Source organism: Mangifera indica, chromosome 17 (assembly GCF_011075055.1).
Source record: "Mangifera indica cultivar Alphonso chromosome 17, CATAS_Mindica_2.1, whole genome shotgun sequence".
Taxonomy (NCBI): domain Eukaryota; kingdom Viridiplantae; phylum Streptophyta; class Magnoliopsida; order Sapindales; family Anacardiaceae; genus Mangifera; species Mangifera indica.
In genome coordinates this window covers 10,213,736-10,285,824 of record NC_058153.1, presented here as the reverse complement: position 1 = coordinate 10,285,824, position 72,089 = coordinate 10,213,736, and the positions used below count along the sequence as shown (strand labels likewise).

General features: G+C 31.6%; 3 protein-coding genes and 1 pseudogene across 4 annotated transcripts; 2 read left to right on the top strand and 2 right to left on the bottom strand.

The window, feature by feature from the left end:
- The first annotated feature begins 20,533 nt into the window (after positions 1–20,533).
- LOC123200665 (probable alpha,alpha-trehalose-phosphate synthase [UDP-forming] 11) lies at positions 20,534–23,769 on the top strand. Its single transcript, XM_044615986.1, has 3 exons — positions 20,534–22,745; positions 22,826–23,099; positions 23,172–23,769. The coding sequence occupies exons 1-3, from the start codon at positions 20,755–20,757 to the stop codon at positions 23,484–23,486; spliced, it is 2,580 nt and encodes an 859-aa protein (XP_044471921.1). The 5' UTR covers positions 20,534–20,754; the 3' UTR covers positions 23,487–23,769.
- Positions 23,770–34,588: 10,819 nt separating this feature from the next.
- LOC123200380 lies at positions 34,589–37,130 on the top strand (annotated as a pseudogene).
- A 1,213-nt stretch (positions 37,131–38,343) lies between these two features.
- LOC123200226 lies at positions 38,344–39,371 on the bottom strand. The gene is made up of 3 exons (XM_044615378.1): positions 39,032–39,371; positions 38,703–38,797; positions 38,344–38,607 (listed from the first exon to the last, which is right to left on the bottom strand). Exons 1-3 carry the CDS (start codon positions 39,369–39,371, stop codon positions 38,344–38,346), a joined length of 699 nt encoding a protein of 232 aa, XP_044471313.1.
- An 8,396-nt stretch (positions 39,372–47,767) lies between these two features.
- LOC123200971 (diacylglycerol kinase 7-like) lies at positions 47,768–55,754 on the bottom strand. Of its 2 annotated transcripts, none has more exons than XM_044616400.1 (12): positions 55,298–55,754; positions 53,978–54,100; positions 53,660–53,797; positions 53,485–53,570; positions 52,931–53,018; positions 51,754–51,829; positions 51,088–51,170; positions 50,225–50,295; positions 49,707–49,784; positions 49,400–49,487; positions 48,961–49,077; positions 47,768–48,361 (listed from the first exon to the last, which is right to left on the bottom strand). In XM_044616400.1, the coding sequence occupies exons 1-12, from the start codon at positions 55,631–55,633 to the stop codon at positions 48,203–48,205; spliced, it is 1,443 nt and encodes a 480-aa protein (XP_044472335.1). In that variant the 5' UTR covers positions 55,634–55,754; the 3' UTR covers positions 47,768–48,202. The 2 variants fall into 2 exon arrangements, with proteins under 2 accessions (XP_044472335.1, XP_044472336.1); XM_044616401.1 differs by lacking the exon at positions 55,298–55,754 and adding an exon at positions 54,194–54,211.
- Between the last annotated feature and the right edge of the window lie 16,335 nt (positions 55,755–72,089).

The following is a 72,089-nucleotide window of genomic DNA, read 5'->3' as shown; positions in this document are numbered from 1 at the left end:
GTTACAGTTTGTAATCAACATGTAATAAAAAATAAAAATGAAACCTATTAAATTTCATATATTTACCAGGATAGAGAAGAGACTCGTTATGTAATCTTTCAGTTGGACTTTGTTGATGAAAATATTTTACAATACGTATGTAAACCTTGTGTATCTATAAGACTAAAAAACGAAAAGAAAGACTTAGAGATAAACGATTACAAGATTGAAACTCGCAAAAAATAAATTTAGTCTTTAGGCCAGAGCATGTCTAGGCAGAATCTTGACTCAGCCAGATCTTTCTCTTCCACCTTCTCTAGTATATAGCTGTTAGTCTCAGTTTTCAATGGGTTTTGGTCAGAAAAATAGGGTGAGGATGGGAAGTGGTTGAGTATTGTTTCCACAGAATCGGAGTTTTGGGTTTTGAGATGAAGAAGTTGAGTCACCAGAAGAACAAGCGTAGCCATCAAAACAACAGCAAAGATTGAAGTCGGAGTGATTGGTTGATGTCAGAATTGATTTGTTTCTCAACCACTTACTGCTCTTTATAATAGGCTGGTGGAGGCAATCGGAAAAAACAAGGGAGGTCATGCCCATCGGTTTTGTCGGTTTATATATTTTTTAATGCAAGCGAAATTGGCATGATCAAAGCTCGAAAGTTCAGAATGAAAAATGTAATTCTGGTTGAACAAATTTTGGGTGCTTGGATAGAAATCCTGTCAAAAGTTTTATTCGACCTTGGGCTTGAAAATAAACTTAAGCTCAAAGATCGAGTGGGCTGAAACTCTACAGCAGGTCTAAAACAGTGTTCAATGGTCAACAAAAAAACTAATTTTATTTGAAAACCCAAATCCAATTAAATTCAGCATCTATTAACCCTAAATTCAATCGACATTTCTCTGTCCCCACTCCCCCAACCCGTTGGCCGACCACTCCCAACCACCCTTCTTCTTAGTCATGCAACTACAAGTGTCACCAGTCTATTTAGTTTTCTTGTCACCTCCTTTCTTTGATGGAACTTGCTACGTTCTCTTTGGTGTGAAATTTTAACAATAAAACATTATGCCTTACCTTGTATCTTTCACTTTGGTTGTTACATGCATGTGATATTTTCTATGGCATAAGGTAATATAACAAGAAAACAAACATAGAAATCCAAATTTTAGTTAAAGAATTCCAATATTGTAGCCTTAAGCTATATCTATAGCATAGAAAGCACCTACAAGCTCGGAGCTACCGAGATCAAACTTAAATTCGGACTTTAGTTTTAGCTCCCAATCTGAGAGGACAGAATCTTTTTCTTCTGTTAATGCAAGTTCCTCTAAACTTCTTCAAAGGAATTCCTTGTTAATTAAAAAAGTCACAAAGACAATTAGAATCCCAAGGAGCAAGCCAAAACATGGAATTCGTTCCACCTGAGTAATATAATATATGATATAACCATCCAAATAGAAACTTAGAGATAAGCAAAGATCTCAAAACATAGGGTAGTCATTTTCCATAAAAAGGAACTAGGCAATTTGACAAATAATGTTAAGAAACAATACTATCGGCATGGCTCAAGATAATAACAGAATCTGTTGACTGTGGGACCGCGGAAATGTTTTTGTTCTTCTCTAATTTTGGCATTTGGGGTTGGTGTAGGGGAATAATAGGGAAGGGGAAATTAATTAAAATAAGTAAATATTTGTCCGTTTATATGTTTTTAGGCCAACTATAGTACGTTTCACCAAATTAAGCAAACGGTAATTTTTTTACCCATTTTACCCTTATGTTGAAAACCCAGGTAAAATCCAAAGTGAAATATTTTGAAAGTTACACAAGCAAAACACAAACACGCAAAACGCAAAAATGCAAAACGCAAACACGCAAAATGCAAACACGTAAAACGCAAACACGCAAAACACAAACACGCAAAATGCAAACACGCAAAACGCAAACACACAAAACGCAAAAAAAATATAAATATAAAAGAGATAAGTAAACACGTAAACACAAACACGTAAAACGCAAAACGCAAAACGCAAAATGCAAAAATGCAAAATGCAAACGCAAAAGAAATATAAAATAGAGAAGTAAACACGCAAACGTAAACACACAAAACGCAAACACGCAAACATGCAAAACACAAAACGCAAATACGCAAAACACAAACCACGCAATTTACCAAAAATATACTGTGATTTTCGTTTTTACTTAGATCTGGGTAACAAAACTATTGAATACACAAATATAAATATTTATAAAAAGATTCAAGCACCCAAAGGTGTTGATTACAGTTTTAAATTTTTTATCTCTAGAAAGGTTATTAGTTTTATAGTTTTCTGAATACAGATTACTATTTATATAAAGGAAACGCAAAAGAAACTTATTTGATATACGATGATGATGAATGACAGAGAGAGCACAGATAAAATATATTGTCATTGGAGTGTTGATAGAAGAAGAGCGTTGAAAGAGGAGATGATGGTGAAATAAGATGAAAACTACGTAAGTAGATTAGTTATACGAAATGAGAAGAGAGTATTATTGGAATAAAAATATTGATTTGCTTATAAAAGTAAAAGGTACTATAGTTGGCCTAAAAACGTATAAACGAATAGATATTTGCTTATTTTAATTAATTTCTCATAAAAAAGAGTTAATTTGGTGGCCATTTTACCATTAGTAATGCAATGTTGGAAAGTATTGGATGGTGCCACATAACTTTTCTCTCCTGGTTCAATCACCTAACCACAATTTTTCTGTCATAGTTCGCCTCATCATCTCATATGATATAAAAGAGTGTGTTAACACTTCACTAAATCGAAAATCTTGTAATTCAATAAATTTTACAAAACATATTGTTTTGAAAAGTTCTTTCTACTTATCCATTAACATGTTTGAATATTGGTCACCGCATCTCGTTAGCCTCAAATGGTCATTTGCCCTTTAAAGTGGCAATCTGCTTAAAATTTTAAATTGATGTTTTCATTTATAACATGTAGTTACATTCTGCCCCAAAAAAATATAAATGTGTTAATTTTGATAATATATGCACGTTTCATACTTTATTGGAAAAAAAATTGACCAAACATGTGAAAATATGTCAAAATACTCTAAACTAAAAAATACTAATTAGCCAAAAATGATAATATCGTAACCCCCATACTGGTAAATATATATATATATATATATATATATATAACCATCACACAGCCTAGACAATCTGAATAACATGCATACTAGAAATTATCAAAAAAACCCGCACGCATGACTCACATGTTGAATATCAAAAACCCCTGCATAGTAAAAAATAACCAAAATCTCTCACCATGTATGTCATGCATACCATTTACATTCAAAAAAAAAAACACTGCATGGCGGAAAATGCCCTAAAACCCCATCCCGTGGATAACGTATGATTGAAAAATATCAAAAAATTTCATCTTTAACCTCTGTCACCACATGTGATTCGCATAGTGATTGTGAATCACTCGTGGTGACAAAAATCATCCTAAATCTCTCATTTTCAAAACTGATTTTATCAATAAACGATTCTACACCTATTTAGACACAAAATTATTGATAGATTTCATAAAAATTGTCAAGGGTTAAAATTGTTTCACACAAATATTCAACCGATAAAGTTGAGTTCTAAAACCAACCCAAAAATCTACTACAAATTGGTTAAATTTCATCATTATAAACTATTAAACATGATAATAAATGATGTCCTAACTTTTTTGTCCATTTTAATCGCCAAAACTTGAGTGAAATTATCCAAAATGGTTTTGGAGTTTGAGTATGTGCGGTGTTAGTGGGCATGAGGGGTGAATATGCAAAATTTCAAATGTTGAAAATGAATTCAAGGCTTTTTGTATAGGGCCAAAAGACTTTTCACACCCAAAGTTTGTTGAAAACCCAACTGATACTCACTAAGTATTAAAAACTCAAACCCTCATTTATATACTATTAAAATTAATAAAATCAGTTAATTTCATAAATAAAATTATCATTTAACTATAATATATTAAAAATAATAAAACATTATCTCATTTCCCTCGTTGATATAGAAAACTAACAATTTATTCTATAATTAAACTTTAAAAAGTTATTTTTTTTCGTTCTGAGATTTGATTTTCAACTCATCATTTATGGTGACCAAAATCTAGTTATGACCTCTCTTTCTTTGTCCTTGATGGTCTCTCTCCTGATGCAATCTCATTGAGTTGATATTTGTCGTTAGCTTCCCTCTAATCTTTATCTCCAACTAAAATTAAATGATAATTTTACTTTTGAAATTAACTAATTTAGTTCATTTTAACCGCCTACAAATGAAATGTTAAGTTTTAATACTTTACCACTAGTTGGGGATTCAACAAACTTGGGATGAGAATAAGTTTTTGGCCGTTTGTAAATGAGGATTTTGTTTAAGTGTAATGTCTTCGTTATATCCCTATGACCCCAAAAAGTTGATCTAAGTTGTTTAGCCTTTTGGTCATTTCAATCTGCCGCATTGTCAGGGATCAGAACAGAACACGTAAGAAGAAACTACCGGAGATGGTGTCCTCATCTCTGCCACCCATTTCTCCTCTCCTCGCCCTCTTCATCGCTCGGCAACTCTCTACGGGCAATTTTTCTTTTTAACTTACCCACTTCTTCTTTGTTCAAAGTTTTGTTCTATTTCATGTTTTCTATGCTTGGTTGCTCAGAAGAAAAAAAACCTGAGCAAAAGTAACTCGAAAAACAAAATTTTCACTGCTTTGATAACTCGCGTTTGGAATTTTTATATGTTTTCAGTAAATGGGTATGTGTTTGTTTTGTTAAAGTTAGTTGTTTGATAGTTAAAGATATTGTCTTTGTGTTTTTACTGGGGATATGCCAATATTTAAACATAGAAAACGCGAATGAAAAAAAGGGTTTTGTTTTCAGGGAACTTGACGATGAAATTTCTGAAAACTGGTTTTGTTGTTTAGCTTGGGTGACAATTTAGGAAACTTTAGGTGAAACTATTTGCTGCTTGATAATTGTATCCCAAAATGTCTCCTTTGTTTAATTTTTTTATAGAAGGGGAGTTCACCTCAGTTTGTTTAATAGAACATGTTAGGGAACTGTTGATCACATTTTGTTTGAAATGTCACCCTTATTTTGAAGTTTCATGAATTTCAAAATTAGTTTGGTTTGTAGAATTCAATAGGCTTTTTTTGTTTGTTTTGAATATTTAAATTGAATTCCTTAATGAAGTTTAAGTTCTTTTATGTGGTATATGTGGTTTGGAGAATTATCCACTCTCTTTGGTGAGTGCAAAACCTGTTGGTTGTGTGAACTGACTTTTGTTTTACCCCTGGCATGGGTAATTGATGTCTAAAATTACTGGCTAGTTATGAAGTTTTCAGCATGAGTAAGGTTTAGAGAAACAAAATGATTTTCAAGTCCTAATGATGTATCAAGGGAATTAGTTTTACACTATTAAAAAATCTCTCTCTTTTCAGGTGGGAATTGAGAAGAGACCAAGATGCAAGTCTGATGGCTAGTAGAACCAAGAGACAAGCATTTCAAGTTTTGGCAAATCCAAATGTATGAACCAACCTCAAGACTTCCTCATGTATGATGTGAATGTATTTGGTTTGCATATGGTCAAAGGTTTTCTAGGTATGTGATCAGTGTTCAGTGAATGCCTATTGTTAGTTACAGCCTGGTCTGTGGAGTTGTGTTAGTATACTCTATTTGTTGTTACATCACAGATAGTGAAGATTAACAAAAAATTTCAATATATTTAGACATATCTTTGTATTAGAAAAGGATACACGTAGATCTATTCCATTCTGTTTCAACAAAAATCTTAATGACATAGAAGTCATTTGTTCTATCTGGCTAGAATTAGAAAACAAAGTAAACTCTGATTTCATCATGTTGTGAAACAAAAACCAAATAAAATGTACAAAAAAGTGCTACTATATGTCATCCAAGCTAAAGGGTCTAAACTCTGAAATTGAAAGGCTTAGTTTGTTGGGTGTTCTTGCACAGATCCTGGTATCAGGTTGTTGAATGACGGCATTATAAGTATTAAGATGGATAGATGGTTATGCTTTTATTGGGCCTTGAAATGTAATTTGTTTCGAATAAGTAACCCTGGAAAATTTCCCCCTTTGCAGAATTAAGAGAATTCCTGAAAATTAATAGCATGTCTGCAGAAGTCACTTTCATAAGTATAGCTTCAAAGTCATTTTTCTCTGAATACCTTGATAACAATTCTTTGGTTTAGTTAAGAGCTCCCACCCTTGTATGGGCTCATTGGATCTCATTTATTAACTGCTCTCTGACTCTCTTCCATTACTTTTATTTTTTGAAGCCTCTGTAAATCCAATATCTCTATGTTGTTCAATCACATTCCTGAGCACCTTTATCATTAGCCCTCTTCCTTTTGAGAATTGCCCATTGCATTACGACTCATTAAGATACTGTTAAACCCTCTTCAATTAAACTTAGAAGTATCCAAAAATCTGTTGTGCCCTTGAAGGAATGTAGTCAAAACTGTCTTGAAGGCTTTGAATAGCGCTTCAAATTGGCATGATTATCTCTTTTTTGAAAAGCGATCTCTTGATTAGCGTCTATTTATGCACTGAATGATGTTTCATGATCATATATGAAGTAATTTGTCTGATTTTCATACAATTTCTTATGGCTTGGAATTACTTGTTGAAGGCACAAGTTGCACTCGTTTCCTTGCAACCATTTCTGCCTTAGTACTTATTTACTTGCTGTTAATGAGATGAAACTTTTCCAATGGTTATGTGATATGCTAGCAGTTCTATAGAAACTAAATTCGCCTTCATTCTGAATCACACATGTTTACCTTTGCTTCATTGTGAAGGTTTCAAGGGGGGACAAAAGTTCTATCAATGAGATAATCATGGCTGATCCTTTAGAAGCCAAGCAGTTGGCTGCCAAACAAATGGCACAAATTAAAACAAAAGAGAAATTCAAGGTGAAGTTTCACAATTTATGAAAGATAACTGGCACAAAAATACTTGTCCAATTTCTGGTGACAGGAGATATTGGTGGCAGACAATTTCCTAACAAAGTTTCGATGGTCCTGTTAAAAATTTTCTCAATTCTTTGGGAACTCCCTGAAGTTCCTTTGGTCTTTGTTTCTGTATTGTTATTTTTGGGCATGCTGCAGTGGTATTGCTAAAATGGTTGTATTCTGCATTCGATAACCCAAATCTATGCATGGTTCTTTTGCTCTAATTTAGCTCACTTATAGAATTTGATGGGTTTGTTTGTCTCTTTCGGAAACGATGTCAAATTGAGGCAATCAATGGAGCATGGGCAATGTTCGGTCTCACAACAGGCCTAGTTGTTGAAGGTCATATTGGAAAAAGTTTTGTAGCTCAGTTGAAAGTAAATTTATCCTTGCAGTTGGCTAACTAGAATCTTTTGAGTTTTAGACAATTTGATTAATGTGTTTTCATATTCTTTATCCTGTTTAAGCTAGCTGGTTATTGGTCTGCCCTTGTCAGTTTTTTTGTGCATTAGACACAGTCGAGATGGTATTGAAATTTATGCAATTGCAGATTCATTGTTCAACCATTTTCCTGTAAGTGAACCTGTACCATCATCTTGGAATTGCTTATGTTTAGTGCCATTCATTAATTGTATAGCAATTCAGCTCTCTAAGCTCTTTTATTTTAGAGCTTTTATTTTAAAGCAAGGTTAAATGTACCATATTCTGAGAATCCAATCCGGTAACTACATGATGGGCATATTATGTATCGTCATATGATTAAATATTATTTTTATCTTAAATTTAAAATCTTTCATTCATATGATAACACATCATATGTATTTGGGTATTTAATTGATTACTCAAAATTATATGCATATAATTTTATTGTTTTGTTTATAGTGCAAAACAAACCCTTTTCAACCCCCAGTAGCCACTACTTTCATGGAAGGTTCTTTATATAAATGAAATTCTTGAAATCAAGATGGGCTTCTTTTTATTGAAGAGAATGTTGGGCTGGGTCTAATATATCTAGATCATTAGTTTAGGAGTTTGGATTCAGGGGTGGATTAGAGCTTGGATTAACGTTCAATTTGAGCAAATCGAGTTCAATTAGGGATAGCCCCAATTAGTTATAGCCCCAATTAGTTATTAGGTCATCGAAAAGTCATCAACAGATTAATCTTTCTCAGCAACTTTTTATTTTCTTCCTCAACTTTTCATCTTATTCAATTTTTTCTTCGATGATTCTTTCTCATCTTCTTTTACCTTTCTCTTTTTTTTTTCGGTAGTTTTTTTAACAAACTCATCACTAATCAAGTGACCTGAGTTAGATATCAAGTTGGTTGTTCTGAATTCGAGCTAAGCTTAAGTTGGCTTTTGTTTAGGTTCAACTCCGCTCATATTCACCTATCCTTGGGTTGCTAAGGCTTGAATATACAGAGGAAAAAAAATCTGTCTTTGAGATATAAAGTACGAAAAAATCTTATAAAAAATGTTTAGTAGAAATTTATTGAAATATTTCCAAAAAAAACCATTAATAGATAAGTGAAAATGAAAAATGTTTTCATTCTTCAGAATTTGAAAACTATTATTGAGTAATATTAAAAATAATTAGATATAACTTAATAATATTTGAAATTGTTAAAAATAGTAAGGTACAACTCAAAAATTTTGTAGACAGTGGCAAAAGTTGAGTCTTTTTAATTAAAATTTTAAAAAATAGTAAATGCTTTCTAACATGTGTTTTTAAAGATAAATATGGCCATAATAAGAGTGAGCTGCCTTAAATATAAAGCAAAGTCTTTACAGTTTAGTTGTAGGTAGGTGCCAAAGTTTTGCTTAATTTTTGGCTGTAAATATTTTACTAGGACGTGAGAGTTTAAAATTATATAACCCCTACACCAAAAACACTTAGGTGAACATTGTAATGTCACAGTAATAGGTAATTCTGATATCAAATGATATAAATTTTGAAAAAATCATACCCTGAAAGATAGTTGTTGATATTAAAGAATCCGAAATCATATAAATTTTACACCAGAAACTTATACCTTTCAACGTGGGATTCAAACTTCATCACTTTTCACTAGGGATGGTAACAGTTTCCAGGACCATTTGTGTCATTTAGCCCTAATAATTGACCCTTTGTTTCATGGACCAAAAAACTTTTAGGTCTCTTAAATGTTGGCTTCATAAGTTTAATTCAACTTCCCTGGAATAAATGTTAACGCATGACTTTTGGAAGATTGCCAACAGTTCAAGGAAGGGCTACATTCAAATTCATGCTCAAAGCCCATTCAATTAATTGGACATTCAAATTACAGGTGTATTTGTCTCTCGGATAAGTAACATTAATTGCTGATTTAAGACCAATAACAATCCAATGTATCATTCAAAATTCAATTTATCCAATCTAATCAAATTAATTAGTCAAACTAAGTCGACTAAAACTTAGTGGTTATTCATCTAGGTCGATGTTTCTATACAACCTACTCATCGAATCAGATTAACTTAGAGTTGAATCAAACGAATCGTGTTGGGTCAATCTGGTCAAACCATTATATTATATTCATATGTTATTTATAAAATTTTACAATTGTTGAAACTCAATTTGGCTCTTAGCAATTGGGAGGGCTAGCACCAAGCCACTAAGGCTTCAATTTAGTAAGTAATATGCACTATATACCGCCGGTCACAATTTTGTTCAATTAAACATTATTCTAAAATTTATTTTATTTAACACCAATTTGATCGATAATCAAACTAACCCTTTGATTGGATCAATACCTTATTCAAACATGATAACATTAATCTTTCACCTATCAATCTTTAAATCAATTATAAGATTAATTTCAATTAGTTTAATCCGCCATCTACTAATATCAACTATTTTAACAGGGGCAAGTTGATGGAGATTCAAGTTTGCAACAATTTTACGCAAGTAATGGATAAACAAATTAATGAAGCTAATCTTCAAGGATTAGAAATTGAATGAACGTGTTAAACGTGATTAGGTGAAAAATCCATGTTATCCATTGTTTGACATATCGCTTTCTTTTCAAAGCAAAATAATTAGTGAGATGATTATAGAGCTAAGGGAAATTGTGTCCCCCAAGGAAACAACTAAAACAGATGGATAAACAGACAAAAATACTTTGGATGCATATCAAGTTATTCAAGTCAAACTTATCCTCCTTAATTATGTGTTCTTTATTTTAATTTAACATATTATTTATGCTACGCAAGTCTGTTATTGACTTATTAATTGATTTGGAGATTTAATTGATAATTTGTTTTAAATTAAATTATTAAAATCTATTTTAATTATTAGATTAGATTAACTTAAAATTGAACTAATATAAATAGTATTAAATAATATTAAATTAGGTTTAACCATTAAGTCAATACAACCTAATTATTGCAGATTTATTTTGAAAATTTCAGAAAAATTTTATTATGTTATGCTAAAACTATTGGAGGCTTGATCCATCCGTGGATCGGTCCTTTGATAGAGTCAACATCTAGTCTGAGTCTTAAAATTTTGCTTAAAATTATGTATCAAATTAAATGATCTCATAGAGAGTATATGAGTTTATTTTTTTGAGTGTTAACTTAATTAAATAATGATGATTAGGGTTGGATATGAGTTAAGTTGATTTAGTCTCGACTCAAAACTAACAAAATTCAAATTGAGATAACCTTTGTTTGAGTTCAAGGCAAGTCTACACATCCAACAACTCATCAAAAAGCCGTTGACAAATCATCTATTTTTTGGATGATTTTTTTTCAATGATATTTTATCTTTCTCTAACATTTTTTAATAACTTTATCATTAATTTGAACGATTATAAACTTAAATTCAAATTGATCTTTATTTAAGTTTAACTCAATTCAAGTTTACTCTCACTAAAAACCGAAAAAATAATCTTTTTCACTAACTTTTTTACATAAAAAAGTATATTTTTCTTTTTAACGTCAATTGACGTTAGGTGTTAGAATTTTTGAAAAATGTCGTTGATTATGGCAAAAAGGAAAAGATACCTAGCTTGTGTTAAATAAAGTGAAATACTAACTACTTCAACTACCCAACTCGACCATTTAATAATAATTTGAGTGGTTGATGGAAAAAATACCTTCCCTCCTATAAATACATAACTTAGGGTTACTTGAGCTTGTTTTATTATAATCTTTGTGCTTATTGTAAAGCGTTCAATAGAGATGCTTGTAAAAAGATATAAAGTACTTTTAATATATCTAGGAACTCTCAAACTCTTTAAAAACACTTTTTTCAAATGTGGATAAGCACATCTCCAATCAAAAATTAAAAAAAGAAAAGAAAACCCAAAAAACAAAAAATAAATTAAAACCTATTTAACTTTTCTCCATCACTTTCTTACATAACTTTATACTAAATCATTGTGGGCTAATAGAATTTTTAATCTTGTAAGAAAGATAGACAGATAGATAGATAGATACCCACTAGACTTAATTACTAAACAATGACCAAAACCACCAATAAAAGTGATGAAATTGGTCAATTGTGGCATCTCCCAATTGGGTTTCAATCTTTTAATAATTTGATACGTGAAGGCTCAAGAAACCCTATCGGGGAACCTGGAAGTTTGTGGCCTTTGCGTGTGCTGTTTTTCATTGAAAACTTCAAATTAGGAGGGCTTTGATTATTCAATTTCAAGAGCTTGTTCAAGTTTTTGATTAATACGAATTCAAAAAGGCTACTTGGAATTAGCTGGATCAGGGCTCCACCACCGCCCCCTTTTGAACCACTTTCTATGAGCACCAGTCTATATTTTTATTTCCGTTCAAATTGGAAAACTTTTAAAGAACATAAACAATGTAGAAAATTTAAATACATAATGATATATCAGTTATTTCTATTTTAATATTTGATAATAAATTTATATATTAATAATAATATTACATTTAATCATATGATAATATATTAATATTAATACATAAATTAATATTTATTATTAATACTCATAATTTTACATAAATAATTCCTAGAAAACATTGGACTTTTCATTTATAATAATTGGGTTTATCGATTAAAATTCTATAATTAGGTATCATTACTTAAAAAAAGAAATCCTAAATGGCAAAGTATGTGGTCTTCGTCAGCTATTAATTCAGTAACAAAATGAATTGACTAAGCCAAAAAATTGAAATTATGTTCCACACTTGCAATTGTCCAAGTCATCTGTTTCATATAAAATTAAGTTTAAGAATTTTGACCAACAAGATCAGACAAGCTTTTGGATTATAATAATTTGGTCATAGAAAAATATGTGATGTTTAAGGATTACCATCGTCAACCACCGTGTTTAAGAAATTGATTCATCTCATTTTCCAAGAAATTACAATGTCAAGTAAAGTGATTGACATTTTTACACGCTAGTTTTGGTCAAAGAACACTTTTTTACTGATTGAATATGAACTCCACCAAACTACCAATAGAAACTATTAACACCATGAACGAAGCTTATATTAGTAACAAGTCAAAGTTTCGAGAGAAACAGAGAAGCGGTAAAAGTTACAGGAAGAAACCATCGAAGAGCTAATGTGCAAAGGCTTCCAAAGGAGCTTCTGAAATCCCATAGATGGAAAAGTTGTTGGATATAAAGTCGATTGATTTGAGATACAATCTTGCATTCATTGCAACAACTGTCTATTTTGGCCACCTCATAAGATTTTTTCCTTTTGAAATGAGCAATGTTATATGTATCTATTTTTGGTACACAATTCATGTACACAATAATTTGTCATCATGTAATTAGGTGATTTTAAAACATGTGTCATCATATAATAAAGAAACATCCAATCACAAGATAATATATCATCTATATACACAAATTACGTATAAAAAATAGGTATACATAGTTTTATTGTTTATTTTAGTGTAGAGTTTGACCATTTTTAACAAACTCTATTAATTCGGTACGTGATAACACAAAAAGAAAAAACAGGTTAAGGTTGAGTTGTTTTGACACAAAATTTAGTTTAAATTAATCTGACATAACTTAAAATCAAATTTGATTGTATTTAAGTTAACATAAAACTAACCTAAATTGACCCAAATATTTTTAAAAAAAGTTACTCTGTTAGAATTTGTTAGGTGCAGATCGAAAAAATGTTAAGGGACAAGTATCAATAATAATTGAAATCCTTACATATTGCATATAGTTTTACAACTTGTACTTACTTTGATTATTCTTGAGTTTCATTATCAGATTTGGTTATCAAAATTATTAACGTATTTTAAAAAGTTTTTAAATATAATTTTTTTGAGTCATTATAAATAAGATAAAATGTTATGCAATGTGTTTTATTAATAGTAAATTTGGGTAATTTAAAAAAGAAATAAAATCATTAAAAACACTTGAGAGAGCGAAAATAGTAAAAGATTTTAGCTCAAATCGATTTTTTTAGGTCATTTTAAATATAATTCAGATTAGATTAGAATTAAAAGATTTTAATATGATTCTTATTAGATTGGGTTAGAAGTGAGAGTCTCTGTCCTGAAATTTGAACTAATATAATACAAACTACGAGATTTTTTCTATAGTCACGAAACCCTCAACTTGTTTCATCTTTCATAGGTATATTTCAACTCTTTCTTTCAAATTTTGATGATAATAAAGAGAAAATTCTATTAATATCCTCACATTATGGTATTATTTATGAAAGTCATTCTTACAAAAACCCCAGCTACGACGAATCTTTCATCAAGTAAATTTACCTTCTAATTGCATTTACCCAAAAAGATCCAATGCTTTCTTTAAAATCTAGAAAATAACATTCTATTGGATAATCTCTTGGCCTTATCAAGTATAAATCTATTCACTAACCTTATTTCTCTCTTTAGCCTATCATCTCTCATCTCTCATCCTCTTTGACCTGCAATGAGGTCTAGTGATGACAAAATCTAGTTGTCACAAAGATGTAAAGTGAAAGAGAAAGAAAATGATAACAAAGATAATTAGAAGAGAAAAAGGATGATGAAAAAGAAGAAATAGGAGAGAGACTTTCCAATATGGGAATAAAATGGCAATTGCAGTTTTTCATTATGTCAAAGTCCAAATTTCATTAGCTGGGGTTAACAATTGAGTGAGAAATTGTAATTTATACATTACGTGGGTTGAAAAGTATTTTCGATCAATTTTAAGTAATACTTGTATGTATTGATTGTTAGTATAAAATATTTAATAATTTATATAAAATATTTGACATTTCTTTGAGAAACTCCAAAATTATATTTTATTGAATTTTATGTCAATTAGTTCCAATATCATAGAGAAAAGTTCAAACCGACTAAAACCCTTCTTGAAATGGAGACCATAAATAAAGTAAAATATAAAAGATCTATTAAAAAGGTCTTTTGGATTATCTAATGAAGACAATTTGAATTGAACTTATCAAGAATTTTCTCCAGAAAGTGACCTGCTTGGCTAGCCAAATCCAATAAAGTTCATTAATTGAAAGCTAGTGTGTTTGGTGGGTTTCTTCAATTTTTATTATTTTTTATTTTTCTATATTTAGAAATAAATATCTCATTGAAAATAAATTTATATGTATTGTATGATGCTTATTGATAAAATTTTGATTTATAAGAGATACGGTCATAGGTGGTTAACACTAAGAAACTTTATTATTATTATTTTTTAATAAACAAGGATAGGTTAGATACGTAAAATTATAATAAAATTAAAATTAATTTAACAATTTTTTAATATTTAAAATGAAAATAATAATAAGATTATTCTTTATTTATTTGTCATGTCGTTTTGATGATAAAATTTTATGATGGATTAAATGGAGTAATACTAATGATAAAAGTTAATTACATATTACCTCAAACCAAATGTCTCATAAAGATAATTTTTTCACATTACAAATTTAGAGATCCTAGTTCATGTAGACAAATTGTGTTTCTGTCATGTCTTTTTAGGCTTTGAGTAAAAAAAAAAAAACTCAATCTAAACACCACTCGAATAAGAAATTTTCATTTTCGATCCGCACACATTTTGATACGCCCTTATCCACTCGTTTGCCACCTCTAGTCACGGTTGATGCATATGGTGGGCTGGTTTTAAAGAGAGGGCTAAGGTGAGAAGAGAGAGGATTTAAGTCGAGTTTGTTTTCTGCAACAATGGAATTGATAAGTGGACATAGGACATTTTTATAAATTGCCCAATTTTTATATTTTAAGCGGGGCATGTTCATATTATGAAGGTATTCATGTTTATATCAAAATTATTTAATCTGAATATGTTTTTATATACTGTATCATATTGTGTTATATATTGACAGTTCTATATTTTTTTATATGTATATATCTCTCCTAAATAGCTAATTTAAAAGGTCCACTTAAATGGTTCATAAATGTTAAAATTGAGTCAATCATTTTGTAATAAAATTAAAATATTATTAATAATATATGATAAAAATATGAAAAATATTTATATATGTAATTTTTTTTGTATTAATAGAAAGATATTGTATATGTGTTTATATATTTTATCCCTTATAACGATTAGATTAAATAGCGTATTAAACAAAGTTTCCTTCGAAAAGTATATTTGTTTTTAATATTTTTGTATTTATTGATATCAAGAATTCTAAATCTAAACTTAAAAAACTGAAAAAGAAAAAAAAAATTACCATGCGTAAATATATATAAAATTACAAAACAGTATTATGTAAGAGAATCATGAATTTTAGACAGCATTTAAAAAATTTGCAATTCTATGATACCCTTTTCAATTTTATTTTTAAAAGATAGAAAATTTTTAATTCAAATATTATTATTTAATGTTATTTTACAAATGAAAAATCTTTTTAATATTAATGATAGTTACATAAGAACAATATCCCACCATAAAATTGCCACTAGGTCAAAATATCATAGGCATGTCACATGTGCTTAAATTATGCAAGTTTCTATTATAATAATAAATTTTAATTTTTGTATGAACAATAATGTGATATAATATGATCCGATATTATATTATTTTTAATTTAAAATAACTTCATCACATATTAATATGTAATTTTTAGTATAAAAATTAATTTTTTTATCAAAATGATACTTATAATTTTTTTAACAAGAAGAAAACATGAATTTTCTTTGGGTTCATATATTTTTAATGGAATTTTACAAAGAATTTTTTTAATAATTTATTAATTTCCGTATGGAACATATCTCCATAATTCTTGCATTAAATTCTTCCGTGAAAGATTATTAATAACAAGTCAAATACCCGTAACCTGCATGTGCATAAATTTGTGGTGACTGCTACCTAAATATCAACGTGTTTCACGAGAAAAATAATTAAAAAGGCCATTCTCACATTTTGACACATGTTCTTGTTTATTAATTTATAATTTATTTGAAAAAATCCTTGCAACTTATATTCCAATGTGATAAAGGGCACTTTGGGAAGGAAATTGAGAAAGGATATGTAAAATTCTTATTTTACATATAAGGGTATTTTGGTCATTGTATAAAAACAGAGCATTTTTGTTTAATTCTTAGGTTTTTGGATAATTTCACTAAAATTTCCTTCTTTTTTTTTACAGTTATTTTAATTTCCCTAAAATATATTATGTTTTAATATGTTGTATAATCTCTACCGAAATTGTCCCACTTTTAATTACCGTACTTTTAGTTATTAATTTTTTAAATATTTTATTATTACTCTTTTTGAAAATGATTTTATTTTCCAAAATTAATAACAACATATGGGACCCACCTAGCTTACGCGGACACTGATGGAATCTCAGTTGCTGCCCATGTTTTCGCATTACTTGGTACAAAAGGATAGGGAAATTTGCGGATAAAGTAGGACCCATGTCATCGGAAAAGATGGGTCCCACTGAAATGTCACATCGTTTGTTGTGTGGAATTTAATCGAAAAACGTTAAGTTGAAACACGTGGACGGCTGGGATGAAAAATCATAACTTTTTCATCCAAAAGATCCTGACTCTGACACTCAATTCGGCCAGTTCCAGTCAGAGAGACACGTGGACCACATATTATCTTGCACGTCATCGTTAACGATTAGGACCGGCGCTGCTTTCGTGGATCAATTGTACGCTACAAGAATAATCCCGATACATTCGGAGATTTCAATTTTAAAAAATAATAAATTAATAATGCAAGTTTATTTATTTATTTATTATATTTTTCATCACAAAAATAAAAATATTTAAAAAATACATAATTTAAAATAATAAAAATATTAAAAAGGTCCACTTCTATATTCTATTTTTAAAAAAAGGTTATTATCAATTTAAAAAAAATGATATTTTTTATATCAATAAATGTGAAATTAATACTCACTAAAAATATTTTATAATAGAAATTATTTGTACCTGACATTTAATAAAAAATTTTACATTTTTTCTTTGGTGTTTTTTAAAAAGTGTCCTTTAATATTAATAAAATTATGTATATTTATTTTAGATATATAAATATATATTTTTATAAATATTATTATATAATTAAATAATTTTAAATTAAAAATAAAATCATATAATAATTACATATATATATATATATACACAATTATATATTTAAAATAATATTTTTCTTAATTGATAATAGCCCTTGCAAATGGTTTATTATTTTAAAAATTGTGATAAACTTAATTAGATATTTTAAATGAAAAAGAAAAAGAAGCAAGTGCAGCCAGCTTTCTTAGGAGGTGACGTGTCATATGGGGAGTGGAGGATAACAAGAGCCGTCAATGTGAACGCAACGGCCAAGCCAAGAGTCAAACATGCCTGCTACATGGGTTTTATAGGTAGAGTAATATTATTTGTATAAATTTTATATATAAATAATAATATATTATTATATAAAATTTAAAAAACAAAAATCTTCTTATTTTAATGATAGATTGCTTATATCCCTAATGTTTCAATTATTTACAATCATATTAAAAAGTTTACAAAATATAACATCAACATCCCTTTTTTTTTTTTGTTTCTTTTGTTTCTAATCCCTCTTCATTATTAATGATCTTGTTTAGCGAGAATGTTATCATAATATAATTCAAACCTGATAAAACTGGCATAAATATATAAAATTATCACTTTCATATGATGATTTAGTGCGATTATTCCGTATAAATTAATATCAAATTATGATTTTATGTGTTTATTCTAAAAAAGTAAGTTATAATAAAGATAACAAATATTTGAATACTTGTTAGTGTCATGACCTTATTTTGCAATGTTGTGACAAAAGCAACAAGTCTATGACATTGTGTTTTTGTAAAATATTCAAGTAAAGTGTAACGACAAAAACATGAGATGTGTTTCCTCATATCACTTTGACAATTCTTCCTAAAACTCTTTAAGAGGGAGGTGCTTTGTGAAAGAGGAATGCAACATCGAGCTAAGAAGAATTCTTCATAGTTGACAATGAAGATGGTAGTAAACTATCCTTGTATAAAATGGTCAGAAGCTAAAGTCATTTCATTGATGAGTTCATGGCAAGACAAAACCAACAAACCTCAAGTCAATGTATGGCGCATGTGTAGGCTTACCTTGTTCAAAGGTGAATTTAGCGTGCCATTCATGCCATTCCATTGTGTTAAAACTCTAGGCACATGACAATGGTATCAAGGAAGGAAAGAAGGCATTAGCATTGTGATGTTTTCTTCTAAACAACCATGGCTACTGAAGAAGTCACATGTGTATTTGTGATAATATGCTAGGGGCTCTAAGACACATGTTAAACAATATGAAGGGTAGAAAATTGACACAAAATGAGTGTAAAGAATGACATTGAAGTAGAAAATGTGCAAAGTTTGATATGAAGGCATGGGTGCATGTGAGGTGTAAATAGATTTTTTCAAGATGTTATAAGAGTTTGACAAGTTAATGGATTCGCACCTAAAGGCGATTTGTGTCTCTTTAGTAGTTGGAGTTGAATGAAACTTATCTTTCAACTTGTCGTAATGGATTGACATGGCAATGAAATCAAGCCTAAAGAAATTGGTGTTCCTAAAAGCCATTCTATCACAAGCCAAATACTTGGATGATTGTCTTACATGCGTTTGCAATAATGATATGCATGAGGGTGTTCATACAAATGGGCATAGGAAATATCACAACCATACTTTGCAATGTCTTAACAAGGGTAGTAAGTGTAAAGAACATACAATGTTGTGTAATTTCATGAAACATTCAAGTATGATGTGACAACCAATACGTGACATGTGTTTTCTTTTGTCACAATAGTAATGCTTTATAAGACTCTTTTAAAGATAGGTTATTTATGAAAGAGGAGAACAAAACCGAAGAGAAATAGTTGACAATAAAGATGTTAAAATTATGCCACTCTTACACAAACTAATCAAAAGTTTGAATCACTTCCTTGATGAATTCATAGCAAGATGAAACCTGATCTCAAACCAATATATGACATACATATAGGTAGGTTTACCTTTTTCAGAGAATGAAGTCGGGGTGTTGCATGAACTGTTCTACTGTGTCAAAACTTTAGTCTCGTGACATTAAAAACTCTATAAAGTAAAGTTAATGTTATTTTGAGTAGTACTATATGTATAATTTTGTGTACTACTTTATGCACAAATAATGATACATCACCATGTGATTAGATAATTAAAAATTAAAAATAAAATAACATTTAATTATATAATGATATATTGTTATTTGTGTATAAAGTTATATATATAGTTTCTTGTATTATTTTATTACGTGGCTCACTATTATCACCCTTTTTGTCGATGATTCACAACTATGTGTATATTTTTTTAGCAATTTAACAACAATTAGGGGCCATCTACATTTTGTTAAAATTATTACCTGAATTTAATATCCAAAACCTAAGGGGAGATTTCATAATTTTTGAATTTTATTTTTTGCGAAAGTACATATAAATTAAAAAAAAAGAAAGAGTCTCGCGGATATGTATGAATTAAGAGTTGTTATCTCAAAACGTGGCGGCCGCATGAAGTTGTATCCAAGTATTTTCCACCTAATGACCGAGTAATGTTGGTGGCCAGCACAGCTTATTTGCTGCCACCTGTCGCCATATTTTCATATATTTCTTATTTTTTCCGTGAATAAAGGAGATTTCCATAAAAATCAATTGGTCTTTCACTTTCCCATTATTAAATTATCCCTTAAAAATCAGATTCATTTTAAAATCGAATTTTAAAATCTTATATTTGACTTTATTCAATTAAATTTTAAATCCAATATTAAATTTAAAATTGAAATAGTGGGACATTTTCTTGGTCATTAAATAAAATTTATTTTTAAAATTATAAGAAATAGTGAAGAATAAAAACAAAGGTGACTTACTATTCCGGTAACAGGTAAATAGTGAAGAAGAATCAGACACAAACACGATACAAAGAGAGTACGGTTACAATAATAATTTCACTAAAAAAATAATTAACTACACTCGTTCTCATTTTTACTTGCATGCAAATAAAAACCACGAAATCTTGACCGTCCAATTTTACCTCTTCACGTAACTGATATAAATAAATTGGTCTCTCAAGTCGGTCTGTCACGCTCGCTCCCTCGGCTTCGTTCTTATCCCCTGTGTTTCCAGTTTCCTTATAAAGAGAGAGATAGAGACGAAGAAGAAGAAGGCTTGTTGTGGAAAAAAGTTTATGAATATCTCTGGTTTACCTTTCTGTAACAGGTTTTATTTTTTTATACAATACCCCCCGCCATTGAAGATACACTTGAAAATTAAACAAAGTAGGGCTATCGTTGTTTCATGAATATGATATCGAGTTCTTCGTTAGAACTTTTGAATTTGATCTCGTTTGATGACTTTGACGCTTTGAATCACATCCCGAGAGTGATGACGGTACCCGGAATCATATCTGAGGTGGGAAAAAATGAAACGATAAGTCCTGTGGGGTTGAACGACCACATGGAGGAGATTCAAGAGCGGAGGATCATTGTCGCCAATCAGCTGCCTTTACGTGCGTTTCGCGATGAAAACGGGAGATGGGTTTTTGAGTTTGATCAAGACAGTCTTTCCCTTCAGCTCAAAGATGGATTTTCCCCCGATGTAGAAGTTTTGTATGTCGGAGGGTTGAAAGCCGAGATTGATGCCGCTGATCATGAGGAGGTCTCGCAAGTTTTGTTGGAGAAGTTTAAGTGTGTGCCGGTGTTCTTGCCTCCCGATGTTCACAACAAGTTTTATCATGGGTTCTGTAAGCATTATCTCTGGCCTTTGTTTCATTACATGTTGCCTTTGACGTCGAGCCATGGCGCTCGTTTTGATCGAGCGGAGTGGCTGGCGTATGTGTCGGCAAACAAGGTGTTTGCGGATAAAGTGATGGGGGTAATAAACTCGCGTGAGGATTATGTGTGGATTCATGATTATCATCTAATGGTTTTGCCTTCTTTCTTGAGAAAAAGATTTCATAGAGTGAAATTAGGATTCTTTTTGCACAGTCCTTTTCCTTCGTCTGAAATTTACAGGACTCTACCCGTGAGGGATGAGATTTTGAAGTCACTGTTGAATTGTGACTTGATTGGGTTTCAAACGTTTGATTATGCAAGACACTTTTTGTCGACTTGTAGCAGAATGTTGGGGCTAAATTATGAGTCCAGAAGGGGTTACATTGGTTTGGATTGTTATGGGAGAACTGTGAGTATAAAGATTTTGCCTGCTGGGATTCATATGGGGCAGCTTGAATCTGTTTTGTCTCTTGAGGAGACGGCGAAAAAGGCAAAAGAACTAAGGGAAAAGTATGATGGGAAGCTGGTGATGTTAGGTGTGGATGATATGGATTTGTTTAAGGGGATTAGTTTGAAGTTTTCGGCAATGGGTCAACTTTTGGAACTGCATCCTGAATTGAGAGGAAAAGTTGTTCTCATTCAAATTACAAACCCAGCGAGGAGCAGTGGGAAAGATGTACAAGATGTTATTGATGAAATCAATTCAATTGCTGATGAGATTAATAAGAAATTTGGTAGGCCAGGTTATGAGCCAATTGTTATGATAAACGGGCCTGTCAGTACATTGGACAAGGTTACATATTATGCAATTGCTGAGTGTTGTGTGGTGAATTGTGTGAGAGATGGGATGAATTTGGTGTCTTATAAGTACACTGTTAGTAGGCAGGGTAGCCCTGTTTTGGACAAGGCCCTGGGATTTGATGAGAAGAATCCAACTCCAAAGAAGAGTGTGATAATTGTGTCTGAGTTCATTGGCTGCTCGCCATCTCTCAGTGGTGCGATTCGTGTCAATCCGTGGAATATTGATGCGGTTGCTGATGCCATGGGTTCAGCTTTGAGAATGCCGGAGACAGAGAAAATATTGCGCCATGAGAAGCACTATAAGTACATCAGCTCTCATGATGTCAGTTATTGGGCGAGGAGTTTCGATCAAGACCTTGAAAGGGCTTGCAGAGATCATTCGTTCAAGAGGTGTTGGGGAGTCGGGTTGGGATTGGGATTCAGGATTGTTGCTTTAGGTCCGGAGTTTAGAAAGCTGGAAGTGCGTCGAATTGGTGATGCTTACAAGCGGACTAATAGCCGGTTGATTCTTTTGGACTACGATGGGACAGTGATGCCACAGGCTTCAGTTGACAAAAGACCAAGCAGTGAGGTGATCTCAATCTTGAATAATTTATGCAGTGATCCCAGAAATGTTGTGTTCATAGTCAGTGGCAGAGGAAAGGATTCCTTGAGCACATGGTTTTCGGCTTGTGAGAAATTGGGGATTTCAGCCGAGCACGGCTACTTCCTTAGGTGATTCTTTCACTTGTTGATTCACTGGTTATAATATATGTGCATCATTGTTTTTATTTTTTTGTTTTGATTTTCGATAGGTGGACTAGGGATTCTCCATGGGAGACCTGCTCTTTGTCGATGCATTTTGACTGGAAGAAGATTGCAGAGCCTGTGATGAAGCTTTATACTGAGACAACCGATGGCTCCTTCATTGAACATAAAGAAACTGCACTGGTGTGGCACCACCAGGATGCCGACCCTCATTTCGGTTCATGGCAGGCAAAGGAGCTTCACGATCATCTGGAAAGTGTCCTTGCTAATGAGCCTGTGGTTGTCAAAAGAGGCCAACACATTGTTGAAGTCAAGCCACAGGTATGCAAATACTGAAATATTTGAAGTAATAAATTTGCATTTGAATTGAGGACTGAAAATAGTGAATTGCAGGGAGTAAGCAAAGGTATAGTGGTAGAAAATCTGATTTCAACTATGCGAAGCAAGGATTACTCCCTGGATTTCGTGCTGTGCATTGGGGATGATCGTTCGGATGAGGAAATGTTCGAGAGCATTGGACATGCTGTTGCGAATCCATCCTTGCCATCAATTGCAGAAGTGTTTGCCTGCACAGTTGGTCAGAAACCGAGCATGGCGAAATATTATCTTGATGATACTTCAGAAGTCATTAACTTGCTTAAAAGCCTTGCTGCAGGGGTAGTATGTAACAAGTCCGAAACTCCTCATCAGGAATCACAGGAAAAATGACTTACTTTAAAATGACTACAGGGAAACACGATACAATTGGGTTTAGGGCAATTGAATACAGGTAGCATTGTACAGGGAAATACTACTTACAGGTTTGATGGTTTACAATATAGGTTCATCTGGCAAAAAAAGACAAAAAATCCCAGTAGAAAATTTACAATTAGTTCATTCATATTCTTCTCTTAATGTTTCAGTTTTCTGACAGGAAATTCATTAGTTTCTGCTTTGTGCATGAGCTGTAATGTATAATAATATTCTTTTAAGATTTGCCGACATTATGGAATTATTATGTCATTACAGAACAGGTTTGATGGTTTCTTTTACTGTTAATCTGCAGAATTTGAAGCAGAAATAAATCAAACAGAAAGAGAGTTAAAATATAAGAAAAGAAAATCTGTAAAGTAATGGAATAAAATCTTGAACACTGGCATATTCCAGAGATGCCATTATCAGATTGGACAATTCCCATGTGGCTTAAAGCATCAATTATTATAGACTGAATTTAGAAATGAACTATCTGTCACTTATCATTTCTAACATATTTGTAGTGTAGATGTGATTGAGAAGCTTAATTTCTGATTCTAAATGTGCAAGACAAAAATTGACTGAAGGAAGTTAGCTTTTTAATGGCTTTAGAGTATTCATTCAATTAAGGCAACAAGAAAGTAAAAATTGTACTGAGTTGTTTTTCCTGCAAAATTGGGAAAAACCAGATATAACTGCAAAGAATGGCTGGAACATAATCATAAAAATCTTTATAAGCAAATCATGGAAGAATGTTTATGATGTTTTTTAGAAGTAAACCGCAAGAATAAAAGCATGTTCTATTGATAATTGTAAATGTGTTTTGGATACTATGAAGTTTGCGTGCACATTTGATGCACATTGTGCTCCCAAATTGTATTGACCTTTTTTTTATTTTACATACAAATACTTTGCCTTTATCAAGTTCTGTTTTACTTTTGCTGAATAGATTTAGCTGGGTATTTAAAACAGCCTTCTTCATTTAAGACTGACCTGACTATTTTGCATTTTAAGCTTTACTTTTAGTTTGGTCAAGTTCTCATTTTCTTTGCAGCTCAGTTCTGCATTTTATTGCATTTTGTCCCTTACATTCCTCTTGTGTATTAGCTTTATTGAACAGATTGCAGGATATGATACCGGACTGGTACTTGAAGGGATTTATAATGAAGGATTGGAGGATTTCAACTTTTACGGTTTAAAGGGACCTTGAAGTACTCCAAGCGGATGCTTGGTATATTTCAAACCTGGGAATAGGTTTCTGTATGACAGAAATGAGAAATTAGTTGCGCGAGCATAGAATGTTTAATTAGTGCTTCTAATAGAGTGAATGTATCTGCATAGGAAATGTGGGCTGAAGGATATTCATTTTCTGCAGCATTTGGAAAGGCTAAAAGACTTATTCCCACTCAAGGTTTGTTGAAATCCCAAACTGATATCTGCTAACTTTCAAAAACCCAAATAATCATCCATCATCCAAATTTGTTAATTTAATTAGAAATTACTATTTTCCCTTGTTTTAGGGTTTTATATCATTGAAAATTTTATCTTTAGCAGCCCCCAAAGTTTAGAAACTTTATACTTGCACCCTTGTTTCCACCATTTTCACAAACAACGCTGGCAACTTCTCCCATCCTCTCTTACCAGTAAAGAAATCCAAGGAACTCTAGTGACTACTCCATTCATCTATGGCTGATGAAGAAACCCTAACTGACATGAAAACCGAAGACGTTGTGAGCAAATCAGTTGGTCAAAGAAGAAAACCAAGGAATCACGATGTTCCTCCACGTGAAAACGAGTATTGAGGAACCAACCAAGGTGTCACAAGCACATATCGTTGTCATTGGTCGAAAACAAAAGTCATTGACCAAAAACAAGCAATGTATCAGGTTCTAGATTTAAGGTTTATTGGGCTGATATTTTTCTTGTTTTATTGAACATTTTTGGCATATATGATTGAGAAGACAAGTTTCTAATTCTAATTGTGGAAGCCAAAAATTAATGGAAGTTTTTAGATGTTGCAGAATTGGGAAAAAAATTCATTGAATTGGGGAAATTTCAGAACTGTTTTTCCTGAAAAATTTGTAATTTTAAGGATCGATTCCGCTTGCCATAAGCTTATGTACACTTTTGTTTGTAAGGAATGAAAATTTTTACCCTTTCCTTTGCATATTATGAAGAACTGTGTTCGCATTTGATTTTTTATGTGTTCACGTATAAATAGAGGCACACAGCTTCATTATATTAGAACATTTGAACTAAGGTATTCATTGAAGGACATTTAACATTCTATTTTGTTCTTATACAAAATAATTATGAGTTGTTTACATGTATTGTTTAGATTGTTGACAAGGAGGAATGTCATCATCTTTACTCTTGTAGGGCATTTAAACTAGTAACCTGTATTTTTTTCTTTTTTGTTTTTTGGTGTACTGCTTTTCAATGCCATTTGGTGGGCTCATTTTGTTGTTCTTTAGTGCAACTTTGTTCTACAATTTTTCTCTTTGTTTGTTTCTCCTATTCCTCTTATAGGTTCGCTTGCTTGCTTGCTTGCCTGCGCAAATTGTGGGAAACATATTTGGTGGGTTAATTATTACGGTAATTTTGAGACACAGTAAAATAATAAAGTATTTCCGCTCTACATTTCATTATTTGATTGCCTCTAATATTTAATAAAAAATTATATAGACAAAATCATTTTAAAACTTAAGCTATAATAATAATAATCCTTAACAATTCATTATAATAACAAAACACACAAATTATGTAAATACAATTATTACTTCCTTCCAATATATTATACTTGTAAAAAAAAAAAAATACCTTTTCAACAAACACATATACACTATATATATATATATATATATATATATATATATATATATATATATATATATATATATAAGGAAGAAAAACATGTTTTTTTATTAATCAACATGATACTAAACATGAAACAATTTATTGGGAAATAAAAGTATAATTTTTATTTTACTAAAAATGACTTATATTCATTGAGATATCTTATTTACGCAATTAAGTTCAATAAAATAACATTATTATTCATCTTTTATTAGTTTCCTCTAATATTTCAATTATATTTTTTACAATGCAAAAATGAAGGTTTTATAATACAAAAGTATGGGGGTGGGTTTTTGGGGGGGGGGGGTTTATTGAAATTTTAAAAGCACCCAAACATTTTAAAATTTTCCAAAAAAACCATAAAATGTTTATAAACAATTATAATATTTTCAAAATTTATGTCTACTCTCAAATGTATGATTTTATGTTATTGATATCTCTGTTTATACATAACTAGTAAATTTTTTATTATTCATAATTGAAATTAATATAAACTAGAGGTAAAAAAATTATTTTATCAATATTTGGGGGCAAAATGTTATTTAACTGAAGAGTCTTTTGATGTATTCAATGATTTATAAAAATTTTAACAGATTATTTGAACAAATGTAACAGGGAAATTGACATTTTTAAACTTAAAAGATGGAAATATCATTTCTTTCAATCTTGGGTGGAAATAGTCATTTGACCATAATTAAAATAATTTTAGGGCATGAGAGTCATGTATGCTTGTGGCATTGGAAGAAGGTTTTTAATAGACACTCAACACAGGACTTAGCATAACAACAAAAATATGAACAAGAATATGTCAGATTTATTGCAAAAAAAATTTGAATAAAAATGATTTTTTTATTTTTATTAATACTTGTTAACTTAATTAATATGTATTGAAACCTAAAATAAAAATGAAACTCTGAAATAAGCCTAATAATCATGTAAATATGATATAAATATTAGAAAAAAACAAAGAGATGGCACTTAACAGTCTAAAAATTAATAATTGTAATTTTTTTATTGTCTATTCTACTATTTTTATCGGATAATTAGTGACCGATTTAGCGAGATTTGAGAAAGGTCACCTGACCTTCTTTGATTTTTTGAAAAAAATCCATAAGTTTAGAGAAATTTGACCCTCTTTGAATGTTTTAAAAAATGCACAAATATAAAAAAATTTTCAATTTTACTCTTCATATTCTATCCAGTTGTATAATATAATAACATTTCTCTCTTTCCATTTTGAAAATAAGTGCTCTACTCTCACTCTCTCTAATCAAAACAAAAGTTGTTGTCAGCCACTACCCCCTCTCAGTTTCTTCTAGTGCTAGGTGTTACAAATTTTAACACACTTCTGTCAAAAATTTCAAACTGAACAACTCTTATGGTGTGCCTTAAAAATGAAATCATGTCGAGGTTGTTTTGAAAGATTGGAGAAAATCATGTCAATGAAATCACACCATAATATTCAAACAGAATATAAAAAAATGTCTAAATATATTGTTTTGTAGTTTAATAAATTCGTCAATGGATAAATGATAACTCAGTTGTTTATAAGAGTGGATATGAACTAAACCAAACTTGAACAATACCCCTTGGCTTGAGTTTAGTTCTAATAAAAAATAATTCAATTTTGGTAAATTAAACCAAAATTAAGGGTAGTTTGAGAATGACTCGAATACAAATTTTTTTTTGTTTGTTCAACTTGAGTTTAGCTTAAATTTATGACACAAATTGGTGGCTCAAATTTATAGTTTGTGCTTGTGGCTCATTTGCAAATGATATCATTTTGCCTACTATTTGAGTAAAACGATATCATTTTGTTCATGAGCTATGAATTTAAGTTACAAATTTGAGTTATGAATTTAAGTCATTGATTTGAGTCATAAATTCATATTGAACATGAACCACAAATCCAAATTACATATTCGTATTATGAATTTGAGTTAAACTCGAATTGAACACCGAAACTCAAGTTTGGTTTAATTTAAAAAAAACATGCCAATTTTCCCTACTCAAATTTGACTTAAATTTGAACTAAACAAATTTAAATTGAATCAAATTGAACCAAATAGAACCGATTTATGAGACTAAGCTATCTCTGGTTGCTTATATATAGAAGAATGCATTTAATAGTATTGATAATGAAATCATTTCAATTTTCAAAAGATGAAATCATGTGGGAGATAATTATAAAGATATTAGTTAATAAATATATTATTAATACAAATATTTGTTTTTCATTTTAATATAAGATTCTAAGTTCCCTATAAAAGTCATTTAATCAACAATAACCCTAATGAAAATAATCATAAAATGAAACAACCCTTGAAAATAAAAATGTTAACGTGTCAACAAAAATTTATCATGAAATGTAGCATCTAAATGATTGGTATGTTTAGGATAGGGATGAACAAGTCTGGATATCATACTCTAATCAGAAATTCGAAAAAACCAAAATAGTGGTCTAGTGGCCACAACTAAGTCTTCGTGTGGTTGGTTGTTTTTGTATGGTGTCAGTCGCATGTGTATTGTGTTTGTGATTTTAGTTGGTTGGTTAAAGCAAGGACTGATTCATTGTGGCCATGAAATTCATTTGCTGATTTTTTGGTAATCAAGAAATTTTTGTTGGTGGTAAAAAGTTGTTGCTGGTGGCGTTGTTTGGAGAGGGAGATTTGAAGTGTTTTAGGAGTAGAAAGAGAGAGCAAAGGACAAAAAATGCATAGGTCAATCGAGTTGAGTAGGTTCCAGATTTGGTTCTCAGGTTGATTTCGATTTCTTAAAGTGGCAGAACTAGAGTAGGGTTGGTTTTAAAATTCAAGTATCTACATAATGTCACTTCTGAGTAAGAATAAGAGTTGCAACATCGGATACCCTTTGGTTCCAATTCCACCAGATTCATGCTCACACTAATGCCGGATTGTTTTGTATTCTGAATGAATAGCGATAAGAAGAATATTTTTCTTATTATTTTTTCATAGGTTTGGTTTAAAGTTATATAAAAATTATTCTTTTAGTTTTATTTCTTTTAAATAATTGTTTGAAGTATGTCTAATTAAGAATAAACGTTACAGCAATTTAGCAAATTAACATAACTAATTGGAGGCAATATATATATATAATGGAGGAATATAATCTAGCTAATGGATTAGGTTTCTGTTTAACACAATTATAAGAATAATTAATTATATGATAATCAATTCTTGTATATTAGTACAACTTATGATTATTGAATTATAAAGAATTATAATCCAATTGTGAATGTTTGAAAAAACTAATTATGTGTGTTAAAATATACAATATACCTAATACCAATACGAGAGACTCACACACCATGTTCATCAAATGATTAAAATATATTATGTCTAAATTTTAGCACAAAAAATTGATTTTTTTTTTTTATGTAAATGAAAATAAATCTTGAAAAAACGGAATCCTAATATCAAAGGAAAGGAATTTTTTTTACCATGTTCCTGGTAAATTTTAGATTAGAGGAGATAAAAACAATTTATTTTAATGTTTGAAACTGACAAAAGAAAAACTTGTTATAAATAGTTGAAAATAATTCCAATGCTGGCAATATATACACATTGAATAACATCTTAAAAACATTAAATTCAACTAAATTTAACAAAATAAAGGATTCTGATTTGATTGCACAGATGTAATATCCACTGAATGATGTTTTCTACTTATATGTCATTTCCTCCAATATGTCATTTTAACTTCAAACATTAATCACATTACAATTTTTTCAAGATTTAGTATATTTGGATATATAATAGGAAAAAAAACTACGTAGTTTTCAGAAGAACAAAGGTAAAGATTGGCAAAATATTGAGCTTGATTCTTGTATAATGATGGAGAGAAAACTATGTTATATTTATGTACAATTAACGGCTGTAAAATGTTCATGCAAACCCTATGATTAAGCTGAATATTTGTTGGAAATTAGCGTCTGAAATAATCCAAATAGAATATTATTTTGATTTAGCTTTGAGTGTTTCAAAACCATTTTATAATAACAAAGTATCACAAGTATTAAACCTTAAAAAAGATAAGAAATTTTTAAAGAATTAGATAAAAATATTATACTGAAGATAAATCCTAAATAACTTATGAGGGCATAACCGATTAGTTAGGCCTATGGTTAAATTTAGTCGAGTCAACGGGCCGGGCGTGCTAGCCTTAGGTTGGCGTGCCAGGCTTACAATGCAGGCCTTGTGGGTTGGGTCGACCTATCAAATAATAAAATCCTGCTACATAACCCGTTCTAAAGTGTATCATATCATGTTAGACCGTTAATGGATGACTTAAAACTTTTAGTGAGCTGACCTATTAATTTAATAATAAAATGTTTTTAATAAATTAATTAGATATTATTAATTTATATTCACTTTTAAATTAATAAAATTGAGGACAAATCATTCATTTATATAATATACAAAGTGTAATTCTTATCTATATAGTTTATATTCATCTTCAACATTCATATTATTGAAATATTCAAATATATTATCTACTACCCAATTCTACAACTTAAATTTAATAGCTATCCAATCTTTTATACACATTATCATTTCGATCATAGTAGTGTATAAGTTAGATTGTTTGCCATCTAGCATGCATCCATTTGTACTAAAAATTGATTTCAATGCTACAATAAACATTAAAGGAGTTAATAGATCATGTGCCATAATAGAAAACACATGATAAATGACTTGATGTGCTTTCCACCAAGCTAGAATACCAGATACATCACCTTTTTGATGCATGATTTTTGAAAAAATGATCAATAATAATATAATTATAAAATCACTATAATTTGAACTTTGACTTACTTGTTGCCTAAATTTACGCAAGATAGACCATATATGAGACTTACATGATGTTACATAATTTATGTATCTAAATTTTGTATCAATAGTATGTACACATAGTTTTATTGTTAGCATAAACCGTTTCACTTCCCTAAAAATTAAATTTTTTTTTAATGTTGCAATCTTTTTCATGTTACTAAAAAATGAAATTGGTTTCCTATACGAATAAGGCCCTTTTTGATCCACCATTAATTTTCAAGTGTTTAAGATTGATCAAGTTGAGGATAGGCTGTCCTTCCAATAGCAAAATTTGAAATTTTTGTAGTTCAAATTTACTTGCTTAATTAATTTTAGAAATGTTAAATTGTGTTGATTTTGGCTTGTGGTTAGAAAATTTTCTGATGTGGGCTAACATTAATTATGATTTTATTTAGACCTAACAATCTGTGTCATTAGGTCATATTCGTGTTATGTCAGTTTGAGTTTTATGTCAAAGATTTTCAATTCTAACTCAATCCGAATTAGAATTATATTAAAATATTTTAACCCTAACTCAACATTTAAATATTTGAGTTGATCCAACCCGAAAGTATCTATTCTTTTCACTCTCCAAAATATTTTTACCATTTTAATTTCTTCGCCAAATTACCCCAACCCACTATTAATAAAATACACAATATAACATTTTCTCTTATTTACAACTAGAGATGACAATTTCAATCTGAATTTAAAAGTCCTGACCCTAATGGGGAGGGGATTCATCGATAGAAATAGAGAAGAGAACAAACAAATCCCAGCAATTAAGGATAGGGATATATGTGTCTCCTCCCTGCCTTACCCTTCTCATCACTACCCTACCTTGCACCTCCCCTATCTCTATCCTTTTATATTAATATATTTACTTTAAATACTAACATATTTTTATAGTTTTAAATTATTTATATTTTTTAAATTTATTCAGGTATTTATCGTGCATATTAAAATAGTTAATATATGATATCTGTGACATTTGAAATAGCAGGTTAGTTTTAATTTTACTTAATTTTGTTATTTAATATATTTATATTGTGTTTAAAGGGTATGAGAAGAAAATTTTTTCTTACGGGGATGGGGAGCAAATTTTTCTTTACGGGGAAGGGACGAGGAATCCTTATCATCTCGTAATGGGGACGAGGATGGGGATTGAGATCTCTTTCCCACCTTTCCCTGTTGCCATCCCTATTTACAACTGGTTTAAAAATTGCATACTAAGATATTTAAGACACATTAATAATCTAACTAACCAAATTACATTCTTATTATTTAATAATAAAATCAAAATATTTAAATAAAAGATAAAGTAAATTACAATTATATAAAGATATAACTATATGTAATCTGTAAAGATTTCAACTGTTGTTGATACTGTTTTTCAACAATTTTATAATTTTTCCCTAAAAACTCTATTAAAGTAACATTTCTCCCAAGTATTCGAATTGATTTTGGTCGTGTTGGGTTATATTTGTATGAATCCTAACATTAGGTTGACTCAAAATAAATGTCATGTTAGAAAAACTTAACCCTAACATAATTTTTTCATATCGTGTCAAGTTAACAGGTCGTGTTAAAAATTGTTAGTTCTAATTTTAGTTTAATAAAATTGGATAATTGAATAGACTAATGATAGTTTACAAATGTGCTTAGGTGTAGGTAGACAACATTAGTGTGGTTTTTAAGATTCATTGGACCTTTGATAGGGGAGGGGGCTTCTATTAACCTATTATATATTGGCTCGGTCCCTTCTCTAAAACTAGTACAATATAGTTTTATCCATTGAAAATTCAGGAGTGAAAGACCAATCATACCAATATAGGTAATTTTTAAAGCCTTACATGTATTTCTATAACCTTAAAAAATTTTAATTTAGTATTTTACAACCTATGTGTAGATCCCGTGGAACTAACATTGCATGATTTTCTTTAGTTAATATAGATTAGATCAGACATGTGGTATCAAAGCAGAACACATGAGGATATTAAATTTGGATATGAGAATTGAAATTTGGTTGAAATTAGGCATTAAAATTGAAATTAGGGTTTCATTAAAATCCAATTATGGTTTATTTCAATTACAACTCTTATTTAAAATTAGGGTTTCAAATTGATCAATTGAACTCTAAAATCAAAGTTCGATAATCCTTGATTTTGTATTTCAAAGGTCAAATTTTAGATTGATAAACTTAATTTCTACCTTTAGCATCATAATTAACAAAAATATGCTCTTCGTCTGGATTTTTTCTTGGCCTGAATTTTGGTATTTTATAACTATCACTATAACATTAAACAATATTATAACAACTTTAAACAATATAAATAATATGAAATAATAACATTAAACTATCTAACAACATGAAATCACAATAAAATTAAAGTTTATATGAAGTTATGAACATGAATCTACCATACTTATTTCATTTTCAATTGTTCATAAAAAAAACACATAACATACGGGCTTAAGTCAAAACTGAGCTGAATGTGGATGATTTTGCCATAAAATCTTTGTAGCAGATGTTAATTCTCTTAATAAATTTAGCAATTTTCATTTCTCCTTCCCTTGTGTCTAAGTTGAATATTTTATAATGGTTTTCTTATGGGTTTTTTCTCTGAGGAAAAATTTATTTTTTTCATGCTGCAAGGATTCTTTCTTCACTGGAAAGCTAAGGTAGAAGAGAGAAAAAGTTATAGAGAAAAATAGAGAATCTCTATATGGGTCACGTCAAAAGGGGTATTTTAGAAAAGTATATTATTGTTGTGATATATTTATTTAAGTTTTGAAATGAGTGATATATATATATATACACGGATTAAAATAAGGATAAAAATTTCAATTTTCCTATAAGCAATATAACCATATAATTAGAAGATTATAATATATCTGAGCTAATGATGGTGATAACATATTGTAAAGAGAATAAACAAATATGAAAAGATGAATAGATCAAAGGAGAATTGAGAAGGAGAAGAGAGCAAAAACAATTGAGAGCAATATAATATCGGATGATTCAATTACAAAGGATTGGTTTTGGGGGGTGGGGTGGCATGATGCCCCTAAAGTCAAAGGAAAATGGCTATATCTTAAATGCTTTCACATTACTTTTGGCCAAAGTCTCATTCATGTGGTGGAAAAATCCACCATGTATAAACAAATTTAAGATATTTTCGGATTTTTAATATTTTTATCTTAAAAGAAAAAAGAAAAGAGAAACAGTCTTTCTTAGAGAAAAGTAAGAAAGGAAGAAAAGTCGTCTTTCGGTGCCGGTCGCAAGTGTCATATTTATTGACCGGTTATGGGAGACTGTAGAAGCGTCTTTTGAGGGAGTTGACTAGGGAGACTTTGGAGTTTCAAAGATATTATAAATATGCATTTAGCATTTTATTTATCAGTCAGCTTCAAATCCAATATCGACAAATACAATTATAATTCTTCTTTCCGTATAAAAATGCTGAGATTTAATTTTCTTTTAATCTGTTCTATCTTCTTCTTATTTGCATCTTTTACCGTTAAAGCTCAACAAAGACAGTCTAACATAAGCCTCGGATCTTCTCTTACACCAACCACAAACTCATCATGGCTATCAGGCTCTGGTCTCTACGCCTTTGGATTTTATCAGCAAGGCAATGGCTATAAGGTTGGAATTTTTCTTGCTGGGATTCCTGACAGAACTGTTGTCTGGACAGCGAACCGCGATGATCCGCCAGTCTCTATCAACGCTACTTTGCTGTTGAATACAAAAGGCAGGCTTGTCTTGCAGTCAACGCAAGGCCAAGGTACTGACATTGCTGAGCAGATTTCGGAGTCTGCCTCTTCTGCTTCCATGCTTGACTCTGGAAACTTTGTGCTTCGCAACTCTAGTGGAGGAATAATATGGCAGAGTTTTGATTACCCAACTGATACTATTTTGCCAACTCAACGTCTTCTGGCGGGAAAGGAGCTGATTTCAAGTATTTCAGAGACTAATTCTTCCAGAGGAAAATTTTGTCTAGCAATGCAAAGAGATGGAAACCTTGTACAGTACCCAACACATCAAATCACAGTTGAATCTGCCTATTGGGCATCTAATACATACACGAGCGGTGATGGTGTGACTCTAAACCTTGATATGGATGGCCGTCTTTACCTTCTTAACGCCATAGGCTTAAACATACAGAATATTACTACAGGAGGGTATCCAACAGAAGGGATAATCTATTTGATCAGAATTGATTCGGATGGGATATTCCGATTGTATTCTTTAAATTTGACAAAAATCGGCAGACGTTCAGCTGTATGGGAATCTTCGGAAAATAAGTGCGCGCCCACGGGTCTGTGTGGCCTAAACAGTTTTTGTGTTATAAATGGTCAAAAAACTGATTGTCAATGTCTTCCAGGATTTTCTAATGTTCACCAAGGCAATGGAACATCCGACTGTGAAAGAGATTTCACTACAGAAAGTTGCAGCAATGCATTCAGTATTAAGATTTTGGTGGATACTCTCTGGGAAGATGTTTCATATTTTGATATCTCAGAAACAACAAAAGAAGACTGTCAACAAGCATGTTTGGCGGACTGTAATTGTGGAGTTGCACTCTTCAATAGTGATGATAGGAACTGCAGAATGCAGAGGCTTCCTTTGAAATTTAGGAGAAGAGAAACGAGTGGTAGATCAAAAAATTTTGCTTTCATCTAGGTAGGAATTAAATCCTCGGATGGTGGCAGTTTTCCCCAAGAAGAGAAAAAGGGCCACCAAAATGATTTGATAATTGTACTAAGTTGTGTATTTGGTGCTTTTACATTTGTTATTTTGGCAATTTCCTGGATTCTCATCCACAGATATCAACTTAGGTCATCGAGGAGAATCCCTGGAATTGGTGATTTCAGGTTTTTTGAGAATATTGCTCCGATATTATTTAGTTTTGCAGAGATTGAAAAACTAACAGATAGTTTCAAGGAAGAGGTTGGCAGAGGATCTTCAGGTATGGTCTATAAAGGGTTTATGATGAATTGTAAAAAGTTTGTAGCTGTCAAGAAATTAGACAAGGTATTAACTGAAGGGGATAACGAATTTCTAACTGAGATTAAAGTTATTGGGAGAACTCATCACAAGAATCTAGTTCGTTTGCTTGGTTATTCCTTTGATGGGCCCAACAAGATCTTGGTATATGAATACATGAGCAATGGTTCTCTTGCTAATATACTCTTCAAACCTGAGAAAAACCCAAATTGGATGGAAAGAATGAACATTGCTCATGATATAGCGAGAGGAATTCTCTACCTACATGATGAGTGTGAGATGCATATCATCCATTGTGATATAAAACCTCAAAACATACTCATGGATGAAACTAGGTGCGCAAAAATTGCTGATTTTGGATTGGCGAAGTTATTGAAGCCAGACCAAACTAACACTTTCACTAGAATTAGAGGAACAAAAGGGTATGTTGCACCAGAATGGCATCGAAATATGTTTGTGACAACAAAAGCAGATGTTTATAGTTTTGGAGTGATGTTATTAGAGATTATATGTTGTCGGAGATTTATGGACCAAAACTTTCAGGAGGATCAAATTATTCTAGAAGATTGGGTGCATCAATGCTTTGATGCTGGTGAGTTGAGGCAACTCATAGGTAATGAAGAGGTTGATCTAAAACAACTGGAAAGGATGATCAGAGTTGCACTTTGGTGTATTCTTGATGAGCCATCATTGCGCCCTTCAATGAAGAAAGTCTTACTTATGCTGGAAGGAACTGTTGATATTCCAATTCCTCCAAGTCCTACTTCTTTTCTTACTTGCATCTAATTCCTTGAAAAGAATTTGTAACTCAACCCATTTGCATTTTCATTTACTTGTTCCAAGTGGGTTTTTGAAATTTTAAGAGTTGATTTCTGTTCCACTTCTTCTCTTATTTACAAATAATAATCATTCTTTTGTGAATCTGAAGATGATCATTTTTTTTCTCCTTTAATCGTATAGACCGTTTGGCTAATTCTTTATATTTTATTTGAATTGGTAGCTAAAATAAGGCAACATTGTGGCAGATAGACCAGCTAATACTCCAAGAAATTTGTATGGGCTTATTAAGAAGCGTCTAGGTCAGGTCAGCCTGTATATTTGACTAATTCAAATTTATTTGAAATATACCATCAGTTCGGAGACTTTAATTATTACCTGAACCTAAACATGGGCATAAGACTACTATTTGAAGACCCACCGAAACCTGAGTAGAGGGGTTTTGTCAAATGAGTGGTCCAAATTCACAACAAATTTCGATGAAAAACCTTTGAACAATCCGCTTTAAATGTTGATTCTTTGATTGCAATTTATGGCTTTCTGATTTGAATGGGAAAATCATAATTCAGAAAGTGAACTATTCTTTGCCTTCTACTCAAGAATACCGTGTGTTCGTTCGCCTGTGACAGAGGGAGGAAATGCCCCTAACAATTTTAGTTTAAATTTTGAGAGCCATACAATCTCATCCCATGGCCTCTAATGCATGAATTGGGAAATAGCTTATTAATCCTGCATCAGTTCTTCAATTGCAACAAATTTATGGATGATCATAAATTAAAAGAAGATAAGAATTTTGTTTAACTTGTAAGATGTGGATAATAATTACTCTCAAGGGGCTTAGCACAAAGGAGTTTTCTCCCACACCAGAAAAGGCTCGGATTTTTGAAACCCTCTCATAGGCGCATGCATATGCAGTATGAAGAAATTATGGAGCAATCTCCATGTATTAAACGGTCTGGTGCTATTGGAATACTCTGATCTTCAGCAATTATGATAACCGAAAATTAGTTGTGCATGACCAGCTCTACTCCGTTTTTTACTGGTTTTTAGGAATAGTTTGTTCAATTTCATTGTAACTCCCTTATAAAAGGGTGATGTAGATCATAGCCATAGGAATTTGAATAAGAGATAAGAGCATTCTAGTTTGTTTCATACATTTTTTTTTTTTAAGCCAGAGAAACTGGCATATTCCTATTCCTATTGCTTAATTCATCAGCATGTTTCGGTTAAATTTTAGCCAGACGAAGAATCGGGACAAGGAGGAATAGAGACATCAGTAATCCCTTCCAACATCATCACTACGCTCTTCATAGAAGGCCGAAGAGCTTGTTCATCTTGAACACACAAGAGTCCCACCTTAACTATGTTCTCTAAAGTCTTCTTGGCCACGGACGAGCTTATTCAACTCTTTGTTAACCCAATTAATGAGAACGATTTCCTCTGGTTTCGATGGATCCACCTCCATGGTTCTTCTGCAGCAAACAATTTCCAGCAGCACAACTCCATAACTGTAAACATCTGCTTTCACTGATATTGGCATCTTTTTAGACCATTCCGGTGCCATGTAACCTCTAGTCCCTCTCACCAATGTGAAAGTTCTTGTTTGATCTGGCATCAACAACTTTGCCAGGCCAAAATCACAGGTTTTAGCACTTCAAAAATCATCCATCAGAATATTCTGAGGCTTTATATCACAATGAATGATTGGTGCTTCACATTCAGCATGGAGATAAAGAATTCCCTTGCACCGTCTAATGCAAATCTCACTCTCCCATTCCATTCAGGAGACTTTTTGAGGCTAAAAAGGAGGTCTGCGAGGGATCCATTGCTTATGTATTCATACACGGGAAGCCTCTTCGAGTCATCAGCACAATAACCAAGCAACCTTACTAGGCTCTAGTGATGTGTTCTACCTATAATTTGCTTCTCCGATTGGAATTCTCTTTTACTACTATCATTCTTCATCTTCTCCAATCGCTTGACAGCAACAAGTTTTTCTCATATTTGTAAGGCCCCTTAATAGACTGCACCAAAAGAGCCCCTACCTAGATTTTCCCTGAATCCGTTGGTTGACCTCTTAAGCTCACTGTAAGAGAATGAACGCAAAGTAAGCTCCTCCGTTGAGCCAAAATTTCCAGTTTCTAGCAGCCACTTGTACTTGGCAACTCGATACTTAAACATGAAAAATCCTGAGACTGCAAGGAAAGCACATGAGCAAGTGATAAAGCCGATAGTCACAAGAAGATTAGCATCACTGTCTTCTTGCTTGTAACTCTTTACTATTTCTTGAGTCTTCCATGTTCCCGATGAACTGGAGCCGTTTTCAGTTTTGATAGCTCTTGTGCCAATCTTGAAGGAAGCATTATACGACTCATTTAATATCATCAGGTCTCTTGGCAGATTTCAAAGGAAGTGCAATAGTCAGACTCTCAATCATACAGTGCTGTATCACAATTGCAATCCTCCAAACAGGATTTTCTACAATCCTCTTCTGAAATATTTTCTCTAATCCTCTTCTGAAATATTTTCTCTGATATATGGATAATCTTCCCATATAATATTGTCCATAGAAATATTGCATGATGCAGCACTACCCTTTTTCACATCCGTGCAACTTTGGTCAGTAAAGCTCCTCTTACACCCACTAAACTGCTGGTTAGGATCAACAAAATTGGTACCAGGAATGCATCGGCGGACGGATGATTTGTCATCCAATGTGCAATGGCTGCTCAAGCCACAAAAGCTCTTTACGTTGCATTGTGTCTCTCCATTAGTGGATGTGTTGTATGCACTAAGTAATAAAAAATTTTAATAATTTTTTATTATCAATAATAATATAATAGGTAATATAATGAGTCATTTAATTATCATATTCATTTTAAGTGTTAAAATATTATCAAAAGTAATTTTAATTTTATTATAATTATATCTTTATTTATTAAATTTTTTAAGATAAAAATACTTTAATTTTCAATTAATATAGCAAATAACATAAATAATATTTTAGAATAATTATGACTAATAAAATTTAAATAAAATAATATATTATTATTTTTTATTATATTTATCTAATATTATTAAATTCTATTAAATATAATAATAATTTATATCAAATGATTTTTTTATAATATATTTTTAAAATAACCTTTCAATTTCGAAATGTCCTCTTAAAGTCGTCCACAAAAAACAAACTTATTGAGAGACTTCCTTTTAACGGAACATCAAGGAAAGACTTCATTGACTGGGACGATTAAGGATTGAAGAACGGTCCAATTATTGATTGCTGGACTTGACTCTTCTGTAGGCAAAGGCAAATACAGGAATAATGACTTATCAGTCCATGACCATTCAACCCAGCCACCGGGAAAACAACAACAATAGTAATTGTTGACTGACCTGCTTTAAGTATGTATCAGCGAAATACGTTTTGATTGACGAAGACCAAAAAGATTGAAGTACACTCCAAGGCAAACAGCTAATAAAATTGATTAATTATCTTCGCTGATTATATTACTACAGGTGGGCTCATATGACTGAATAAGCCAATACAGGAAATTACTTAAGTACAAGCTTGATGGTGTGCATGGCGTGATAGTCCTGCTGTCCCGCGCCGAACAATTGTACAAGAACTTACTCTCAGAAAAATCTCCATTCAAAGTTTCTGGTTGGAAACTCCATGCTAAGTCAATACAGGAAATTACCAAGTTATTGTCGCATTTGTTACTCATGCATATGCTTGATGTAGGAAAATGGAAATCACTGTATTTTCTAATAAATTGTGGGGTTTGCAAATCTGTATTTATGGGGTTTGCATTTACAGGGTTTGCGTTTACAGGGTATGAGTTTGCGTGGTTTGCGTTTGCATAGTTTACGTTTTGTTTTCTGTTTCTACTTCTGTCTATTATGTTCTGAATAACTTAATTAATTAAAATTTTCTATATATAGAAAAATAGGTAAACTAATATATTTGTTTGGATATGATAACTATTGGGTTAATGAATGTGATAACAGTTTAAAATATATTAGTGGACTTCAAACATTTGTATCAATCAATAAAAAAATAAATTATGATGAATTCATAGAAATAGTGTGTTCTTGTTTGTGTATTGATCAAAGTTGCAATATTGTAAAAATTTATATGCAAAACCCAACTACTTTCAGTGATATACCATATTTGTTAAAGGATGATTTTGATATTCGAATTATGATAAGGTTATCTAAGATACATAAAAGAGATCCATTATTTCTTATAATATTTACAAGGCCTACAAAAGTCAAAACCAACATACAACAACAACAACCAAACCACAGCTAGGGGTTCAATCATTTGAAGCCATGGATGATGCAGTTAACTCTTTGGATAACAGATATGGTGAAACACAACCAGAAAGTATGTCCGAAGGTGACGGTGTTGAAGTTAGGGTAAATGATGAAATAGCAAGGCAGCAAGAACCTTTGCAGGTATATCAGAGAGATGTTATGAGATGGGTGATGTTCGAATAGATAATTTCCAATTGAATAAAGAAGAGTATGGTGGTTATGATGATTGAGATGATGATGAGGTTGATGATGTCGATGATGATGGTAACGGTAGTGATGATGGTGGTGATGATGAATATGATGATGTTGGTGATGATGATGGTGAAAACAGAGGTGATCGCATGTTAGTCTTGCATAGGCATTCGTGTATCAATTTATTTATTATGCATTGAATTTGAAATGACATTGTTTTAAAACAATTGTGATTTATTTGTGTTATTGTAGGTGTTGAATGTGTGCAAGGATGGGAGAATTTCCTATCCACCATTGTTATCACCTATGTATATAAAGAACTGTTACAATGTGTTAGTTATCTTTTATTTTTTATTTTTGTATTATAAACTTGTTAAACATTCAATGGTTATTTGACTTTATTTTAACGTTTAAAAAAATTTTTGGTATTATCTCCCCTATATTATTTTCATTATCCATTGTATATCTTATTCATGTTTACATTGGATCCAAAACACACTCCAATATATATATTCAATCCACCCAAACTTCATTCCATCATATCATAAAATAGTATGATAACATAATAAGCAACAAAATAAATATACATTGATCTTTCACCGTGAAGCAATAAAATAAATATACATCAAACATGAAACAATAATATAATAATAAAACAATGTATATAAACACCATATATCAATCATTGCATTCATAAGAGAAAATCATAAACGCGATCAGCCTGTGCAAATGAACAACGTCATTGACTGTATAGTCAAATAGGAGACCAGTGGCTAAGTACTCTATCATAATAAGTATGAAGACTCCACAATCACCTAAGGTCGTGCCCTAGTGTGGAACATCAGTATATTGTGCAAGCATGAACAACTTCATGTTAAGGTCATCACCCCTAACCTCCCAATAGCTAGTGGCACTAATAATAGATGAGAGGTGTTGATATTGTGTCATCATCTCGATAAACCTATCCGTGGAACTTAAGAAGTTAATTGAAGAGTTGTATATAACTAGGGTCCACGCCTTGAGATCAATTTCACCGCACACCTAATGTTAAAAATCATAATTGATAAGAATGTATACCTATAAAAATGATAAACAAAAGTTAGTATAAAATAATCATAATTAGAAATGTGTTAGCGTTTGTATAATGTTAAACATATGTACTACTTTGTCAACTTTTGCCTATGGGATGTATCTTGTATCTTTTGCCCAATTTGACACTTATTAACTTATCCCTTCAATCGCATCTAGTAACAGTCGAGGCCATTGAAAGTTTTCTTAGTTAGCTACATCTTGATCCTATAAAATAAGTGGTAGCCAACCATCGAAGGATGTATCAACACACATCCAACTAACATCTGGGTACAAATAGCGCAACATAACTAAGTAATTATTCATATGCTGAAAATACAACAAAAACATAGATTATAATTACATTATTAATAATAACGACAATGCATAAATGTAATAAAAGTTGATAACTTAGTCACCTCATCCGATAGCCACTTGTTTTCTACGCAAAGCTCGTCCCACCAATCAAGCTTCTTGCAAGGTTCATACAAATAAGTTAATGTTGTGTCATCACAATTAGCTCTATCATACCACTGCCCAAAATTGGTGTATGTTCATTAGCTTTCTTCTTGTGGTCGACATTGTCTTATAGGGTCAGTAAACACGCTGAGTAGTGACCATTTTTTCTTGATAATCCTACCCCGTAATATCCTTTGGGTACCCAACTGAGGTTGTATTAGTGTTTTCACAAGTCTGCACTTAGTGACCACCTCATATGCATCCTAACATGCAACTGCATCATTATCACGTGGACGTACGTCATCATCTTGCGCCATCTCAATAATGACCTTAATTGACTCATCCTATGTTATCATAAAAAGTTATTATCATTATCATCATTGCATTTTCAATATTAACCATATGTATTTTTTTTTTTGACACTAACCTCATACATTGCATCTCTGTGACCTTTGTTTCAATCGATGTTTGTTACTCTTCAAATTGTCTAAAACTTTGCTCCACTATATCCATGAACTCACGTAGCATTTCCCCAAATCGAACACTTTCAGTAATTAATGTGGGTCTAGTATAGGTGACATTAGAGGATCTTCTAGCAATCTATCGAGGAGACATCGACGATCGATGCTCAAACTTGGGAATTAGTGGGGCAATCCATCTAGACATGACTGGACTATATACAGGTATGCTTTGACATGTTTGGTAAGAAGATTGGATTGCACCACTAGATTGAATAGGTTCTTCTGCGTACCTCATGTATTCTACAACCTCTCTATACCATGCAGATTGCCTCACCTTGACAGATGGAATCAACACAAGAATGACAATATCCTAATAAATGTATCAATTTTTAAGTCATAACAAATTTACTAGCTTTCTATGTTAAATATAAATTAATGTACCTAAGAAGCCCCGAATATGTTGTTAACAAGATCCCCTCCTAACTACTCAAGTGACTTCCATTTCAATATCCAAGAGATCTTATCTTTGAACTTGTAAGCTGCGAAACCCCTAAGTTACTGAGAGTTTCATATATCCATAGTTGCATCGTATAAAAAAAAATTATGAGATAAAGTCCATAATCAAACCAAAAAAGTAAAAGCAATATAACTCTAATTTAACCTAATATTTATTTCTAAGGTTACCTAAAATGCCACTATATGTAGGGCTGGATTCGAACCGAGCCGAGCTCGGCTCGCAGCCAGCTCGGGCTCGGCTTGGCTTTTTGAGGGCCGGCTCGAGTTCGGCTCGAGCCGAATTCGGCTCGGCTCGAGTTCGGCTCGTTTTCAGTTCGGCTCGGTAACGGCTCGGCTCGGCTCGTTTTTTATATCAAAACGACACCGTTTTGTATATATATATGAATCAAAACGACGTCGTTTTGTATAAAAAAATTTTTAAAAAAATATACCGAGCCAACCCGAGCCAGCTCGGGCTCGGCTCAAGCTCGATCGAGCCGAGCTGAGCCCGGCTCGTTTCGGGCTCGAACCGAGCCGAGCCGAGCTCGAGCTCGAGCTGGCTCGGCTCGAATCCAGCCCTAACTATATGTCCCATTAATACATAACTTTGCATTGAATTATCCAGATCATATGCTCAATGCTCATTCATAACTTCTTCATACCTTTTCTCTACCACCCGACTTATTGATTCCTCTGTTAACTTCTAAATCATAGTCCCCTATAGAAATCTATTGAATGTGTCTCAATTATTAACTAACTGCAATATATATTCTAATACCACTTTTCGATTTGTTGCTCCTAATAATCTATAATGTATCAAATACAATACAGCTACTTTGACCGCATCCTCATCAATGTTTCCCCATGAGTTAGATATTAAAGTTTTACTGAGAACATTATGACTTATAGATTTGGCACCTAGGAAGTACTTGTCTCTAAAATTTGATGAATCTGTTGTTATGTATTCAGTTATATCTGCTTCCCTACTAAACATTAATCTAGTTATTATAGCAAATTCAATCGAACTAAATCTACAATTGACCCATTTAATCTAAACCAAAACACCTCTCCCAACTCACCCTTATTCACTTGTTGAAATAGTACACTATGTAATAAGGTCGAACTATATCCGTGTACTTCAAGATTTAAAAAGTGTCCAAAACATGTTTGTCTGAATAATATCTTCTGTTCTGAATTTAGTTTTGCCCTTATATATTTCATTGCATCTTTATGACTGTGAACAGTGTGTGATTTTGCACAATTGCATGACATTGTGCGAATTGTAGGCCATTGTGTGGTTTACGGGACTTTGCACAATTTTTGTAAATTTGCATGATTTTTGACCCAATTTTCATTCAATCGACAGCTACACTTTTAGACATCTATGTCACACTATTAACGACAAAACTACAACTCTAGTTAGCAATAAATACCCTTCATAACATTCAAATACATAAGTCAACAAATTTAGGGTTTGAAGCTAAAAACCCTAACCGCAATGGGACCCACCACAACTAACGCACATTGTCTAATCCGATTTCAATCAATCAAACAACACTCAACAATAAATACCCACAATTGGTTTTTACAACCATTCGATAAAAATAGGCATAAACCAAATCAACAAAATAGCAAATGCTAATTGACCTTTGAAACCGTTGTTGATGTATCGTCCCTTCTTGAAATTTTGCTGCTTGCCAGAAGTGTTGCTACTTGCCCAACACTACTACTCTAAGGATATTCGCTGGTGGTTTGTGGTTTGAGATTTCTAATTTCGACTTTCACTTTTCCCTTTTCGGCTAAACTTATTTTGTTTTTTTAACTTTGTTTTTTAAACTTAGGGGTAAAATAGGTACAAAATGTATTATTTGTTTATAAAAGTTAAACCACTAATATTGATCTAAAAACGTATGCACGACAACTCGTTTGTCTATTTTAATTAATTTCTCCTTAGAAACACACTTTAAAGATTTAAATATAATTCTTTTATTTTTTAAATAAGTTTTGAATGCACAATCTTTATCTTTATCTTCACCATATATTCAGGACCGATTTTTCAATTAATAGGTCATATAAGTATAATTATTTAACTTTAATTTATTATAATAATAATCCTTCGTTTATAAATATAAATAAATTAACATATTAAATAATTAGATCATTTAATATGTTAATTTGTTTATTCTAGGGATGGCAACGGGGAGGGGCGGGGAGGAGATCTCAATCCCCGTCCCTACTATAGGGATAAAAATGATTTCCCATTCCCTCTCCATCCCCACGAGAAAAAATCTTTTCCCCATTCTAAACACAATATAAATATATTAAATAATATAATTAAATAAAATTAAAATTAACTCACTATTTCAAATATCATAAATATAATATATTAGTTACTTTAATATATACAACAAAAACCTAAATAAATTTGAAAAACATAAATAATTTAAAACTATAAAAAATATATTAGTATTTTAAATAAATATATTAATATAAAGGGATGAGGATGGGGATGAGAATGGGGGCGTGGACACATGTATCCCCATCCCCAGCCCATCCCCGATTGCGAGGATTTTTTTCATCCCCATCCCTGTCCTCTTCTCCGTTGCTATCGGAGAATCCTCTCCCCGTTAGGGTCAAAGAGGGTTAGAGCCCCTAAAATCGGACCTAAATTGTCATCCCTAGTTTATACTTGTTAAATCCATGTAAAATTATTAATTATTAATTTGTATTTAAAATAAATAAATAATTATATTTAAAAAAATAAAATTTTCAAATGCTTCTTAAATATAGCGTTTTTAAATAAGTTTTGAGTGCGCTATCTCTATCCTTTTTATATATCAAAGACCCGTTGTTTGTTTCAATTAATAGACAATAGAAGGTTAATTATTTAACTTCAATTCAATGTTTAAATATCAAGTATTTAAGCAATAACTTAAATGCTCAAGTTTTGGTTGTCATTTTATCGAGATTTACCAAAACAAAATTCAATTTATTTATTTTATCTTTATTCCTTTAAACCTGTTTATATTATTTATATATAATATTTATTTATTTAAAGAAAGTGTCTGATTTATTTCCCCCAAGAATACTAAAATAATATTTAATTTATTTTGTTATTATGTGAATCACATTAATTAGATTGTAAGGATTATAAATTATAAAATAATAATAATAATCTCCCTGTAAATAAGCTATAATACTAACATAAAATAAAATAAATAATGAAATATTTGGATTTCAATTACATAATTTTAGAAATTTGATCAAAAGAAAAACTCAGAACAATTCTACTCGGTCTCATAAATGATAAAACAATCAAGCCATCGGTCAAAGGACTAAAAATTATTAGTTTATTATGGCGAAGTAAAAAACAATAAGTAATACAAATTATAAAAAGATAATATTTGAATAATATAATAACATAATTAAATTTTAATAAAAGCTGCCAATCAATATAAATTTATATTGTTATTAATGTGTAACTCATGTTATTAATAATTGCCAATTTTTCCAGACAAAATCAATGAAGAAAGCAGCCAAGTATAATGATATTATTCATGTAAAACAAGTTTTTAAGCTTTGGCCAAATAACAATTTTCATTTTTTATTAACATTAGATTAAAATAAATAAATAAATATATTTTAAAAAATAAGAATAAATATTGTGAATGTTTTTTAAGAAATAAAACTTATACATACTATCTAGACTGTCACATATAATTGAATATTACTTTATCTTTAAGTCAAAATAAATCAACTATATAGTAATACATCATTGTTAATATATAAATTAACACTCATTGATTCATTCATCTACAAAAATGATTCCATTCTGAATCAAATATTCACAATCTAAAAGAATTATGAACCTTATTGGTTAATAATTCAGTTAAAATATGATCACACTCCAACTGTTTCAACATATTCTACAAAATAAAACTACATATACATATAATTCTTACAACTTATTTATACAAACTGATATGACAACATGCTACTAGATGTGATTGTTTATTCTTTTTCTCACATCAAAATCACCAGATCGCATATTGTCATATCAGTTTGTATAAATAAATTAATAAAAAATGTTTGTACAAACAATATTACTTTATTATACGTTCACTGGTTGACAATCAGGCTTTTTACATACATCCTTAACGTACCAAAACTCAGGCAAGCTAGGGATAGGGATCCAAACCTGATCAACTAAATGCTGGATAATTACTTTCCACTGATCACTGGAGATTGAAATGGCACTCTCCTGATTTCCACAAATGTTGAGTGCTCTCTGTTTATCGGCTGTTTCCACGGTTCTCCATCCATTTGCATATATGCATGTTTCCACTCCCCACCCCTAATTTCTAATCTAATGGCTGCGGCCTGAAAGACACCCCATAAATTTAACAGCATGTAAGCATCAACATCTATGCAATAATGTATGACAAAACAAAAAAAAACAGTCAACTGGTTTCTCAGATAAGAATAAGGCTAAAAGTTTGAACTGAAACAAATTCTTCAGACTAAAATATTACAGGATTGAACTTTTGCTCATTTCAAATATCAAACGGATTCTAGAGCTCTATACATCCACTCATAGCCACTTCTTGTTTGCAATTGACTAAATTTTGAAAAAGACAGCTTTGATCACTCTTGTTCTAAAAGAAGAAACAAATCTGCACAAACTGTTTTGCTTTTTCTGCCAATGCATTCTATCTACCAATTAATATGCCATCAGAGCAGCTATTTGTATACATTTCCTGTAACTGAGCTTTTACCTCTTCTGGCTTTCTTATGCCATAGTTAAATTGACAAGTATTTATGATTTAGACAAATACAAAGGTAAAACTTATGGTCGCACGACAGGTGAGTTCAGCCATAAAAAGTAATGAATGTCATCTGAGGGTATAATCCAACTATGTCCAATAATGCTCATGCAGACCAATAGCACAAACAAAATAATTGCATTGGAACTAGAGTACCTGGGCAATGTGTTTAGCAGAGATGAGTTCAACCATAACAAATGATGCATGCCATCCTTGCTTCAAGCCAAAAATTTCTAGAAGACCATCATCAGCATGGGCCTCAACAAATCCTTTCTGAAATTAAATAAAATTACTGAGGTTATGAGTTAACACAGTTTCTCCCAAAGGCAATAGCCTCCCCATTAGCCAAAGGTTGCCCAAAATACCAAATAACAATATTCTTCTCCTCCCTTTCCTCTAATCACCTCTATTTATTCTATCAATATCTTAACTTTCAAATTCAAATATTTTCCTAATCAAATATATTATCTTAAAAAATTAATTAATATTAATATTATAATTATTATTATCTATCAGTTTCTCAAACCAAAAAAAAGAAGTCTCGAGCATGGTGAAGGTTTTAACAGGGAGTTAGTTGAAGTCAAACAATTTTCACCTTCTCCAAATACTCCGGTCTCAAATTACCCCATGGGTTCCTTCCACTTGCGTAGTTGTGAAGATTTAAAGCAACTATTGCCCTGACACTACAAGAAACAAATATAGCATTAACAAACTAAAATTAAAAGCACAGAACATGTGTTTCCGTACTGCTACATGTCTGATATCACACTAAATTCAGCAATATATCTATTAAATTAAAGAATGAAAATACCAAGATGCAATTCCAAAGATGATTGCGAATAAGCATTCATTTTTAGTGACTGCAATCAAAAAGCAAAATCACTCAGATATTTAAACTCTACCTGTTAGGAACTTGAATCTGCTCCCATTCTGAGCAATTGACCTTCTTAACATGTAATCTTAGGATGTTTTTCAGTCCTCTGCAGAATTAATAAATATTAGAATCCAGAAGACTATTGTATCACAAAAGAATTTGCATCAAATTTAATAGTAGCTGATTCAGCAGATAAATATCGCTCAACAGAATTACTATTCCTCCATAATTTAAAAGAAATTATTGTTGACATTTTTGGAAAATTAAATCTCATTAAGAATGCACTGGCTGAAAATTAATTGGTATAGACAGCCGATTCTGCACATATTAGCCAACATGCAACTCAGAACTCATAAAAAAAAGCTTCAGCATATTAGGTACAGCAAAACCAGTGAGGCTACTGTGCCTCTACTGATGAACAAATCATTAACAACAAGAGAAGGAATATAAACTTAAGCATTCTGATAAAAATATGACAGTTCATTGCAAAGTAGACACCAACAAGCTAAAAGCTATCATAAAGACAACCACTCAAGGATATCTGACCTTAAACTTGGATCACTTATGCAGGGTGTGACAAACCAACCCTGAGTGCAAGCATAGCCAGAGTAGATGAGCTGCATAAAAGGACCAAAAACTGTTTTAAGTAACACTCAGAACCATCAAGAGTCAGCAATGCTTCAGCTGTAGGGATAAGTATTGAAAGGAAGAGCTACAGTAAAAGTGCAGAGTAATTAAATTTTCATATTTTGTATATAGCAATTTAAACCAGACAAAAGGAAACAAATCTCAACATCCAAGCACATGCATTGATATCTACAATAGCAAAATCCAATCATTCTTCAGTAACCATCGACAGAATAGCAAGTTTGCATGCAAAGAAAAAAAAATTCGTAAGTTTCTGTATGGTCTGAGCCCACTGATTTCTTGAACATGAAGGAGAGCATCAAGCAATTTAATAAGTAATACAATGATTCTTCTGCCTTTATGACTATTCGTTTGTTTCTGGCTTTTACACCTGATTTTAAGTAAAACAAATTCACTAGAGAACAATTACCCAAAGAGTTAGGCTGTCTACAAGTTATATCTTATGTAATATTACTTTTTTTAAACTATTAAAAACTTGACTGAGCTTCACACCAAAATATTCAAATGTATTAGAAAATTAAGAGCATGATCTAGGAATATTAAATTTTCAGTTATGTAAATTATAAATCAGTTCCCACCCCCATTCCATCACAATATCTTTCAAGGGTTCTAGCCAGACTACACTGACAAATAATTACAAAATGCCAGGAAGCAGAAATAAATAGTTGGTTAAGGAATTTCAAGACTCAAAATTAACATTGGTAATGCACTTCCAAGATAATTTAAGAATTTATAAACCATAATTGAATGTTCAATCAGACCTTGTTTGTAATTGGGCCTTGTGCAAGGTAAGGCTTTTCATTACGTAAATGGTGGAAGTCATAAGCAATTTGAGCATCCATTCCTGAGTAAACAAGCAATAAATGAAAGAACTTATTAAAATGAACCAAATATCCATTAGCAGAAACAAGCAAAGGTTAGTCATTCAAAACATTTGAACCTAAACTAACATCCTTCCTTTCCAAAAGTTTCAAGCATATGACGGGGGAGACCTACATTTCATATAAACTGTCAACCTGTGACAGTTCCTTGGCTTGTAGGCCTCGACATAAGATTGATCTTATTCGAGCTAAGCAAAAGCTGCAATAGCCAACACTAGAAAATTGGGCTGAGCTTCAACAGGTTATTTTAAGCTTTATGGGCGCAAATCAATTTAACAAAAGAAGAGCAATTCTAAAGGGAAATTCAACACTTGAGTATATGTCAACCGACTGGAGTAACTTGCTCCTACTTCAATATCTTTGATTGAAAGAACATGAACTTCAGATGTTAAAATTAGCACCAAACAGACTACAGTAAGAGATTGGTTTGGTGCACAGTATCCTATTTTAGCAAACCCTCTTAAGAAGCTTTGCAATCTAAGACTATTAGCTATATTTATCAACAAAAAATTCAAAAACCCAATATTTTAAATAAATGTTGCATACCTAAACTAAAATAATTATAAAACACCCCTTTGTAGCTAACAACTTTCTCAGGCAAATCGCCCTCAACCTGTAAACCCTGCACACAACAGAAAGTTATATGATCAAGAACCAAGAAATTCTGTATCATAGGTTCACTGCATCAGAGCTCTAAGATAAATACACTCAAAAACAGACTTGCAATCAACAATAGAATGGAAAGCATGAATACCACCAATTTATCTCACTTCCCAAAACTATTTTCCACAAATCTTCTTACACTCTGTGCATGCAGATCTTGCAACCACTTCCCCCGCCTCCTTCTCTTCAAGAACCCACTAGTTTTTCCCAAAAGCAAGAGACAGATAGCCCCATTCTTTTTGAAAGTAGGATATGATATATCATAGAAAAAACATTTACCCAAAATTAATGCAAAATAATTGTTGTAGGCACAGCAACATGATAAAATGTTATTGATTTCACCATGGAAACAGAATGGCACCTCAGTAAACAAATATCAAATGCCAGGGTCAATTGAAGATACTACCAAAGCAAGAGTTTCAAGTTGATTCATATTGAAACTTCCTATCTCTATTAAGAAGAGTTCTCCATCTTTCAATAAACTATACAAGAGTCATGATCATATCATCAATGCTATACAAGAGGTAACAATAAAACAATATGTTATCCCATGATGTGACATAATAACACAAATGCTTTTCTGTGTTTCAATAATCTCACATCAAGTAGCCTCCCAGTCTACATATTTTATAAAGCCAAGAAAAGGAAATTGTAAAATTTACTTTCAAAAAAACTCATTTGTGTATAATCACGATTCAGACAGGCAATGAAAGACCTTAAGGTTATACATATAAGAGACATTAATTCTCGTCAAAGAGAAATCATGGTGCATTACCTATCAGTGTCATAAAATTCATTGGATATCATAAGAGAATTAAAAAGATTAATTTATATGAGGAAGAATTTACTTAGAGCAGATGAACAAATACATAAAGTGCCAACAGAAGTAGCAAATAACCTACACGAACAGCCAAAACTTTGAATGAATGAGAACTTTGCAAGTTGTTATTATTATTATTATTATTTTTGGGTCAACTAAAGCAACCCTTAATCATCAAAAAACAGTGATCCAAAGGTGGCTGATAAAAACACTAAAATTTAGGCTAGCAAGATCATCTACCTCATCAAGAGCACACTCTTCTGTAAGTTCCAGAGAATGTGGTGGATCCACTACTGCTCTTGATGGCATTTGTACTATAATATGCCAACTGCATCATCAAAAACAATAACTATTGAAATATGTACCAACTTACATAGAAGAGCCTCAACCAAGTAACCAATAACATATTCTATAACAAACAGAACTAAGCAAACCATACAATTCTAATATACCTAAAGTAGATATATATATTACAAATTTAATAGTGACATTAGAACATATAAAGAGCATCAGTTATATATAAACATATACAGGATATATGCAATTCTATGATACCTAAAGAGATACATATATTACAAATTTAATAGTGACATAGAACATACCGAGGGCATCACTTATATATAAAAATATTCAGGATATAGCCAATAAACTGAAAAGGCATAGTACAACAACCACTAACATAACCAAAAAATGTCCTTGCAGTTCAGGAATTAAAAACAAACTTTTAGATTTTAGAATAAGGGACCACCTACCTACCTAGATGGTAAATTGAAAGATAACAAGAGAGCACTTACCTATCTAGACGGCAAATCGGACCAGAAGTGGCTCTCTGGAGAGTTCTTTTGACAGCCGATTTCCAGGCAAAAGGAAATGAACCACCCTGTAAAAATTATTCAGAACTACAAATAAAGAAAGCAATACAAAAATATGGTCTACAGATCAAAATCAATACAATAGGAAAATGCTTACCCAACCAAAACTCCTAGCCAGGTCATTGCCTGTGCCAAGTGGAATGATTGCTACAGGAGGAACAGGCTCCCGACCTTGTTTGTTAAGTTCTCCAAGATTCCCTAGGATCCATCCAACTGTACCATCACCTCCTGCAACCTGCAGAATTATCACTGAGTCATGAATTCCATGCTTTAATCCTTCAGAGCAATAAAAAACACCAAAAGATCCAAATATGACGCATGAAATTCCCACTATGTATGTAGAAGAAATGAAATAAAGTTAACCTTGCATAAAATGTAAATGTAAGCTTTCTGAGGAATAGCAGAATTTACATACCACAACTCTTATCTTTTGACGAGTCTCTTTGGCACATGAATCCCCAAGATCAGCTAGCTTCTCTAAGCAACCCAATCCATACTGTACAAATTCATGAGGCTTCACTTCTGAGAGGTCAAAAACCTGCATTACAGATTATTTTCAACTCAATTGACCAACGTTCTTAAATACAAAACAGAAAGAAACTCAATAAAGAAAACATAGAAGAAGTTTAACCAGAAAAAATCCAGACGAGTAATTCTAAGCAGCAAACACTCGATTTACACAATCTCAAGCTAAACCCACCTGCATAATAAAGATTTTAGTCTTCTTTACAGACAAAGGTGTCATTATAAGCAAAGAAATTAAAATGCACAAATTAATTATATTTTATTCCTCAATCACATTCCTAACAGATATCTTTTAGGTATTTGAGTTTTTCCAACTTTTGTTTCACCAAAGCTAGGAAAAAAACCAATTTTATAGAAGATCCATTTGTAGTTCAACAAATAACACCAACAATAGCATCCCAAAATTCTTAAGAATGCCATTTGCCACTAACGTGGAGACAGCGAACCTTTCTATGGCACGTAAATGGCAAAAGTATTCGTTCTTTTTTATTTTCTTTTTGAAAACCCATAAATCCCCTTAGAAATTTCAGAAAATTTGAGCAAGAAATAGCAAAGAGCAAACTCCATAACATATGTATGACTTTCAGTATACTCATTACTTAACAATAAATAAATAACACCTTGACGAGTTCCTTAGTGTAACATCTCACACTCTCAAAATTTACTAATTAACAAAGCAGCCGGCTGCCAGCCGAGTATAATATAAAAAACTTTACTTATTTGCTACTTCCATCCTCCGCTTCAAAATGCCCACAAACACCGAATAAAAATATTTTAAAATAAAAAGAAGACGAACACCCTCAGAGGTCAGATCGTCAAAATTCAAAATCAAATACTCCGATTTAATACATGATCACACCAGAATATCAGATTAAGATAACCAAGAAAAAAAATTTACACACTCTATCAATCATTCACTGTGATAAAATTTTAAAATTAAAATAAGATAAAAATTAAAACCTTCGCCTTATATCCCGACAATCGGACGCTACTGGCCCGTTAATTATCTTTACCGTGCCAACTTTGTTACCAATAATAACATAGTGACTCAATAGAAACAGTTAATCCCAGTAACGGCACGGCAACTTCAAACCATCCAAGTAACAGTACCGGAAATTCAAATTCAGTTACCTGGCAGTCCCTTCCCCAGAAAGCACAACAAACAAAAACAAGACAGCATTTCCTATAACAACAACAACGTTAAGCTTACCTGTTCTTCGCCCATCAACTGTTGTAACCTTTCCTTCAACTCCGGCCCGTGCCGACCACCGCTCTTCGAATTAATAAACACAACAACCGGATCCTCCGGCCGCTCGGCCTCGACGACGTCTTTCCCGCCGACGAATAATTGACTCTCCGTATCGGCGTCTTCTACGCTCTTCCGTTTAATGGCATCACGCATGGCGTGTCGGAGGTACTCCGGTATAGAGAGGCGCCGCTTGAGCTCTTCCTTGTCTATTCGCATCCCCGACAACCCGCAGCCCCCGAAAGAGTTGATAATCGACGATCTCGCCGCCACACGCGTCGCGGACGATGGCGAATTCATCGGAAAAGAGAAGCTTTGGAATAGTCAAATAGTAGTCAGACTACAGAGCACCAAGGGAGAAAATGAACAAGGACCAATTTGTTTCGTATTTCAAGCGGAGACGGAAGTCATTCCATTTTCACCAAATTTTTTTCCACCCAAGATTTGATAAAATACATTGACGCCACCTAAGTTTGGAAAAGCCATTTTCACCCATCTGTCAAAGTCAATCACTGTTTTAATAGTGAAATAGTATTTATATCATATGTAGTATTATATGTATAAATAATTATATATTATCATATAAATATATTATTTTAAATCAAAAATAAAAAAACATTTAATCATATAGTAATATATCGTTGTTTTAAGTATAAAATTATGTATATAGTTTTATTATTATATGATTTTTTAATCTCATCTAAATATTATAAAAGGATGTAATTAATTATCATTTTGTGCGTAAAGTTTAAAATAATAAAATAATACTCTTTCTAAACTAAACTATGATAGGAACATGATTGTGAATAAATCTAATAGTTTTTATTATCGAATTGTATTCATGTCGTATTAATTCAGATGATGTATATGCGGCTCCATTGTCATTTTTGGGTTCCAAGTCATCCTTAAATCTTCATGCAACCTTTGAAGCCAAGAAGAATAAAGTTCCAGCAAATCCCAAGCCAAAGAAAGCATTGCACCTTTAATTTTGGCCCAAAACCACTTTTGGATATAGTCTTATTACATTCACCCAAGGTCCAAATGAATAGCTTGCTCCAATTGATCCAAAAGTGCAACTTTTGAAGTCCATCAATGGTCCAAACGTCCAAGCATCATTTTGAGAAGCCCAAGTGAAGTTACAACCATCCATCACTGCATTTTGAAGCCCAAAAAGGTGTTCAAAACCCAATTGGGAGAGTTGGACGAAATTGGATGAAAGGAGAGCTTTGGTGAAGATAAGAGCCCACTTTTTATGGAATAATAGTAACATTTTGTCCTATTGCATTTATTTAAAGTATGGCATGACTTATTTTGTGTGGTTTAGAGTGAATTAAGGGCTAAGGTGAACTAATTTATTAAAAGGCTATGTACACATATATCTTGCCGCCACTTATTCCTATATAAAGTGGTTATGCTTTGTAAAATGCAGTTTTTTAACTTTGGAATGAAAACTTGAAGGAGTTTTGTTGGCTTTCTTTCTTATTTCCTTTATCCAATCATTCTTGGTGGAAGATTGGTGGTGGAAGGCCCCAAGGTTGGTGGAACTTTCCTTTATGTCTTGGTTACACTTTATGTTTCCTTAGAAATCCAAATTAGAGTGTGTATGTGTGTTAATTTTGATTATGGCAGAGAGTTGTAACATAATTACCATTTCTGCCACTGCATTCTACTTGTAATTTGATTGCCTTAATCTACTCCAATTGTGTACGTCCATAGCTTGAAAGAAAGTTCATTGTGTTGTGATTATGATGAAATGAATTCGATTAGATTTGGAGTTGATTTGGTTGGTTAAACTGCAAAAACAAAAAAACTGCTCATACCACATGAACAATGAAAACAGTTTTTGATTTTTGGTTTCTTGTTGCATGTTTGGTTGAATATGCACCATTTGGTATCAGAGCCTAGGTTGTTTGTGTGATTTGTTGATTGATTTCTACCTCTCGAAGCTACTGTTCACCTCTCGAAATTTACTGTTCACTCCAAAATTACTGTTCACAGAACCTTAATTTACCTTAAACGCAAACCTTCCTTAACCTAAACACTTACCAATACTCACCCCCAACCCTTAAACACTTATAATCATTAACCTTTACCTATTAGCCATTACCAAAAATGTCCCATAAGAGAACTTCATCCTCATCCTTCTCACTTCCTCATCCTTGGGAATTTTCCCGCATGGCATTAGAAGAAGAGGTCAAAGGAGAACTTAAGGCCATTAAGGACCAAATGAATCAAATGATGCAAATGATGAGAGACTTGACCCTCACTCAAAGTCGGGCACCTTTATCACAGCCCCAAACTTCAACACAAAGCCAAATACCCCTTCCTCTACCTCACCCAACCCAACTACATCAACCAAGAAGACATATTAGACCTTCCCCTCCTCCTCCTAGACATCATAGGGAGGAATTGATGCTTCATGATTATTCAAGTGAGGAAGAACAAGAGAGGCCACCTAGGAGAGAAAAGGATGATGATAGGGGTTTAAGGATTGAAATTCTAGAATTCGAAGGGAGTATGAGTCCGGATGATTTTGTTGATTGGTTACATGCTATAGAGAGAGTTTTTGAATATAAGGGCTATTCGGATGAGAAGAAATGTAAACTTGCCATCTTGAAATTCAAGGATTATGCATCCTTGTGGTGGGAAAATCTTAAGAAGCAAAGGGAAAGGGATGGTAAAGAGAGAGTGAGATCTTGGGAGAAACTAAAGAAGCTTATGAAGAGAAGATTCCTTTCGGACAACCATAAACAAGATCTTTACCTCAAGCTACACACCCTTAAACAAGGAAGTGATGGAGTAGAGCATTACATAAGGGGGTTTGAGAAGCTATTAATGAGGAGTGAGCTGCCGGAAGTGAAAGAGTAAACCATTGCAAGATTCATTGGTGGCTTAAACCAAGACATTGCTCATATGGTAGAATTGCAACCATATTGCACTTTTGAAGATGTGTGTAAGTTGGCTATTAAAGTGGAGAAGCAAAAGAAGGCCATGAAGCCCATGGTTTCCAAGTCATTCTCCAAAGGGACATTATCTAACAAAAACATATCTTTTACCAAGGAAACTACCTTCCATAAAGGTTCCCCATCCTACACAAATGTTGTTGATTCTTCTTCCAAGGAGAAAGGCAAGGAACAAATGGTGGAACCAACTAAGGACAAACCTAATATGGTGAAGACCAACCTCTCCAACAAAAAGTGTTTTAAATGTCAAGGTTATGGACACTTCCAAGCTGAATGCCCTAATAGGAGAGTTTTATCCTTGATGGAGATACAAGCAATTGAGGAGTCTCTTCAAGAAGAAGAAGAAAATGAAGTTTCCAGCCATGAAAGTGATGAAGCCAACAAGGAAGAAGAAGAAATTCTACAAGGAGCTGATGAAGGAGAGATGTTAGTGATTAGAAGAGCATTGCATGCCAAGCCTCTTCCTCATGAAGAGCAAAGACTCCACATTTTCCAATCAAGGTGCACCATTGAAGATAAAGTGTGTTTTTTAATTGTAGATAGTGGAAGTTGTGTCAATGTAGCTTCATCTACCTTAGTGGAAAAACTTGGATTACTTACCATACCTCATCCTCAATCATACAAGCTCCAATGGTTGAGCAATGGGACCAGCCTCCAAGTAGCCAAACAAGTGTTTGTTTCCTTCTCCATTGGTAAGCATTATAGTGATGAGATTTTGTGTGATGTGATTCCTATGGATGCTTGTCACTTGTTGTTAGGAAGACCATGACAATTTGATAGGGAAGTGAAGCATGATGGCAAGAAGAACACTTACTCCTTTAAATTCAATGGCAAGACTATCACTTTAACTCCTCTTAGTCCACAACAAGTTCATAGAGCTACTAAGGGAAAAGAAGTCAAGAAAGAGAGCTTGTTTATGAATGGTCAGCAAATGGAGGGTAGCCATCTTAAAGATTTGAGGGCAAATCCTTCTTAACCCGGGAGGATGATGTATATGCAGCTCCATTGTTATTTTTGGGTTCCAAATCCTTAAGTCTCCATGCAACCTTTGAAGCCAAGAAGAATGAAGTTCCAGCAAATTCCAAGCCAAAGAAAGCATTGCACCTTCAATTTTGGCCCAAAACCACTTTTGGATATAGTCTTATTACATCCACCCAAGGTCCAAATGAATAGCTTGCTCCAATTGATCCAAAAGTGCAACTTTTGAAGTCCATCAATGGTCCAAACGTCCAAGCATCATTTTGAGAAGCCCAAGTGAAGTTACAACCATCCATCACTGTATTTTGAAGCCCAAAAAGGTGTTCAAAACCCAATTGGGAGAGTTGGACGAAATTGGATGAAAGGAGAGCTTTGGTGAAAACAAGAGCCCACTTTTTATGGAATAATAGTAACATTTTGTCCTATTGCATTTATTTAAAGTATGACATGACTTATTTTGTGTGGTTTAGAGTGAATTAAGGGCTAGGGTGAACTAATTTATTAAAAGGCTATGTACACATATATCTTGCCGCCACTTATTCCTATATAAAGTGGTTATGTTTTGTAAAATGCAGTTTTTTAACTTTGGAATGAAAACTTGAAGGAGCTTTGTTGGCTCTCTTTCTTATTTCCTTTATCCAATCATTCTTGGTGGAAGATTGGTGGTGGAAGGCCCCAAGGTTGGTGGAACTTTCCTTTATGTCTTGGTTACACTTTATGTTTCCTTAGAAATCCAAATTAGAGTGTGTATGTGTGTTAATTTTGATTATGGCAGAGAGTTGTAACATAATTACCATTTCTGCCACTGCATTCTACTTGTAATTTGATTGCCTTAATCTACTCCAATTGTGTACGTCCATAGCTTGAAAAAAAGTTCATTGTGTTGTGATTATGATGAAATGAATTCGGTTGGATTTGGAGTTGATTTGGTTGGTTAAACTGCAAGAACAAAAAAACTGCTCATACCACATAAACAGTAAAAACAGTTTTTGATTTTTGGTTTCTTGTTGCATGTTTGGTTGAATATGCACCATTTGATTCGAAATCATTTTAACAAATTCTTTAACTCGAAATCATCCAAATTAAACTGTAAAAACTTTAACTATTATTGATAATATCTTTCAATATTTTTATAATTTATCCTTAATAAATTATATTAAAGTAACATTTTTCTAAAATATTTGAATCAATTTGAGTCGTATTGAATTATTTTAATATGAATTTTAATACTATCTAATTTAATTTTGAGTTATGTCAAGTTGACATAAAATAAATATTATGTAAAAAAAAACTTAATATTAACCTTTTTTTTTTTTTTTTGTCATGTTATATTGAAAATTGTTAGTTTTAATCGCGAAGGTGTAAATGTCAATTTATAAAGCTTATTAAGGATAAATGTATATTTTTTCCTACCTTGTTATATTCACTCACAAATATTTTTAAAATATTTTATTAACTTAATAGCCTATAATATGATATTTACACTCTTAATTTATTAAATTATTTTTAATTTTTTGGAGGTATAACTATAATTTTTAAAATTATTGAATAAATATTTAAATTTTAAAATTTTCAAAGCCACCCCCTAAAGTTTTTGATTTTAAAAAATCTTTAAAAATTTTATTAACACTCAATCATTTTCATAAATTACAATGCACTTTTAAACATACGAATATATTTATATTTATATTTTTTATTACTTTTAATTAAAATTAATATAAACTAAAAATAAAATTATTTAATAAAATTGTATAGGTAAAGTGTTATTTAGCTTAGAGCCTTTTTTCTCTTTCCAATGATTTTATAAAAAAATTTAACTGACTTTTAACAAATTTTATGGATAAACAATACTCATATGGCCCATGAATTTAATTTAAAAAAAGCTGGTAAAGTATGAAAAAGGAGGGAGGGCTTCAAAATAAGTTTTTTAAAGCTAGTGGGAGTAATGGTGGCTTTCACAAGTTGTGTCTTTATATTTCTTTAATTATTTTATTATTTCTAGTTAATTTTTTAATTTAATTCTTTTTTAAGTTTATAATATTTAAATAGAAATCTAATGATACACCCGTAAGGGGTTAACTTAAACATTTTCTATTAGTTTATAGTTAAAATTACTATTTTACCCTCTATTCAATAAAATAACCATAATACCCTCTATTCAAAAAGACTATTTTACCCTTTTCAAAAAATAACCAAAATACCCTCCAATTTAAATTACCATATTATTATTATAATAATTAAGTAATTCAATATAAATTATCACTTTACCCTTTACCATATAATGACTAAATCAATTTACTCTTTATCCTTTACCAATGCATGGAAATGTAAAGATATGAAATTCTTGAACCGCAACTAGAAACTAGAATTATATGGAATACATACAATTGAGTAACGTGGAAGTGTAAAAATACGGAATTATGGAAATACGTTGCCCAATGCTCACATTTTCATAGTTATGGATATATAATATGACTATAAAATACACTACCCAAGTATGGAATTACGAAAATACACCGCCAAAAATAAATAAATAAATAAATAAATAAATAAATAAATAAATATATATATATATATATATATATATATATATATATATATATATATATATATATGTACACACATAGAAAGAGAAAGAGAGAGAGAGAGAGAGAGAGCAACTCCAATTTATTCATTTTTACTCCAAAAATCATCACATTTGAGTAAAAAAAGGAATTAGCAGTACACAGAAAATAGAAAGTAATTAGCAGTATTCAAAAATCTGTATTAAATTTGAGGCTCCTAAAAACATATGAATGTTCTTATTAAACATTTATACTCCTGTAAAGAACAGCAAATCCAGTATTCAACTTGAGGCCGCATTCCATTCACCTGTCAAGGAGACAGGAAAATTTCATCCCATGAAACTAAAGATTTAAAAATAGGAAATTAAGAATTGAAACAACGGCAAAATGTACCTATTTCATTTATGTGTGCCTTTGGATGTTTTCTGGATGGTATAGTTGAAGCAAATTCAGATATGGCAGAATCACTTGTCATGGTTGGAATATATATATATATATATATATATATATATATATATATATATATATATATATATATAGTTAAAAAGGGAAATTTTAGTTATATAAACTGAATAACCAAGATATAATCATGTAAAAATCAATTATAAAAAACAGAACAAACAGGATAACAATTAAATAACAATATTACCTTTTGTTTTTTTCTTGCTTGCATTGTTTGGATTCGTTGGTAGGACCTTTTGTTGTGCCCTAGTTTATGGCATAAACTACATTGCCATGTTAACACATGTTTTCTCTTTCTTTGTTTAGTAGGGTCTCTCCTCTTAGCTTTTTTTTTGTCTGTTAGGTTTGGCATACCTATAGGGTGGCTCTAGCGTGTCTTGATAGTCTTATGGCCAACTCCTCTTTCTCTGGAACAAGATGAATCATCTCAACATATGTTTTCATATATGTTGAAATTCTCAACCTCTCATTAACAAATTCTTCAAAGCTAGAAATATTTAAATACAAGATTGAACAAACTGCATGTTGGTAAGGAATCCCAAACAATTGCCACATGCCACAATCACATATTTTTCTCTCCAAATCCAAAGTGTAAGTTCAACTTGGTATACTACTCATATCAATAACTTCAAATTCCTTCATATCAACATATAAATAGAAACATATCTAGCTGACTCGATACTTTTGTTGAGTTTTTGATTAACCAGTAGTGGTAGTGGGGTTATCCTCTCACTACCAACCTTAAATCTACTTTGCAATCTCCTCATAATTCTCCTTCGATAAAACTCTAACAAACTAAGAATTAGGAACTCCCTATCTTCACCAAGCCAATTGTTGAATGTCTCATTCATATTATTGGTTATATGATCCAATTTGACTTTAGTATCAAAGTCAAACCTAGACCATTGATATGTTTCATTGTCAATTATCAACTTTTGAGCCTTACATCAACCATTCTCACTTTAGTTAAGACATCTTGGAAATCCACTTTATTTACTGCTCTAAAGATTGCCCAAAACAGATCCTTAGGTGTATCCTTGGAAAATGTTTTCTAAAATTAGCATAAACATGTCTTGCACAAAAACTACTCTTCACTATAGGCCACACAATTTGTAAAACATTTATTATTCCCTTTCGCCTATCACTCATGAAAGTGATAGGTAAAACATCATTAATGAAATCCTTCAACAACCTAAAGAAATTCCCCTAAGTATCATTATTGCTAAAGGGAATATCACATTGTTGGCATCAATCGCTATAGTAAAGAGTAAAACTCCACCGAAATGACATCCATCAACCCCTATAAAATGACATTCCTCTATAAAACCCTTTTTTTGGGCAGCAAAATTTAGAAAAAAATAGATGGAATCAAGGGGTGTCAGGAATTTCTTCCCTTATTACCTTTAGGACAACTATAGATCTTGGATTAGTTTTCAATAGAGTATGATAATATTTATACAATCAATTAAAAGACTTTGTGTGCTCCTTGATTGACATTCTAGTGGCTATTTTTTTAGATTTATACAACTTTTTTTTAATTAATCTTCAAGAAATACTCCCTTTTCAATTGAGCTACTAAAGGCTTAATGTTGGATCCTCTTTGTGACTTTATAAAACTCCCTAGCTTTTTAGCTATCCATGTAAAACTTGCATCAGGGTTATTCTAAACCCTAAGACAAGTGTGGGTATGCTCATATATTTGAATTTGATAGCTCTGATCATTAACCATCATAGCAGAGTATAAATGGAATGGACAACCCTCTAGTCTACACACAACTTTGATTTTTCGCCTTTCATTGTATATCTTTTTCACTACAAAACTTTGTTGTATAGTGTAGTCGTTCAACACATTCCTGAAATGTTGAACACTTTGGAACATATGGTTAACCTCAAAATAAATCTTATCATTTGCACCATATGTAAAGGACGTTCCCTTTGTACACCTAGATAATCTACTTGTACCATCCTCATCTACCTCCTCAGATTCCTTATCACCATATTAGATTAATTATATAGATCTTTTGATTCCCCATCATTAGCCTTAGTATCATTTCTAATATCAACTTCCTCGATAACAAAAATTTCATTGTCTTGAGATGCATCACTCTAGTAAGTCATCATCGATGCACTCATTTTGTTGTGTATGTGTTTCATTCTCATCAAAACTACCACTAAAGTCATTTGGGCCTGGTGTTTAGGAGGTAGGTTCTGTTGGTTGTGAGGTAGGTTTTATTTGTTAGGCATTAGATTAAGTGTTTGAGGGTGGTAGAGCTGGTATAAGTTTTGTGTCTACTAGTATAAATTTAACATACATCTGAATATTTTGTTCCCCTACCTTTTGGTACTATTTAAATACAAACATCATGTTTTCATCACTATTAATGATATATTTACCCTTTCCATTAGACATTTTAGCCTCAACCTTAATATTTTCATCAACATAAAGTTGTACATCTTCCTTTTTATTTGCTATACACTGTTTCATATCTTTTATGAACATAATATAACTATACTCCTCTAGATCAACCTGTTAGAACATGTATATAGTCTCTATCTAAGCATATATATACTGAGTATGCATGATAGAAACCAAAATTAAATTGCGGAATATTAAACACTAACCTCTAGCCATTGCTTGATAATTTGATGCAGTATAATCCTCTGAAAATTGCTTGCAAGTTTCGTCTTCCAGGTGATCTCTTTTTCTCATAAAATGGTGTATGTTTTCATTTGTAAAAAAAGCTCACCCAGGGACCCTATTTATAGCCTTAAAAAGCATTCTACCATCAAGAATGCAATGCAACGTGTGGAGTTATGGCATGGGAGTTACCAACCATAATGCATGAGAGTTACAAACCATTACACCATAAAGAAGTAACTGCATGAAGCAGTTACCATTAAGCCATGAAGATGTAACAGCATGAAGTAGTTACCATTAAGCCATGAAGAAAAAACTGACACAACCTTGTTTATTTCACATGAAAGTTGACATACTTCAAATTTAAGATTAAACAACATTGTAGAACTCATCCTATAAAACAAATCATAAATAAATACTATGCAAACAGTAATAAAAAATTATGCGAATAGTAGTCATATAACAAACAGTAGGCAAATACTATAATGCAGTAGTTTTGTTTTGTATATATAACAAATAATGCACTAATTTCATTATTCTGTATATATATTATATAGTTGATTAGATGTGTATTATATCTCATTATTCTGTATGACATTTATGTAGATTTTTTTTTATTTTATAGATGTAGATGTTTGAGAAAATTTGTATACATATATTACTATTATTTTATAAAATATACAACAATAATAGAATATAAAAAAAAATTTATTTGTGATTCAAATTTTAAAAATTAAAATATTATCAAAAAATTTAATTGTGTCATAATTTCTAATATTTTAAAATATGTTTATATACAATAATTTGAAAGTATGTTACTGCATATATTTACATATGTAATAATTTGAAAAGATGGAATAAATTCAAAAATTTAACAAATGACTCTACAATTTTTAGCAAGGCAAGAACACTTTTACATATGCATTATCATCATATCTGCTATAAAAAACAAAGACAAAAAATATAACAAGAATCCCATTTCACAGAAAGTTATATGAGTGAAATGATAAAGATTATAGAACACACATAACATTCCTTTGCACCAATAACATTGCACTTTTTGGGTTTCCAGCCTATGTGCTAGTTAAAAAAAGCTATGAAAGGCACAATAGCACTAATAACAACAACAACCACTGTTACTGAACTCTAGTCTTAAACAAAAATATTTTAAGTTTTAAAGAGAAATGACACAAACCCCTAACAATTGTATTAAATATGGATAAATTAACAATTAGTTTGAATATTAGCAACAAAGAAGAAGATAAATAACTTTTATAAGGCATCACAATTCCTGAACAAGCACAAAATATATTACCTATCACCAACAAATTTTTTTACATATTAATAGATGAACCACACGCTAACTAGAGAAACCCTTGAAAATATTTATTTATAGTAAGATAGTCTCATACAAAACACTTACATAAAAAATACTAAACATAACATATAGATATTATACAACAACATACCCTAAACCCTAACATTAGCCATAAAATGTTCTAGAAAAAAAAAAAAAACTCCAAACATAAAAAATCAACAAAATCATAATAATGTTTACGTACACGCAATACACAATGTCATCATGTTAAATGAATTTTAAACAATGAAGTACATTAAAAGAGCTTACCTAAATTGGTGGAAAGACTTCCTAGTAACCTGCAGTGGATGTAGTCATCATCGTTATTGTTGATAAAACCCTGTAGGATGAAACTTCAAAATTTGTTGTTGCAAATGTTTTCAAAAAACAACCACACTAGAGAATTTTCATACACTGTCGGATGTGATGTTATAAACATTGTCATCATTGTCGGCAATGGCGTTGATTGTTTCACAAATTTACAATATAGTTTCTAGCAAAAGTCTCTCAAAAGGCAAACTGAAGGAGAATGCAAGTTCAAAAGACTGCTTTCAAATTTTCTCAAATTTTGTTAGTGAATTGATTAAAAGAATTATAAATTCAAAATTTTCAACTTGCTTGATAAATTAACAATACAACCCTTTAGGTGTTGAAATATAATTGGCCAAAGCATTTGAAATGGATCTAGAATCGTTGATTTGTGTCCAAAATTTTTTTGTCGTCGATCAATCAAAAATTAATCGTATTAATGACGCTTCAAACTCGCAGCAGTGAATTCTTCAAAAACGTGCACGTTTTCTTCTAGCAGCACACATGCCAAATTTTCATGGCACCATGCTAGTATTGTTTCCATTAATTGCCGATCAAAATTGCAAAACACGCCAAAAGCTCGATTGACGTCAACCACTTCCTTTACATATCACAAAGAGAGACGATGGCGTAAATACATTCTCTGTAAATCTACCACCCACATTAATTAGTTGTAGAATTCTTTTAATAAATTTATTTTTTATACCTTTAAAGATAGTCCACATTAATTGGTTGCAAAATGCTTTTAATAAATTAATTTTTCATTCCTTTAAAGATGTTTTTGGATTCAAACACAAATTACTAAATTATTTTTTTCACTTATGAATTCTGTCAATTTTAACCTTTTATGGATGGAATTTTAAGTTTTTACTAATTAGAAGGTGAGAATTTGGGAACACATAAAACTTTGGGTGGGAATTAGTCCTTTGGCCTTGAAAAAAAGGTCATATTTTGGGTTTGTCTATACAATTTACCACACTTTTTACACATAAAACAATTAAATAAAACTATATGTATCCACTTTAGGTACATAAATATGTACACATTTATGTGTGTCATCATGTGATTGGATGATTTTGAATTAAGAATAAAATAATAACCAATTATATGATGTACTATATGAGTGTGTATATATTTGTGTACTCAAAGTGGGTACACATAGTATTGCTCAAAATAATTATACCATAAAATATACACACTTCCTAAAATACCTTTGTTTTAAGCCAATTTTGAATCCGTACTTTGATAACTGTTTATGCATGAATGAACAAATAGGTGAGCTAACATATTTCTTCCCATTTGAAACCAAACACGGGAAAAGCAAGAAAATTTTTTTTGAATATTAATGACGTGAACTTTTCTGAAACCATTGCAGAAGGCAAAAGCAAGATAAAAACCTGAAAGAGCTTTGAGATTACAAACCTTGAGATATTTGAGAGGCTGTCGATGTTGACACCTAAAGATCTTTATGTCGTAACCGTCAATAAAGAGATCCACAAATGCTGACAAGAAGAAGTTAAACCGTCACTGATGAGAAGATCAAACGTCAAAAAAGATCTGTTGCTTCACCGACCGTCACTGATGTGATCGCCTAAAGCTAGGAAGACCAATCGATTTTGGAGCAATGGCACATTGGGTGAGTTAGATTAGATTGTTGATTGATGACTTATTTTTGAGTCAGATATAGGGTTTGGATATATTAAAAATTAGGGATTTTTATGTGAAAATGAAGGGTTTATAATTGAAAAATGAAATAGTTGATTTTGGTTGTGATTTGCTAGGTTTCCATCATCTGAAATGACAAGCAACGAAAGAACATCTAGGTGATATCACCTATAAAGACTGTTCACAAAATAGTATATTTTGTATACTTTGCATATCAAATGCTTTTGTCCATTTGTCCATTTCTAGGAACATCGAATCAATAACCAAAAGGAGGCATGCAAGTTTCATGAAGCCTTTAGATTTCATGTGCAAATGATGCTTTGCATGAAGATAGTTGTAGTGAGCATCATAAATGAGAAACTGATGATGATATATGAAAAGATGTTTTGGACAATCTGTTTTGGGTGATTATTGGGATTGGAGAAGATTTGGTTTAATGTCGTTCTTATGCATGTGGTGCTATTTCGTTTAATTAATTGTAAGGACCCTAATGAAAACACTATAGATCAGAATAAATGGTGTGGATGTTCGTTTCAGTTTGGTAGAGTTTGCTCTTGTGATTGGTATCATATTCAAGGATGATACAGAAGTGTCACATGATTTGGATTGTTTCGAAAAGCCTAGATTGAAAGAGGAATAATTCTCGAGGATTAACAAATCATTAAATTATATTGACATCTAGAGTGTGGTTTATGACTAGGTTTGAGAAGACAATGATGAAGATACTGTGAAATTTGCAGTATTGTATTTATCGTATGTCTTGCTATTAGGAGTCGACAATAAAAATGTTATCAACGACTACTTCTTGCATCTAGTCAATAATCTTGATTCATTCTGTCGGTACCTTTGGGGTTTGTTATCATGAAATTAGACAATAATCTCCATGTGACAGGGCATAAATGGAAGATATGAGCATTGTCTAAAAAACACCAGCCTTACATGATGCTAATTGTGACACCTCAGGTATGCTTGAGGGACATTTTAGGTAATTGCAAAAATTTATTTAATTAATTAGTGGATATATTTTATAGTTTAAAAAAAAGAAAAAAAGAGATTAGATAATTATTAGAGGGAATTAATTCACGTTCTGCGTAATAGGGGGGATAATGATAGTGTTTTCTTCATTTAAGCGTAAAGAAAATACAGAAAGGCAAAAGTAATTGGAGATTTTTTCATTAACTCAGAAAGAGAAAAAAGATCAGAAAGCAAAGATCAAAGTTTGAAGAATTCTTGAGAGACTAAGTCTACATCAAATCGTCTTACAAGAGAAAAGGTAAGTAGAATTTATTTTCTTATGATAATAATTGAATAAAATTTTTAAAATTTGATTATATCAGTAAAGATTAATTAATTGAGGGATATTAAATAAACATGATTCTCTTCAAGATGAGTATTTAATAGAAAGGTGTTTTGTTTAGTCGTTAAATTACACTACAAGTTGTATGGAAGATGGAAAATTTCTATTGGAATATGTTGCAGTGTGATTATACGGTTTAAGTATTTTTTTAGCGATTGTTTGAAGTATAGTTTGGCTAAAAACGTTGCAATGTTTATTGTGTTGGAAAATTTTTTCAGAAATTGTGTAGTCTGCAGCGTAATAACGTTTTTTGGGAATTAACGCTTGGGTTGAGATTTTGAGTTTTTTGGAAGAATTGAGTTATTGTGATGTGGAAAAAAAAATCTGTCATGACGTTAGGTTGAAGAAATTGGTGGCTATAGAAAGGTTATATAGGAATTAACTTTTGGTTTGGGAATTGAATTGCTGGGAGACTTAGTGTGATGTGAAAAAAAAAAAATTTGTGATGTTGGTGGAGGAAAATGGCGGCTGCAGAATGATTATGTGGGAATTAATTTTGATTCGTGGACTTGAGTTGCTGGAGAGTTGGTGTGAGGGAAAGGAAACAAAAATTTTATATATATATATATATATATATATATATATATATATATATATAAGATTAAAGTTTGTGACAGTAGTAAAAGAAAATGGCAGCAGACGAAAGAATTTCTTTTATCTACTTACAAGAGTTTAGTTTTTGTTGTCAAATTACACCATCATTCAGTATAGATTTTATATAATAGTACGTTTTTAGTGCTATAAATAAATTATAAATAGTATTATGAATACTTGTATTATTTTGTAATACAATCTTGTATGAATTTTATGATGAAATTTATGACAAAATATAAAATATTGTGTGACACATGAGTAGGATAAGGGGACAAAAAGTTCTAAGATTGAGAGAATAATTAATCACCTGTGTCATATAATGATTTGAGTTAAAATGTTGTATTGAGAGGATACTTGTGACATGGGCTATGCACCATTGAGAGGTGTTGGTCTATTGAGAAGACACGTAGTCCATAGTATGCACCTATATGAAGGGGCACCTATTGGAAGGTGATATCATTAAGATTGATTTATATGTACTATGGACTGTGATAGCCATGAGAGAGAAGTCACATGACTTTGGTGTCAAATCCTTGATATGACCTAGACCGATCAACAATGAGAAATGAAATAAATTGAAATGATAATTATTCTTAGACAAACAAGAATTCTGAAAGACTAAATGCTTGATAAATGAAAATTCAAAAAAAAGATTGATTAATAAAATATGATAAAAATTCTTATTTATTAAGTGATTTGTCACTCACTCGTTTTATATTCGGTCTTGCAAGTATGAATTGAGCTTGTGGTGGACTACGAGATAGCGGTTAGTGGTGGAGGCATAGGAATTTAGAATATCTTTTATGCTAATTAATAAATTTATCTCGAGGTTAACATGCGAAACTGTGACACACTATTTAATTATTTGTTTTAAATTTTAATATGGTTTTTTGTTATTTTATTGTTGGTTGTCAGTTAATACTTGGTTTGTTTATTTGGTTTTCGCATTAATTATTAATGAAATTAAATTATTTATGAATTTAATTTTTATTTTTAATTTTTAATTTTCATTTTTCTCAATTCCAAAAAAAAAATTCCCTTCAAAGGACATGACCTTTGAGGTGGGATGTTTCACTAATCCTTATGGTCAACTACCTAGTTATGAGATTCCCCATTGGATTCTAGGTAAGCATTGTTTTATCAATCAAGTTAAAATTCGTAGGCATGTTATTGTAAATACTAACCATTTATGTTGTTCTTAATACAATATTGGATTTATGAGATAGGGGGAAACCTAGTGCCTTTTGTTAGACTCGTAGCAAATGACCTTATCCCTTGTATGCTTAAGAGGAAGACTATTTTCCTACTGACATGAGATGATGTTGAATCAATTATGGGCACACCATTAATAAGTGGATCATTCTACTTTTCTAATATATCATTTTATATTGCATTTGTTTACTTCTAATAAAGTTTCATTTTGCTTCATGATCTCATTACAGCTGTCTTGCGTCCAACTCAATTTAATCAAGAGATTGAGTGGTGCATTAAGACCTTAGAGTTCATGGGAAAAAAAAGGCACTAACTACATCATCAAAATTTGATGACAATTTGCATGCTGAGTTAACATATCATGCTACTTTCCAAGCACCTTCAGTAAGGTCTTCTCGATCTTTTACTACTGGAGTTCGAAACCCACATCTCCCTATGTCATCCCCTTAGTTTGGGTTTCCTCTACATAGGGGTCCACATCATGGGATCTTGACCTATTTTCCCCAGTGTCTTCTTACACGTACAAATATCCTTGCCACGTAAGTCTGCCTTTTGTATGTCTCACCCTCAAGAGTCTTAAAGGCTCTTCCCTATAAGGCACTTATTTCACGATACTACTTATAGTGGTATCTTAGAGGACCATCTCTAGCAGCTCAT

Excerpts from the sequence above, each read along its gene's own strand:
- LOC123200665 (XM_044615986.1), top strand. The coding sequence starts at position 20,755 with ATGAATATGATATCGAGTTCTTCGTTAGAACTTTTGAATTTGATCTCG. Across the intron at positions 22,746-22,825 it reads GAGCACGGCTACTTCCTTAG|GTGGACTAGGGATTCTCCAT; the intron begins GTGATTCTTTCA and ends GATTTTCGATAG. Across the intron at positions 23,100-23,171 it reads TTGTTGAAGTCAAGCCACAG|GGAGTAAGCAAAGGTATAGT; the intron begins GTATGCAAATAC and ends AGTGAATTGCAG.
- LOC123200226 (XM_044615378.1), bottom strand. The coding sequence starts at position 39,371 with ATGATATTAAATGAGTCGTATAATGCTTCCTTCAAGATTGGCACAAGA. Across the intron at positions 38,798-39,031 it reads CGGATTCAGGGAAAATCTAG|ACCTCCTTTTTAGCCTCAAA; the intron begins GTAGGGGCTCTT and ends GATCCCTCGCAG. Across the intron at positions 38,608-38,702 it reads TCTTTATCTCCATGCTGAAT|TTGTTGATGCCAGATCAAAC; the intron begins GTGAAGCACCAA and ends GGCCTGGCAAAG.
- LOC123200971 (XM_044616400.1), bottom strand. The coding sequence starts at position 55,633 with ATGAATTCGCCATCGTCCGCGACGCGTGTGGCGGCGAGATCGTCGATT. Across the intron at positions 51,830-52,930 it reads AAGAGTGTGCTCTTGATGAG|GGTTTACAGGTTGAGGGCGA; the intron begins GTAGATGATCTT and ends TGTTGTGTGCAG. Across the intron at positions 49,785-50,224 it reads ATAAGTGATCCAAGTTTAAG|AGGACTGAAAAACATCCTAA; the intron begins GTCAGATATCCT and ends TTAATTCTGCAG.